Source organism: Natrix helvetica (assembly GCF_964273705.1).
Source record: "Natrix helvetica genome assembly, chromosome: 3".
Lineage (NCBI taxonomy): Eukaryota > Metazoa > Chordata > Lepidosauria > Squamata > Natricidae > Natrix > Natrix helvetica.
Genome location: NC_138549.1, coordinates 15,548,862 through 15,620,950, shown reverse-complemented (window position 1 = coordinate 15,620,950; position 72,089 = coordinate 15,548,862).

The following is a 72,089-nucleotide window of genomic DNA, read 5'->3' as shown; positions in this document are numbered from 1 at the left end:
TAAAGGGAGACTAGTATAGATCTATTTCAAGTTATTTAGATTTTATCAGCTAGCTATACCCTTCTGGGCTGCTTGCATATTAGGTGGATGTATTAACCTCTAAGCCACATGTTCTCCTCCTTTGTTAGCTGTACCAGGGGAGAGTTTTTTTCCCCTTTCAGGTCTACCCCAAATATGGGAAGGAGCATACTGTTTGCTTTTGACCTTTCAGCCCCAACCCAGGAGTATCTGCAGGCAGACATTTTCATGACAAACTATTTTGCGACAATATTTTGTTGTGAAAGCAACTGCCTGCCAAGACTCCTGGTTTGGGGCTGAAAGGTGAAAGGCAAAAAGTATGATCCTTCCCATATTTAGGTAACCAAGGTTGCCCTGATGGGAGAGGGGAAACCACTCATTCCATTCTGAGATTAAAAAGAGAAACCCAAGCTGTAGTTTTAATAGTGTGTTTGATAAGGTGCCATATGTCCCCAAGAATATATTCCCATCCATAGATGCAGTATCTCCCAATGCAAATAAAGTTAGGCTCCATGCTATTTTCTTTCCAATAAAGAAAACAAAGGTGTTCTGTTTGTCTACGACTAAAGTAACAGCTACAAGGCTAGGTTGCCCTGTAAATTACCTTTTTTTTAGTCAAGGTTGACTCGCAAAGCACTTCTTTCTGCTTGCTACTTGACCAAGAAACTAAGGCAGAAGGTGGAATGGGTATGATTGGAATGTGTGGGAAGCTGGAAGAGAGAAGAGTAATTTACCTGAGCTGTTTTTGCAGCCTGAGTAAATCTTACAAACCCAAGGTCAGACACCAGAGGTGGTATTCAGCAGGTTCTGCTACCAGTTCTGGAGAACCGGTAGCAGAAATTTTGAGTAGTTTGGAGAACTGGTAAATACCACCTCTGACTGGCCCCACCCCCATCTATTCTCTGCCTTCCAAGTCCCAGCTGATCAGGAGGAAATGGGGATTTTGCAGTAACCTTCCCCCGGAGTGGGGTGGGAATGGAGATTTTACAGTATCTTTCCCCTGCCACACCCACCAAACCAGGGCCACAGAACCGGTAGTAAAAAAAAAAGAATCCCACCACTGCCAGACACTAAAGACTTTTGAAAGGTGCAGATTGTTTTTCCCAAAATAAAATGCATAACCTGGATTGGTGGAAAATAGAGAGTAGACATTAGATGGCCCAGGCAAGGAAAAAAGGGTTTTTACTATGCTGTGGTTCTCCCCAAAAACTTTAGAACTGGCTTTGCTTCTTGTGTACCTACTGTATATAGATCTGTCAGGAAAGTTATACCCTTGGTAAAGAAAAATGTCCCAGGAGTTGCTTTTGCTCCATATGCCAATGCCCATTTTTAATAACTGCCAGACAGGATTCCTTTTGTTGTTTGTGTTCTGCCTTTGAGTCAGATTTGATTTAACTACATGGAGAAGTCAATGCAGTTCTCAGCACTACATTTTCCAAAAGTGGTTTGCCAATGCCTTCTTCCCAGGGCTGAGAAAGAGTAACTGGTCCAAAATGACTAACCTGGCTTCCATGCCTGGGGAAGCAGAGAATTCTGGTCTCACAGTTCAAATTCAGCACCTTAACTAGCTCATCAAAATTAATTTGTTTTAATTCCTGTATTTTTATTGTCATGATAGTCACATGTTGGTTGTTCTATTTAATTGTTTTTAATTGAAGATTGCTTGATTCTTTTTCTCTTTTTTTAATGTATCTCAACATCTGTTTAGCACATGGGTGGCAAACTCAAGGCCCGTGGGCCAGATTCAGCCCGCAATGTAGTTGGATCCGTCTCACAGGGCCGCCCTGGAAAATGTAAGGGGCTGGCCCATGTCACCAGTCTACACAATGTGAAGAGGAAACATCGGGCCAACATGACTTCAGCCTGGTTGTATGTGAAGAGAAAACATGCTACCAGTTTGGGAAGTGGTGTCAAGCTGGCCATGCCCACCCAGTCAGCCACATCCACCCAGTTGACCATGCCCGAGTAGCATCAAGCTGTCCATGCCCACCCAGTTGGCCACACCTGCCTGCCCCTCCCTCAAGGTCAACCACAGCCCTGATGTGGCCCTCAATGAAATTGAGATTGACACTCCTTGCTTAGGAGGAATGTTGTTATAATGCTTGATTTGTCGTATTTTGGGAACATTGCATTAGGTTAGATATTGTGCTTATTTTCTTTGAAAATAAATTTAAAGTTCTGGTGTCAAACTGGATATCTTGCAATCCAGTGAACTGAACAACGAATAGCAGCTACATAAAATGTACCACCTATCTGGGATCATAGTAAGTGTATGAATAAACAGAGAAACTGGTTCAATGCCATGCATGATAGCTAAGTTATGCTTGATTTTCCAGTTTACAGATTGTGGATTCTTGAATAGATAGTACATATTGGTTTAAGCAACTGTAGAAGTTTTTACTGCTACAATTTTATGGGAGGATGGGACTGAGAAGACATTTTTCCACTGTTTCTCCCTGTAAATAGGTAATGTAAACTGAAATGAACATATTCTAATATGAAAATATATTGAGTACATCAATCTTTCTCAGGGCACTCATTTTAGTATATGCAAGAGTATGCAAAACAAAACAGTAACCCAGCAAAATAATTTTAGACAGTTTAATGAAAAAGAATAAGCCTTGGTGAGTATCTGCAACACAGTCTACAGTCAATTAAGTGCCAATTTATTCTGCCCATTTACTTAAAGATTAGCATAATGGACTTGTAATGCTGGATGATATTAAATGATGCTGCTATCTAGTACAAAAGTACTATTTGTGTATTCTCATTCACAAAAAGAATGTGTAAAATCTGGAATAGTTTCTATGGGTTTTTTCCCCTTCCACAGGCCTTTAAATCAAGAAAAATTGTGCAGAGTGTGTCTTTATATCTTCTCTGCATGTGGACTTTTGGATTTTGCAAAGCAGCTTTTCAAAAGTATTATAAGCTCCAATACCGAGGTGAAAAACTGGCTACATATGCCCAAAACTTCCTTTTAATCTTCATATGTCTCAGGTTTTTACCTTTACTTCTTATTGGAAAGGTTTTTCTTCCTAAATGTCCAAAGATAGATGGATGGATAGTTAGATTGATGATAGATGATAGATAGATAGATAGATAGATAGATAGATAGATAGATAGATAGATAGATAGATGATAGATGATAGATGAAGATGATAGATGATAGATAGATAGATAGATAGATAGATAGATAGATAGATAGATAGATAGATAGATGATAGATGATAGATGGATAGATAGATAGATAGATAGATAGATAGATAGATAGATAGATAGATAGATAGACAGACAGAGACAGAGACATAACATCTGCACTGATATTAATTTCAGGTATCCCGTTGTCTTCCTCCCTGTTGCATATTATCATTCAATCATCCTCTGATTTTTGTAGAGTCTTGAATTAGAAGTGTTGGACTATGATGAGAAGGATAACCTGGATAAAATTACTGTGACCTGCTTTAGTTTCTAACGCAGAAAGCATTTCAGATTTTTGAAGTGCATTATGAATTGACATTTTGGACTAAAAGATTGCTCAAAATCTACCTCTTGTGGTTTCCCAGTGACTCAGTATCAGCTCCAGAAATTTTACAAATACTATAAAGAATTTGTCTCTCATGCTGCAGAATGCCAGCTTATGGTGCCACATATACAGTAAGCTGCAATTAATCATTTTAGAATGGAAGGAAAGTAATGGTAGCCCCTAAGGGCTGGTGCCCTGAAACCAGTGCCTCCTCAGCCTTAATTTAAACCCAACCCTGCTCTGTTTCCTGGTTACTTTAATGTGAGCTTCATCAACATTAAACATATCTCAGATACAACTAGACCCAAGTAAATTGGCATAATAATCAGGCTGAATGGCCAAGGCACATATGCCTCTGAAAACCAGATGTCTTCCCAATCCTCTAAATTTGTTTTGTTTAATTGTCATAGAGGGGGGGAAAATCAGTTCATATTTCAAGAGTATACAGTTTTAAGTAAATATAAATAAAATAAAGTAACTATTTGTTTCTGGTCTTGACACCATGCTTGACTTTCTAGGCAGCAGCTCCATGGCACGTACAGAGTAAGGGCAAAATGTCTACCATCACATAAACAATATCTGTCCTATTTTCAGGTTTCAAACACTTCAGCTGCTAGATAAAAATTACAATTTACACAAGGCTGAATAGGTAATGGCAGACAAAAGAACAGAATCTTTGGAAAAGAATGTAAATTAGAACAGAACAGAATCTTTGAAAAAGAAAACGTGTTGGAGTGGTTTTGCTTTCAATGGGCACATGAAGAAGACTAGTCAAAATCCAGTTCAAAATTCAGAGAGCCAAATCAGATTTCAGCAACATTCATAAAAATGATGATCCTTCATTTTCAAAAGAGTAATGGATCACATCTGCCTCTTAAATCAGTATATAACCAGCTATTGTATTTTTCGGAGTATAAGACACACCTTTCCCCCCCAAAAAGAGTGTGAAAATCTGGGTGTGTCTTATACACTGAATACAGCATTTTTGGCCTACCGAAACTCTGCTCCCTTTACAAAAATGGCCGTGCACAGGGTTTGGGAGGTTTGCAAAGTACTCTGCAAAAATGGGCCATTTTGGGGGGGGGAGCAGTCCCCAAGAGCACTCTACAAGCATGCCCTTTTTTTGCAAAAAAAAAAAAGAAGGTGTGCAGAGGGTTTGGGAGGCCTGCAGAGTGCAAAAACTTTTTTTAAATGTATCTCTTCAAAATCATGGTGCGTCTTATACTCCAGTGAGTCTTATAGTCCGAAAAATGTGGTATCTTTAATCAAGAGATATACTCCCTTGCTTGGCAAGGAGCCTCATAGAACATCTCTGCTCTTCTTTCTGCTTTACTTTTGGAGCCACAAGCCATCATCTGACTGCTCAAGTTGTTCTGGTGGATGTCTGTGTTGGATCAGCCATGGATGATCCTGTTTATCTCTAAAGAGATATTCCACTGATTCACCTGGAATTTTAAACCAGCCTTAATATTTGTCCTACGTAGAAGGAAAAAGCAACTTGGAAGTTCTTAACATACTTTTTTTTTCAGAATTAGAGTCTGAGTCCTGGCCCAAGACACCCTCTCAATGTAATAAAATACAAATGAAAAATAATCTGTAATATATATTCCAAAATTGTTCCAAAATTACACTTTTCAAAGACTAAAACAATCTTCCTTAAGAAAGCCCAGATGTTCCAGAAGCTATAATTTCTTTTTCCTACTCATTTTGGAGTCTTTGTTATTTAGCCATCTGTCACTGCTGTGACCAATAGTAGGGTAGTCAGTATCTAAAAAAACCTGGCACATCTTTGTATGGATGTTTTTTCTACTTCACCATCACTAGAATATGTGATAGCTTTTCCTCTTTCCTTTTTTGTTTATACAATCATACCATCTTTGCAGCACATTTTACATCCTTTATGTATCCATTGTGTTTCCTTTGTCTGTACATATATATCTTATATATCTATAATGTTTTACATATATTTTCTATTAATACCATACGTAACATCCTTTTTATACATTGATAAAGGTTCTTATATTTCTTATTTCATACTATTTTTTATCTATAGTCTATCTTGTAATTCCCCTTCTTGTTCATTCTTTGGTTGTGTGTTTGTTTTGTAGTTTCTTGATCTTTCTTCTTCTCTTTATTGTTTTCCCACTTTTTTCCTCTTTCTTCTAGCCAATTATACCATAACTCCCATACTGAGTAATAGACCGATTCCTTTTTGTCTTTTAGCCCTTTTGTGAGCCTGTCCAATATTTTTTTTTATTAAGTTATCTTCCATTAGTATGTGTTTATTTTTCCAATTCTGTGCACATGAGAGTCTTGCTGCCGTAATTACATGTAGAATTAAGTATTTGATTTTTTTTCCTCATACTTTTCCTTAATTATTCCTAGTAGAAATAGTTCCGGTTTTTCCTCTTTTCACTGATGGAAAACTACGATGAGTTTAACCATAAATGTAAGTTGTTTGGTTAGTGTGACATTTATATTCCCACTCCAGAAATAATCTTCTGTAAATCAGACCATGTGATGGTGCTCTCATACTCTCAATTTCCCACTACTGATTTAATTGCTTTAGTATTACCCACAGGACAGAAAATTATATTGGCATACATGTTGCATGACTACATTTAAAGAAGTAGAGGTCAGACATGTGAGGGTTGCTGATTTCTGTGGCCACCATAACATTGAGTTCAGACCTCAGTAAAGCAAGGACTGGCAGTCACATTTTTTTTTCAAACAAGGAAGCCAGGGCTCTGCCACATTATTTGAATAAAAACCCTTTATTTTTGTTTTCATTTTCACCTTCTAAATATCACATCATATGACTCTGAGATTGAAAGGCTGGTGATTTTTTGCTACATTGACTTATCTTTCACTCAAATATTAATGACAACACTGTACCTCACTTCCTTCTCTCTTTATTTCCTGAAAAGGCTGCAATATTACTACTACTCTAAATTTAATCTTAGCAAGCCTTTTAAACAGCTGCCTATCCAGCATTTGCTTGAACACCATGTACTAACAGTAATCCACTCTTTTTTTTTCAAAAAAAATTATTGGTTTTTACACATATATGGGGAAAGGTAAATGGGTATACAAAAAAATTTGGCAGCTCCCACACTGGTGTTAGTAACCCATCCAGCACTCACAGTTTTTAAAATCTTAAAAACAAAATACAAAAGATAAGCAGAAAACAAGATCTTATTGTGCATTGTTAACCATGTGTTCATTCATTTTCCTTTGTCACTTTCTAGAGTATCACTAATTGCTGTTTATTTCAAATATTTTTATTTCTGCTATCTGAGCCTTTTTGATATTACTTCTTCCTCCCTGTCCCCAGAGGACCTTCAGTCCCCCCTCCTTCTTATCCTGCACCATGCTGCCCTTCCCACTACCTTCACTATGTTCGTCCTCTAGGAGGAGAGATTTTTTTTTTATGAAGGCTTCCGCCTCCTGCACTGTATTGATTCTAATCCCATTTCCCTCCCAAAAGATCAACATTCCTTCTGGCAATAACCATTTAAACCAGACTCCTTTATTATATAATTTCTTTGCTAAGGAGGAATACTTCCTCCTTCTCTCTCTTATCTTTTTTGGAATCTGCTTAAGAATGGTGATTTCTTCATCTTTATATTTCAGTGGTCTCTCCCTTTGGGTCCCAAGTACCTCATCCCTTGTGGTCCTCCTGAGAAATTTAACATGTACCTCCCTTGGAACATTATGACTTCTAGCATATGCTGAATTTATCCTATAGACTAGATCCATATCCCACCGCAGCTGATTTTTGTCTCTCTTAATATAGTCTGCTAATATTGTACTCATAATATCCTTAAGGTCTTCATTTTCTGTCTCTGGTAGGTTCTGGAATCTAAGAAAAAAGGACATTCTTTCAAATTCTATTTTTGCCAAAAAGTTTTCCAAGTCTACATTTCCCTTCCGTATTGTTTTAATTTCTTCCCCCAGTCCAGCCGCTCCCTCCTCTAACACCAAAATCTTTTGTTATTTTCTGCAATATGATGTTTAAAGTCTCTGAGTTCTTCTTTGAGCTCTGTCATTTCTTTTTTCAAGTCATTCTGCCCCCTCATCAGTTCTTGAAACATTTGAGTAACAGATAGTTCTTTTGATCCCTCTCCAGCCCCCTCCTGCTGTAACAATGATGTGATCTTTGTCTGTTGCATACTGGAACTGGAGGAGGCAGATGCAGGGGCTTAGAGTGACTTGCCCGTCGGTGGCTTCTTTGGCCCCATTTGTTTAAAGTTCAGAGATGTCAGTCTTTTTCCAAGGAAATGGCGTCCGAGGATTGCGCAGCTGTACTGGTCTCCAAAGCTAAAAGCGGCCATCCACAGTTCACAGTTCCAAGGCACCGAGGCAAACCAAATCTAGAGTATCTAATAAACAAAGTTCAGTAGAACCACATTTCAGGATGGGGTCTTGGTTTCCTTCAGAGAGAGTAGTAAGGCTGAAGGTGGTTTTGAAGGGCAGGCTTCATTTACCATTAAACAAACAAAGAAGGGTGGGCACCATCTTAGCTCCTCTTTCCACTGGGAGAAAGAAAACAGAAATCTCCATCCAGGTTTTTAAAGGAAAAAGGCTTCACAGTCATTCCTGGCAATCCTGATAAAGATCTTTCACCGTTGGCTAGCTCAAGTGATGGCTCAGCCTTTATTGTCTCTCTTTTAAGGGAGATCGTTCAAGTGTCGCTTATTCTGAGGGGGGGTTAGAAGAAAGAAACACCCCCCTCTAATCTCCATTCAAATAGGATGAACACAAAACTTACAAAAGTCTGCTGCTTTTCCTCTGATCACTCAGAGGGTTCAGGATGGATTCCCCCAACACCAGGATCCTGCCGCACTTCTCCAAGTACATTCTCTCCTCTGGATCCAGTGCTGTCCCTCGCCCCCCCCTCCCCACTCCCCAGCCCCTAGGAGAAGCTGAAAAGCACCTCCACCAGCTGCCACCTTTCGGGGGCCTTCAGCAAGCTGGCCTTCAGCAGGGAAACTCCTTCAGGGCCCCCTGTGCTCCTTACGGAGCCAGCCGGGGAGACGAGCGGCAGACAACATGTTCGTCGCCTTCAGGAACCGGAACAGTAATCCACTCTTTCTATGGGATGTTGGTTCTGTTGTTGAATTGTTCATAATGTTAAAATGTCCTTTCTTCCATTCCGTTTGTTTTGTTCAGATGCAAAATCCCAAACAATTTTAAACTTAATATTTGTGTGAGAGTAAGCTGCTAATGTATTTTTTGATTATTACAACAGTCTTTGTGTAATCATAGCATTTATAATAGTGAAGAGATTCAAAAAAAATTACTACTGGTTCTGTAGGTGTGGCTTGGTGGGCGTGGCTTGGTGAACATGGCAGGGGAAGGATACTGCAAAATCTCCATTTCCTCCCCACTCCAGGGTAAGGTTACTGCAAAATCCCCATTTCCTCCCGATCAGCTGGGATTTGGGAGGCAGAGAATAGATGGGGGCAGGGGCAGTCAAAGGTGGTATTTACCGTTCTCCGAACTACTCAAAATGTCTGCTACCGGTTCTCCAGAACTGGTCAGAACCTGCTGAATACCACCTCTGATTTATAATGATTTGAACGGACAGATCTCACACTTCTAATACATTGAATATATTCAGGGCCTGTTCTGCTAAATAAGATTTGGTGAACTGATAACATTTGTCTTAAATAGTATTTCAGTAACTGGATTCTAATATTTTAATCATTTCAGAATTCTCTCTTTTTTTTAAAAAAGTTCTTTCTTCATTTGTCTTTCCAAATTTTCCATTCAAACAATTGCAGATTTTCCTGTGCAATGATTGGCTACATCAACTTTTGAACCAACCGTACTGTCTCATTGAACTAACTTTTCCAACAGCACAGCATCAATTTATAAGAGTCATCTCAGAAATAAATTTGATTTAGTTTTAATGAGACATATTCCCAGAGAAATGAATTGAGATACCAACCCAAGGGGGCATGCATAAGTGTACCAGTGTGCTTACCACACCTATCCTACTGTCCCCATTTATTTGCACTCATTTCCTTTGTTCATGTCCATGTTTATACTTATACCTGTTATCTTGTACATGTATAAATAAACAAACAAACAAACAAACAAATAAATCCTATGTTCAGTTATGTGGAAAAAAAGCTGTACTGGACTTCATAGATATGCCTAAATTTGGGCTCTTAATTTTAAGCAAACCTGCTGAATATAAAACAAATTTAAAAGCAGTTTGTTACAAAGCCATAAGGGGAAAAAATGCCATAAGGCTGATGCCAAACCACAATAGAATTTAAAGGTCATTTAGCACACTATGCCATGCAAATGGTTTTTTTTTTAAATAAATAAATAAAATAAATTCAAACCTGCTTAAAAAAAATTCACTAGATGGACAGATAGATCTAGATGTAGATGCTATAGATACAATAAATAGTATAAATATTCCTTTATCAAAAATTAATCCTTGGACAAACATCAACCATATGTGTCCATGATCAACTATCCATGTTTTTAAATACCACAATGTTGATTTGTGATGGGTTTGTTTCTTTGTAGTCATTCCTATCTGGTTCTTGTCTTCTTTGCTATCTTTTATTCCTTATTTTTTTTTTATACAGATATAATATTTTTCAGGAAATAGTTTTACTTGTGAGTTGCCCCGATTTCTTGAGAATCAGGCATTATACAACTTTAAAAAATAAATAAATCTGCAAAGGAGACCATGTGTGTGAATGGAGGGAATTTGTGGTTGCTCTCACACAGTTTACCCACTCTTCATTTCAATTTACATTTCCTGTTTACAGAGAGAAATAGTAAAAAAAAAAATCTCTCTTATTTTACCCCATGGCATCATACTAGTAAAAAAAAAAAAACTCTTTGTTTGTGGACTGTGATCATTTCATATGTATGTATGTATGTATGTATGTATGTATGTATGTATGTGTGCATGTATCTCTCTCTGTGTATATGTATGTATGTATGTATGTATGTATGTGTATGTATATATATATATATATATATATATGTATGTATGTATGTATGTATGTATGTATGTATGTATGTATGTATATATATATATATATATATATATATATATATATATATATATATATATATATATATATATATATATATATATATATATATATATATATATATATATATATATATATATAATGTTGTATTTGTACTGATAAATAAATAAAGGGAGACTAGTATAGATCTATTTCGAGCTAATTAGCTCTCATCAGCTAGCTTTGGGCATTTGGGCATACCAAAGTATGTATAATATGTGTGTGTGTGTGTGTGTGTGTGTGTGTGTGTGTGTGTGTGTTGTATTTGTGCTGATAAATAAATAAAGGGAGACTAGTATAGATCTATTTCAACCTATTTAGGTCTCATCAGCTAGCACAAATACAGCACAAATATAAAAAGGCAACATTAAAAATAAAAATATGGTTTTCTGTCTGGATGGTCCTCTGTAATGAGCCAAAGGACAGAAAGGGGGAGTAGTGAGCTCCCTCCTATATTTGGGCATACCAGGGGTTGTAACACAAATACATACACACACACACACACACACATATTTGTTCCATTATTCATTTTATAATCTGATATGTTTTGTGCACCACTGCTCCCTTCTCTTAGTATGTTCCACTACTTTTCAGAAACATTACCTACTGTTTTAATTAAAGGTTAATTGAATATCAGAGTAGCAGAGTTAGGAGAGACCTTGGAGGTCTTCTAATCCAACCTCCTGCTCAGGCAGGAAACCCTACACTATTTCAGATAAATGGTGCTCCAATCTCTTCTTAAAAACTTCCAGCGTTGGAGCACCCACAATTTCTGGAGGCAAGTCATTCCATTGGTATTGTCCTCCCTGCCAGGATATTTCTCTTTAGTTCTAGATTGGTTCTCTCCTTGTTTGGTTTCCATCCATTTTTTGTCCTGCCTTCAGGTACTTTGGAGAATAGGTTGACCCACTCTTCTTTGTCTCTTAGATATTAGAACACTATCATGTCACCCTCAGTCCTTCTTTTCATTAAACCAGACATACCCAATTCCTCGTTCTTTATAGGTTTTAGCCTCCAGTCCCCTGATCATCTTTGTTGCTCTTCTTTGAACTCTTTTCTAGAGTCTCAACATCTTTTTTTATATTGTGGTGACAAAAACTGGATGCAATATTCCAAGTGAGGTCTTACCAAGATATTATAAAGTGATATTAACACTTCGTGCCATCTTCATTCTACCCCTCTCTTAATGAAGCCTAAAGCTTACAGTATTTTAGCAAGCAAACTGTACTGAAGGAAAACAGATTGCAAGTAGTCTTCATAACTTCCTGAAATTCAAGAGAGTTTGGGAATTCTAATTATAGGTTTATCAGATTGCTGAGATAGCAGAGAGAGAAAAGGAATGCATATTAATTTGTCATTGGTTTCACTCTCGATAGCTAAGCAAATTATTTTTCTTGCACAATATTTCACATAAGAGGATGGAGCTTCATTTTTCTTTCCCACTAATTTACGTCTTCTTGGGATAAAGTATTTGGCCCACAACCTCACAGTGATCCACATGGGAACCAATTATTGACTTATAAAATGGAGCACATCGCCTAATATGGTTTAAGTAATTCAGCTTCTAAATTCATGCATATTCATCAAACTACAAACTAATGCATACATATTGATGAGAAATAAAAGACAGCTGCTCTCCATGCTACCTCACCTTATCAAAATATTCTCCACATTAGTCATCAGTCTGAACTGAGAACGTGAACCAATTTGAATTTTTAAAAACAAAATTCGGCACATGTATTCCGGTCTACATTTCCCCCTTAAATTGCCTTAAGTGCAATGAATTATATTTCTGGATACATGGATATGTAGGATTGAAATATTTATTCATAACAGATTCAAAGAGCTTGATACTTTGGCTTTATTAATGCTTACAATAATTCCTTCTCTATATTAGGAATGATTAAAGTGTGCTTGTTCTGCCTTTAAGGTAAATGTAAAGACACTCTAGAGTTTAGCTCACATCCTGATAATGGCATAGTTGTATCCCTGCAGTGTTCTTAGAAACAGTGCGGAAGTGATTGCCACATTTCATCTCTATTATTATAAACATCTATTTTTTTCTTCCTTTATAATCTCACTTTTCTCACCCCTTATGTTCCTTCTTTTTCTTTGCCCTGTTAACAGGGCAAACTTTTTTAAATACCTAAGTTGTCTTCAAACATGTTCTCATGCCTTCATAAATCTTCAGTTCCTTCCATAAATCACAACAATTCATTCCTGCCAACCCCTGTTTATTGACTATCTATGAATTCCAGCTTTTTCCCAGTCCTTCCCCACAAAATGTTAATCAGGCTTGGTTCATGATTCAATATGAACTTGCCAAACTTCACACTTTACACCCAAACAATACCTGAACCGAAATTCAAAACTGGTCGGAAATAGGAGATGACTTTTAGAAGACATCTGTCTATTGAATTGTTTTCAAATAATACAAAGGAGAAAGGTATTATTCAAAAATCTATGCAGAATGCCTTAGTAAGCTTACCTTCACCCAAATGTAAATAAAAATCAATTCTCAATTGTTATCTTCTCTGATAAACAGTTAGTACAGGTTAAATATACTAACAACAGAAAAAAGACTGTGCCTTTTCTTAAATTTCCATGATGTCCTCATAAATATTCTCAAACCTATTATACATTTTCAAAGTGTTCTATGACATGGGATCTAGCTTTAGATCCCAATATTCTATACCTATTACCTTGGTCTACTAACTATTTATAGTTTTCTTCCCTCCCCCTCCCTCTCCCCCTCTAGCAGTTAATAAGCTTTGGTTCATGTATGGTTGGAAATCGGAAGTTAAAGATTCAGTTCTTCCTCAAAATATTTTAAAATTTATTTTAGCATTGAAAAAGTGACAAAGATGCACAAAAACAACCCATATTCAGAAGGTTAGTGATAAGTGAGTTTAATATAAAGTATCATAAAAAATTCATAGAGATCAGGATATCTGGAAAAATTAAAAGTGGATATAAACTCAGGAGGAGGAGCCAACGTCACGACAATACGGATGTGCGGTGCCAATGCTCCGAGTCCACAGCTGATACTTTTGCCTCTGGGTGGTCCATCCCGCAGAGACGGTGACCAGGAAGAATACGTCTTGCTGATCTCAGGGACATCGCAAAATCCCTGATCAATCCAAGGAAAGTTCTTCAAACCGGCGACAAAAAATCCAGCCATTAGGCTGATGAAGTCGGGGCGGCTCCAAAATGGAAGGGTACGGAAAGAGAAAGTGCTTCCAGCTGGTGAGGAATTTTTACCATTTTAATAGAGACTGCCTATAAAAAACTTAAAGTTAATTTAAATTTGAGAACAGAAGAAATAAGCGGCGGAATTAAGCTTTGAATGATTTTGGACAATGGGTTATCTTACTTTTTAAATGCTATGTTCATGGATGGAATTTGTGCAAGCCTTTTAAAATGAATGGATTAAGTTTTCTTCTATTTTTTTTTCTTTTATTATTATTCTTTGTAACCTATGGACTAAAATTCTCCTTCATTACTGCAGGTGTTTTTCCCCTTCTCTTCTCTAACACATTCAAGAATTTGACTTTTTTTTAACTTGGAATATAAAAATATACAAAAGGAAACTAAAAAAAATGTAACAACAGGGGGAAAGAAAAACACTGCTACTCGGAGGCTGGAGGTTTGTGTATTGGAAACAAAACACTTTTACTTTTCTCACTGATTATTCTGGCTTGGCACTTCAAGGTCTCACTGTTTGTTTATAGAGAGTGATAAGAAGAAAAGCATGCAGATGTTCCTTTGAATGTATCTTTAACCAGAGAAAACTGAAAATAAGACCTTATTGTGAATTTATGCTTAATCTTGTGAAAACCTTCCAAGTCAGAACAACAGTGTTTGTCAGCTGGAGATAATGGCACAATTTCAACAGCAGAAAGAAACTTTAAGCCTGCAAAATATATTGTTAGAAATTCAGAAATTATCAAACACATTTGAGAGGATGGAGAAGAAGATGGAAAACCTAGAGCATCCAACAGTAAAATATGATGAAGAAGTTGGAGATGTTTATCAAGTGGAAAAAAGTACAGGTTAGAGTCCTAAAAACCGAAGAGGAAAATAACCATAAAGAAATTAAATCCGCTGATATCTATGGCGATTGGTTTGTGTCGGGAAATGGAAAGAGTGGAATACTGAAAGAGGAATTAAGTGGAGGGGAACTCTACCCCAGATGGCAAGATACAGAAGAAGAAAAAACAAAAGAATTTATGGATTTAAAGAGAGAAATTTTATTAGCAACATCATTGATAACAGTACTGACAATTAAAGATAAGCTGATTAAGGAAACAGAAGAAGGGCATTGAAATTACATGAGAGACTTAATAAGCAATGAGTTGCTAAGAGGAGTCCATACAAATTTGATTAAGGAGATGATTAGAGGACTGATACCACAAATGGCAGAAGATATGAGACTGTTTTGCTACTGGAAAGATACAGGTTGATAGATAGAAGTGTATAATTTAAAACTAGTTAAACTTAGTGAAATTTAGTGAGAATAGATATAGTCAAATAAATAATTGATAATGATAATAATGTATACATATATATTGTTATGATAAGTAATAATTGGATATGAATATAGAATGGTACCCATGAAAGGAAGATTAGAAATCTTTTTGGTTATATATAAAGGCTAATAAAAAAGAACTAAGTTAAATTTAGTTAAGTTTTTATTATTAGGGAGGGAAATGTTATGATACAGGATATAGTCAAATAAAGGAGGGATAATGATAACAATATATATATATATATATATATATATATATATATATATATATATATATATATATATATATATATATATATATATATATATATATATATATATATATATATATATATACACATACATACATACATACATACATACATACATACATACATACATATATATGTATGTACAACATAAGGAAACTGGATGTAAATTGTAAACTGTGATTTGGAAAGGAGGATTAGAAAATTTTGTTATTAAATATCATGGATGTTTAGCTAGAATAGGCCATAAAGATTCAGTGTTATTGGAGGATTTTAGAAATAGCAAATGAAATGCCAGTATATGGTTATGTTTTAAATCTTTGTATATTTTATGATGAAGGATGTTTAAACAATTATAGTCAAATGAAAATGGAGGTATGATGATGGTAACATGTACAAATATCTGAATTAAAATACTTGAGTTAATATGAATTATGGTTGATGAATGTGGAAGAGATGCACGAAAGTATTTTGTAAGCAACTGATACACTTTCTACAGTATGTAGAGAAGGAGGATTCTTTGTGTTGTGTTTGTTTTGAAAATTAAAAAAATGTTTAAAAAGTGGAGATAAACTCAGATAACATATTTATCCATTCTTATCTGCAGCTATACCAGTTGTGATCCCTCAAACCAATTCCAATAATGATAGCAATAGTAATAGCACTACCACTTCACAGTTCTCTCGAAGCGGTTTACAGAGTCAGCCTATTGCCACCAACAATCTGGGTCCTCATTTTGCCAATCTCAGAAGGATCGAAGGTTGAGTCAGTCTTGAGCCGCTCAGAATCGAACTCCTAGAGTGAGCAGGGAGTTAGCATGCAGTACTGCATTCTACTGTGCCATCATGACTCTTGATTGAGGTAGGTGGATGAGAACTGCCTGTTAAAGATATGTGAACGGTTACCCTCTTATAACTCTTGATTGAAGAATTCAACACATATGGCATTTATTCCGTGGAACAGACTTCTTGGGGTAAATTTAGAATCCCTGTTCATTAAAACAATGTTGAGAGAACAAGTAATGGTGGAAATTCACATTGTCACTGACTTATTAGGTACTTATACTTATACTTTCCTAAGTCCACTAGGAAATTGTTTAACATCTGTTTACTTTCTTCCATTGATTAATGGGTTTATGAAGTGAGCATTGTTTTGTGTATCATTCCAGCTGTTCATACTATGTCCAGGGACTTGCCACACATTTAATCACCTCAGTCATTGACTCTTTTTATCGCTCATCTTTTTTCATTATCGACTAGTTTTTTTTTAACAAATTACTACCTAGAGCACAAATCACATAATGATTATTATTTAGCCCTTCTTCCTTCTGTTCAGCAACTTTGCTATCTTTTTTTATTGATTATATGCTGCAAAATTGTTTATGACTCCTAGGGACTTTCTTCATAATGATCTAACCCTATCCTCTTCTTTTGAGTTTCCCAACAGTGCACACATCACCTCTGCAACTAAATTCATGTGCATCTATAACTAAGTCCAATCCACCTTGCTTCTAGCCATCTTATTCTTCTCTTTTCTTCCACCTTTCCAAGCATTACAGTCTTTTTCCAAAGTAGGATAATTTGAACCTGGTCATTTGTGCCTCAAGTGAGAATTCTGGGTTGATTTGTTTCATGATCCGTTGGTTTATTTTCTTGACCATTGATGATATTCTCAGGAGTCTTGACCAATGCCATTTTTAACTTAAATGAATAACAAATCAACACCTGAAAGTCCAAGTATCCAATCTGTTTCTTGGCCCATTTGGTACTTATTGTACCAAATGGGTACCCTCCAGTAGTGGGATTTTTTTTAAAAAATACTACCAGTTCTGTGGCCGTAGCTTGGTGGGTGTGGCATGACTTAATGGGCATGGCAGGGGAAGGTTACTGTAAAATCTCCATTCCCTCCCCACTCCAGGGGAAGGTTACTGCAAAATCCTAATTTTCTCCCCATCAGCTGGGACTCTGGAGGCAGAGAATAGATGAGGGCAGGGCCAGTCAGAGGTGCTATTTACTGGTTCTCCAAACTACTCAAAATTTCTGCTACCGATTCTCTAGAACTGGTCAGAACCTGCTGAATACCACCTCTCGCTACCCTCCTACCCTCAAAATGACACTATTGAGCACTGCACACCAGAACAACTAGACACAAGAACAGTTTTTTTTCCTGAATGCCACCCCTCTGCTAAACAAATAATTCCCTCAACACTGTCAAAATATTTACTAAGTCTGCATTACTATTACTATTAAACTTCTTACCGTTCCTATCACCCATCTCCTCCCATTTATGACTGTATGACTGTAACTTTGTTGCTTGCATCCTTACGATTTATATTGATTATTTCCTAGTATGTTATGATTGCTTATTTGTACCCTATGACTATCATTAAGTGTTGTACCTTATTATTCGTGATGAATGCATATTTTCTTTTATGTACACTGTGAGCATATGCACCAAAGAAAAATTCATTGTGTGTCTGATCACTTTTGGCCAATAAAGGACTCTCTTCTCTTCTCTTCCCTTCCATTCTTGTTGAATTTTAATTTCTATTATCCAATTAATCATTTACTACTTTCCCCACCAACTGCATTATTAATATTCAATACTTCAAACACATCATCTCAATAGGAAGTGATGTTCCATCTATTCTGCCTCTTAATTCAAAGTTGCTATATATTGCCGTTTATTCCAAATGAATTAAACAGTGGGATAAATAATTGGTTTACCAGTTATTTACTTGAAAGTTCATGGGGCTGGATTCTTACTAATGAAGGAAGATGATTTAAAAAAAGGGCAGCTATGGAAATATTTGAGAAATAATGATTGGGTTGCTGAAGTGAGGAGGGAGGGAGGAAGAGAGTGCAAAGGGGAATATAAGGGAAATTTTACATTTCAGTGTTTAGCTAATTGCAGTAAAGATCAAGGAATAGAACATCAAGATTTCTCAAAAAAGAAATGAAAAGCATAGGAAGTACAAGCCTGATGTGAAAAAGCTTGGCTTTCTAATTTTTTTTTTCTGAGTCCCAGAAGAAATTTGGAGAAAAAAAACTTTTCAAAAACTTTGACGGGCAGTTGATGACAAGAGGAGAGGAGAGAAATAGAGAGAAGAGAGGAGAGGAGGGATGAGGAGAGGAGGGAAAAAGAGAGGAATGGAGAGGAGATGAGTGGGGAGGAGAGGGGAGGAGAGGAATGGAGAGGGGAGGAGGGGGAGGAGAGAAGGGGGAGGAGAGGAGGGGAGAGGAGAGGGGGAGGGGGAGGAGAGGAGAGGAGGAGGGAGTGGAGAGGGCAGGGGGAGGAGATGGCAGGGGAGGGCAGGAATAGGCATTCCTGAGAGTCTAGGAAGTCAAAAATATGAAGCAAGCAAGGTTGCTTGCTTCTGTTTTAAACATTTCTTTTTAAATGGACAAGTGAAAGCTGAGATGCTGGTTTCTTAACTCGGTTGTAGGACTAGATATGAAGCTTACCCAGTTGGATGTACTTGAGAAGTATACACCACTGAGCTTGCCAGACAAAATAAAGAAGAAAACTGTATTAGTTCATCAGCTGGAGTCATTATATCCAGAATGCAATTTCTGATTCTCAAGTGTTTTTGACATTTCCTGGCATTTGCCACTTTAATCAGCAGGAAGGACAAGAATTTCAAGGATTTAAAGATTCACATTCTTTAGACTCTCAATAAAACATTTGCTTGTCTTAATCTGGATACTGCCATTTTTCCTCTGTCCTCAGTTGTACTCTGCAAGACTCGGATTCTAAATCTGTAGTGTAGAATCATGTTGACTCGTCTTCAAATTTGGCCTCATGTTATTCTCTATATCTTCATACTCAACTAATCCAGGACAGATCAAGAAGAGAAGGCTTTTGTCAACATATTTGTATTTATACAGTGTGTTATGGCTCATGATGCATTCCCATTTTTGAAGCCACTATCATTCTGAAATGAGTTCAGTTTTACATTAGGTATGTTTCTTCTCCAGAAAATTCATTTTTTAAAGCTTCTAGAACTGCGTGATTTAAAATTCATTGCCATTTCCTGATTAGGAAAATCCCAGTAAAGGAATTTTTTTCCCCTCAAGCATAAGATCCATAATCCCTTCCTGTTGGAAGAAATGTCCACCTGGGTTCAGTTCCAAGTGGGAAGAAAGACAATGGAAACATGGAGACTGCTTGGAAAGATGGTTTAATGGTGGACAGGATCATATGGTTTGAGGTCCTGGACAAAAAAGGCATATGGGTTTGTGTGTGAGAGAGATATATTTATACCCTCCGATGGGCTTTGAATTTGAGCTTGTATTCTGATTGGTTGTCAGACTCCCATGGGACCATGCAGGGGAAACTCTGTAGACTGTCCTAAGTCCCAAGCTTGGTTGAGCTGTTGGTGAGTGATGATGTAATGAAAGGGCTTTGGGATTCCTATTATGGCTCTGTCTGAAGGAGGTAGATTTTTGTTAAGTAGAATAGACTGGTCCAGACCTTAATGGCCCATTGACAAAGGTGGGGGGATGAGTTTCTGCCTCCCTTTTAAGGGAAATATTCTGCCCTTTTAATATTTCCTAAAATATCTCACTTTCCTAGGAGAGGGGTAAGTGCTAACTTCCTACACTCCTTTGCATCTGGTGCCTCCTGGATCAGACTTATAGAGCTCATATCCCACCAGAATAAGTGCTGTTCATCACAACTGACCCCTGTTAAGTAGGAAGTTGCCTGCAATAAGTATCTGCCAGGCTCTATTTGGCTGGGTACAACTTGTACAGCATTTTAGATACATTTTAGATATGGGTGATTAATTACCAATACCCACCCACCCTTATTTCAGGCCGACGCATTTCATACTAGAAAAAAAAATCTGATATAATGAATGTTGTGGTCCAAAAGTTATCTTACTGGTGCAGGCACCTACTGTTTCACTGAGATGTTTCTTTTTGCAAAAGCTCCACTGCTCATTTACAGTATATGTATTGAGCTTCAGTTTGGAACTTCTGGTGAGGATTCATGGCAAGCTAAAGAACTCCGAAGGAGTGGAGACAGCATTGCAGCTGGATCGGCAGCCAGATGGTGAATTTTGACCGATGACATTTCTCTTGGTGGTGGTGGGGATGTGAGATTACCTACTTGTACTCTGGAGGGCTGCTTTTCATGACTTGACTACAATGTCAGTTTAGGAGTTCAGCAGCTGCTAGTCACGGGATTCTACCTAAGCTCATAGCCATAACCTAAATGGACACAATGGTTAATTAAGTATCATTTCTTAATGAAGAAATTGCTCATTTTGGGAAATTGTTTTTAGATATTGGGAGCCATTGCAATGGCAAGAACACCAGGTGACTGTCCTTCAATCCCTAATGAAAGAAGTTTCAAGTATTAAGTTTAAGGCAAGACAAAAAAAATCAATATTCTGATCATCCTTTTGCGGTTTTCCCTCTTTTTTTCTTCTCTTCTTTTGTCTTCTTTTATTCATTTTCTTTTTTCCCTTTCTTTTCTTTTCCTTTCCTTCTCTTTTCTTTGGAGAGGACAGCAACATTGTTTCTGAAAAGTTACAAATAGTCCAAAGGTCCAGATGGATTTGGAATTTGATTTTAAAATTAGTTATAAGAATCCTTCCCATGGGAAAATGCTGTCATTTTTAGCCTCTCCCTCTCTCCCTCTGCCTCTCCCTCTCTCTCTTCCTCCCTCCCTTCCTCCCTCTGTAAAATGATAGGATAGAAAGTTGGATGCTAAGGAGAACTAAAAGGATTACAGTCACGAATTACAAAAACTATAGTTTACAATTAAAGAATAAGAACACTTAACTATACATCTTATAATAGACTGGAAATTATGCATACAATAGTACCATTGCTTTATTTAATAGTAAAGTTATATGTGATGTTGAAATATTTTTTTGTGAAAAATGAGATTATGTTAGTTTAAATTACTCTTGGCTCTCTTTCATTGTTATATGCCTACTCATTAGTACATCTGAATTTATTATGGGAGTGTCAGATGGAAAACACAGAAAATGGCTTAGAAAAGTAATGTTCTTTGTTCTCAAGGGTTGCTTTGTTTAATTCAAAATTACAAATACAAACAGGAAGTAGTTTTGCTTCCCTTATTTATTTATTTTCAAAAAGCACACTCAATCTCTTGTAAGAAGCCCAGATCTCCACTATATGCCCTAAGAATTACATAACAGGAATATTTAAGAAGTACTGTTTAGAAATTGATGACCAAAATATTTGAAACAAAAATCAACCTAGTTTTCAATTATCTGAGGGTAGTTCTTTGTCAGCATTTAATGCAGTAATAGTAAACAGATATTTTATCCTGATATGTCCTTCCTTCTTGTGGAACAGGTTCACTACTTTTTTGTATCATTTGTGGTAAAAAGCTTTTGCAATGGATGTGATTCCAGCCATAATTTATTTTAAATAAATTTAAACCAGATAATATGTTCATGCACACCCCAAAATTTATTTCCAAGTGCAGAATTAATTTTTCCTGTTGTACAACACTCCTCTGTGCCTCCAAATATTTACAGCAATATACCAAACTCTAAGAGAAAATATTGATTGACTCTATTGCAAATACAAATGAAGACAAAATAAACATTTATACATCTTTTCTCCCCCCTGGTAGAAATATGAGCTACTTAACCAAGAAAATCAATGGGCATTTTTGATGAAATAAAGAATGTTTGTGTGTGTGTGTGTTTGTGGATCATCCAGTTTTACCCTGCAGACATATTCCCAGTCTAGCCAAGGAGGTTAAGCCAAATTCATTACAAATTTTATCCACATCATGTAGGACTAATTCTCTTAGGAAATTCTAGCTCTTTTTCAGCTCTATTGTCAATGAAGTGAATGGTATCTTCATTGTTAGTTGCGAAGTCATGTCCAACCCATCACAACCCCATGGGCAACATTCTTCCAGGCCTTCCTGTTCTCTACCATCCCTGGAGTCCATTTAAGCTCACACTGACTGCTTGGTTGACTCCATCCAGTCACCTCATTCTCTGTTGTCCCATTCTTCTTTTGCCCTCAATCTTTCCCAGCATTAGGCTCTTCTCCAGTGAGTCCTTCCTTCTCATTAGGTGGCCAATGGTATCTTCAGGACTTGTTAAAAATATCAATATGCCCCCCCAGCAGATATTTGGTGCCCATTAAGAAAGATTGGGCCAGCCTATCCACAAAACAAAAGACCTTCAGCTCCAGAGTGATGAGATTATGGTGACATCAAAAATGTCATCAAAAAAGCACAACAAACAATGTTCTTTCTACGCTAACTCAGAAAGCTCAAACTGCCCAAGGAGCTGCTGATTCTGTTCTACAGAGGAATTATTGAGTCTGTCATCTGCACCTCTATAACTGTCTTGTTTGGTTCTGCAACCAAACAAGACAGACACAGATTTCAGCGGATAATTAGAACTGCAGAAAAAACAAGTGCTACCAACCTACCTTCCACTGAGGACCTGTATACTGCACGAGTCAAAAAGAGGGCTGTGAAAATAACTACAGACCCATCATATCCTAGATATAAATCGTTTTAACTTCTACCCTCAAAACAATTCCTTTTTTTATTGTTTTAATTAAGCAAAAAACACACACAAAAACATTCTTCATTACATCTTCCAGAAAGCATGTCGATTGGTTACAATTAAATTTCGTGCGTTACTACAATCATTCTTTATATTTCATTCATATTGAATTGTACATTTTAAATCAAAAATCTTTATACCATCTATATACCATCATTCTCATTTAACTATATTTGTTTAGACGTGCTTTTGTCTAGAATCATTTATATTGTAATAAATCTAGACAAAAATTTATTGCTAGAATTTATAAGTACCCCGGAGGGATTACATCTTTATAACAAAATCTAAACAACAACAAAAAAATATTAATAAAATTAGTAAATCTTTTCCCCAGGTCCCATATTATAGTTTATATCCAAATTGTTTTCATCAGTTAGAGTTATTATTTCATTATTATTGTCATGATGTGTTATCTGTTAACAAATAAACATTTTAAAAATGAAAACATTCTATAAGCAGCTACAACGTTCTACTTATTTATCACCTAGAATTAACTAATTTTTTATTTTTATTTTTATTATTTTTTTCCCCATTCAATTACTTTTTATTTGGGTTTCACCATTCTTAACTTTCTTATTTTACCCATAACTATTATTTTTAAGTTTTGTTACATTCCTTCATTGATTCTTGTTTCTTTCCTCCATCCACCTACACCATTTATCCCATATCTGGTAGAATTCTGATTCTTCTTTTCCCTGAATTTCTTTAGTTAGTTTATCCATTTCAGCACAGTCCATAACCTTTCTTATTATTTCATCTTCACTTGGAGTTAGTTTGTTTTTCCATTTCTGGGCAAAGGCAATCCTTGCCGCCGTTATTATATGTAGTATTAAATACTGGATTTCTTTTTTGTATTTCGCACACATTATTTCTAATAAGAAGATTTCCGGTTTCCATTCTATTTTAACTCCCGTTATTGTCTCCAGCCAATTTTTGATCTTTTTCCAAAACTTTTTAGCCTCCTCACAGGTCCACCATAAATGGTAATACGTTCCGTGTATCGATTTGCATTTCCAACATTTTGGGGAGGTATTTGATGATATTTTAGCTAACCTTGTTGGTGCCAGGTGCCATCTATAAAACATTTTATACTGGTTTTCCTTGTATGCAATTGAGAGTGTCATTTTTAAGTTTGTTCCCCAAAATTTTTCCCATTTGTCTAATTCAATATTATATCCAAAGTTCTGCGCCCATTTTATCATTTGTTCTTTCACAATTTCCTCTTCCATTTTATACTTCAGGAGAAATTTATATATTCTCCCTATCATTTTTCTATCTGGGCTTGGAATGATTTTATCCAATTCGTGTGGTTCTGTTTCAATGTCATATAATTTGGTATCTTTATTGTATTTAGTTTTGATTTGAAGGTAAATTAACCAGTCAACTTTCATATTCTGTTCCGCCAATTCTCCAATTGTTTTTAAGTTTCCCTGTCTATCAATTAAATCTCTATATCTTAGCATTTTGTTCCAATCTATAAAATTTGGATGAGTCGTCCTTTCTGTCGGTGATAGCCAATTCGGAATTTTCACATAGTGGTTTTTTTTTTATTTTGAGCCATTTTTGCAATAGCGCCCTTCTAATTAAATGTTTTTGAAAGTATTTGTGCGTTTTATTTTTATCATCCCATAGGAATGTGTGCCAGCCTGCTTGCAAATCATGGCCTTCCAGAGTCAAAATTCTTTTATTCTTTAGCTCTATCCAATCCTTTACCCATGTTATTGATACTGCCAGCGGTCAAAACAATTCTATAGGGCGCTGCACACCAGAACAACTAGACACAAGGACAGTTTTTTTCCCCAAATGCCATCACTCTGCTAAACAACTAATTCCCACAACACTGTCAAATTATTTACTAAGACTGTATTACTATTATTCTACTCATCCTTCCTAGTATCGATCTCTTTCTACTTATGTCTATAACCATGTTGCTTGCATTTTTACAATTTATATTGTTTTATTTGTTTCCTAGTATGATTTGATTGCTTATTAGTAACCTATAACTATCACTAAGTATTGTATCTTATGATTCTTGATTAATGTACTCTATTTTATTTTTCTTTATGTACACTGAGAGCATATGCACCAAAGACAAATTCCTTGTGTGTCCAAGCACACTTAGCCAATAAAAAATTCTATTCTATTCTATTCTATTCTATTCTATTCTATTCTATTCTATTCTATTCTATTCTATTCTATTCTATTCTATTCCATTCCATCCCATCCCATCCCATCCCATCCCATCCCATCCCATCCCATCCCATCCCATCCCATCCTATCCTATCCTATCCTATCCTATCCTATCCTATCCTATCTTTTCCTATTAAGAAGAGCAGGACATAACCCTTCAAGTCATAATAGGATTAACTCACTACCATTTAGCAGAAGAGACAGGGCTCACTACATTGCAAAATCTCTTAAGGGCACTTCAGACATTACACAACACCTCTAAAAGCATCTCTGAAACTTATAAAAATCCATGTACTCATCAAGATAATTGGTCAGTGGCCCCAGAACCACAGTCTGGTTCTGTTCATCAATAAATTGATTTTTCTTTCCAATCAGCCTCCATGTTATTTCCAGCGTCTTTCTCCCAGCTTGGATCTAGACCTGGATTTTTCTTCCAACACCAAGATAGCATATAAAACCTTGAAATATCGACTTCTTCATAGAATTTTCTGTCCAGGAATAGGGACTTTCTATAACAGAATAGATCCAATAATCTCCAAATCCCAGCTTTTAAGTTATCTCATCGCTTGTTGGAGAAAGATATCAATTAAAAACATGAGACTTAAAAATAAACTTTTGAAGGATATAGCTAAATGTTTTGTTACATCTGTAGGAATTTAGCACCCACCCCTCTCCTAGAAAAATGAAATATTTTAGAAAATATTTAAAAAGGCAGAATATGTCCCCTAACAGGGAGGCAGAAACCCCCACACACACCTTTGCCAATGGGCCATTAAGGTCTGGGCCAGTCTAGTCTACATAACAACAATCTGCCTCCTTCAGGCACAGCCATAATAGGAATCCCAAAGCCCTTTCATTACATTATCACCCAGCAAGAGTGAACCAAGCCTGGGATTCAGGACAGCCTACAGAGTTGCCCCTGCCTGGCCCCATGGGAGTCTGACAACCAATCAAAATACAAACTCAAATTCAAAAGCCCAGAGAGGGCATAAAACCAAGGCACTCTCAGCATCTCTGCCCTTTTTTGCCCAGCATTTCAAGCCATGTGATGCTGTTCATCAATAAACCTTCTTTCCAAGCAACTTCCATGAATCTAGTGTCTTTTTCCCCACTTGGAACTGAACCCAGGTGGACATTTCTTCCAACACATCTATACTGCCAAGAACTTTTGAAATGTGAACTTTTGAAAGCATCACTTTTGAAATGCGAAACCCATTAAATTCCAGTTTCCACCTGCATCATTGCAAACAAAAAAAATGTGCAGAAATCGAATTCTTTGCTGTCATGATTTTTTGTTCATCTTCCATGAAATACAATATGGTGTGTATTCTATGACCACACTTCTTACCGCAGACATTTATCAAAATCTTAATGCAGAAGATTTTATTGTGGAAAGTGTGTTCATGTTTGCAGTAAAAAATAAAATGAAAATCAGGGTACAGTTTCACAGCATGGATTTAACCAAATAGGAATGGCAATTTTGGGCAAGACTCAGGGGATATTTATAAATACATTAAAATTTCAAAAACTATAGACGAAGCCAGAAGCGCTGAATGCACTCCCATCTTAGATAAGCAATCAGCAAATTAAAGCTTTAAAAGGTTCTTACAGACAGAAACATGGCTTGAATTAGGGTATTTAGGCAGAAAGTATGTCAGCTTGTTTCTGAAAAAGATCCTATAAAAGAACATGTAATTTTCAAATGGAAAACTTTTAAGAGGCATATAAAAGGCTGGATTGAAAGATTGATAACGTGATGGAAAGAGACTACAGAGGTCTATATTTTTTAATAGGCTGTATATATTTGTACTTCAATTTTAATGGTTTTTCTTTCTTACCCAACTCTTTGCTCATAATTTAAATGCTGTACAGCAAAAGAACAGTTATTTAAAAAAAGAAGAGCTGGCTTTTGGTTGTTCTCAGTGATAAATGTTTAATATATGCAAAGCAAGAAGATATTGCATAAAACTACTATGCAAAGTAATTAGAAAATAATTTCATTCCAAATTATTATGCACATTATTCTCCTTAAAAAGTGGAAACCTTCTTCAAGGATGTCCCAAAGATGTCCCAGAATTGAAAATGTTTGCATGAGAAACAAAACATTTTCAAGGGAAAGAACGATGAAAGTCTAATTGCCTTTTGGAAAAGCACCTTCGGGATAACCGTGACTTGGATGGTTGAGAGTCTCCATAGATATTCTTTAAAGATCCTAAAGAATATTCAGGTACTGACTCATCGCATGTTGATGGACAGTAGATGACATGTTTTGGGAAGGAAAGCTGATGGAAAGGTTTCCATCAGATACAGTCTCAACAATGTAAGTTGAGTATTCTTAAGATGAGAGTTCTGTGCCCACTACTAAATCATTTGCAGTGTGGCAAATTTTAGGGTAAAATTCTTGCCGGATTATTTACCAAGCACAACTGATTAGTTCCTTTTGTTGGAGTGAATCACAAATAACATGAACCCATGAAGTTTTATCTTCCCATTGGCACCTTTGAGGGTCAGCGAAACAATCAGTTAACAATAACATTTGAGAAGTAGCGCTCTATAATGAAAAAAGTTATGAGCTGTGAAATCGCTTTTTCAAATTTTTGCTAATCCATAACTACCTAGATTTGAAGTTATGTTAAGCCAGGTCACTGGTATCTCAACCTCAAACTCCTTATGGCTAAAATAATGGCAATAAAATTGGTCAGCTTCAAACATTTGATTAGGAGGATTTATTGAAAGAAAAGGGCATGTAAGAATGTCTAGGATAGTAACCCTGCAACTAACCCAATAAAATCAGCCATTGCTTCCCCTCCTTTTGGAATTTTAAAATGCAGAATGAAAACAAGAACACACAGAATGAATAATGAACAGAACCTCAAGTGGGAAGCAAAACCAAATCTTAAAACAATTTGAAAAACACCAGCAGTAGTCCCAAAGGTACTTTTTCAAGAGGCAACTGGACACTCTGATTTTTCTTTGAAGAAGTTTCACTTCTCATCCAAGAAGCTCGGAACTGAAGAAGCTTCTTGGATAAGAAGGAAAATGAAGTTTCACTTCTCATCCAAGAAGCTCAGAACTGAAGAAGCTTCTTGGATAAGAAGGGAAATGTCTTCAAAGAAAAAAACCAGAAAGTCCAGCTGCCTCTTGAAAAAGCATCTTTGAAACAACCAGGACCTGCATGACTGAAAACCTCCATAGATACCAGCAGTAGCTCACCTTTTATACAGATGGGCATGTGGGCAGATAAAGTTACAAAAACTACCTAAGCGTAGTACATAAAATTACCTACCACAATGTTCTACTTTTCAATGACTACTACAGCTTCAACCACAACAATACATGAGCACACAATAGTTACAAAATTAAGGTAAACTGTTCCAGAGTCGATTGCAGAAAATACAACTTCAGCAACAGAGTGGTCAATGCCTGGAATGTGTTACTGTACCTGACTCAGTGGTTTCTGTTCCAAACCCCCAAAACTTTAATCTTAGACTGTCTACTGTTGACCTCACCCCATTCCTAAGAGGTCTGTAAGGGGCAAGCATAAGTGCATCAATGTGCCTACTGTCCCTCTCCTAACAACCCCATTTATTTGTATCCATTTCTTGTAATCATAATCTTGTATGTAACTATATGTATTATCTTATACACGCTTGACAAAAGAAACAAATAAATAAAATTGGTTGATTCTTTTCTATATCCCCTTTCCTTCTTTTGATCCCTATAGTTGTTGGCCAGAGCATCTATACTGAATGTGTGTATTAAGCATCAATACAACTTGTGTAAACTAACTGGTTGAGTGACTGGGTTGCAGGAACCAGAAGATGCACAAGGATCCCTGCAGATTTTATTCTAGTAGTCACTGCCAGCAATCTCCAAAGACATTTCCATGGTCATGTGGCCAGCATCACATCACAGAGCACTGTTACCTTCCCACTGAAGTCGTACCTATTTATTGTGTTAGTGTTTTATATGCTTTCAAACTGCCAGGTTGGCAGGAACTGAGGCGAGGATGGGAACTCACCCAATTATGCAGTGCTCGGGTCTAGAATTGAGACCTTTGAACTTTGGTGCTGGAGAATACCTCTGCAAATCCCTTGGACTGCAAGGCGATCAAACCGGTCAGTCCTAGAGGAGATCAACCCTGACTGCTCCTTAGAAGGCCAGATCCTGAAGATGAAACTCCAATACTTTGCCCACCAAATGAGAAGGAAGGACTCACTGGAGAAGAGCCTCATGCTGGGAAAGATTGAGGACAAAAAAAGAAGGGGATAGCAGAGAATGAGGGGGCTGGATGGAGTCACCAAAGCAGTAGGCGTGAGCTTAAATGGACTCTTGAGGATGGTAGAGGACAGGAAGGCCTGGAGGAATGTTGTCCATGGGGTTGTGATGGGTCAGACGCGACTTCGCAACTAACAACAGGTCTAGAACCTGGGCTGTTAGCTTTCCAGACAACAAGCTCAGCATCTTACCATTGATGTACAGTCACTCAAAATGATCTCTTGCTCCTGTCTCTCTGCTCCCAATATCATTTTAATCTGCAAATATATGGATCTCCTCCTGGCTCCTTCATTCTCAGTCAAGTATAGGGATAGCCAGTTAGCTGCACTTGTAACATGTCGCTTTGAAGAAGCTTCTCTGGTAATACATTTGATAAGTTTGTTTGTTTTTGTTTGTTTGTTTGTTTAAACATGCAGTTTAGATTTCAGGAAAGGCCTGATGAGAGAGCACTCCTTGTATGATTGTTTGTTTGTTTTAAATCATAAGATATCAATGACACCCCTGTGAGTTTAATAATTAAATGAAAGCAATCCTTCTGGGAGGTATCATTATCACATTTATTTCTTCAGCTCCATAAGATTCTTCAACAGCTGCTGATAGGAGAGTTAATGGCTGGTTGACATAAATAAAGTGTAGTCGACTTTAGTCAGTGCTGGAAGTGGTGATGTACATGGGAAAGTTCCTGAGAGTGGCAACCATTCTGAGCAGCGTAAGAATTGATAGTAAACCTAGCACCTAACTTATTATATCCTACCAGGAGAGTCCAGGAGCATGTGCTCTATGCCTGGGTGTCTGTGAAGAAAAGCAGAAAGATATAACTTATTTAAAAAATGTTAAACTGAGATATTTGACTTATGTAGATGCATCCCAGTTTTATCTCAGTTTCCTTGAGTATCTATGGATACTCAGCAGTTCCAAGTAAGTAAGTTCCACACCTATTTATAACAGTGACGTGTGGTGAGGTTTATGGCTGGTGAGGCTGGTGACATCATCAGGAAGGTGGGGAATTCTTAGCAAGGCGCCGGCCACGACTCGCTTTCCAGGGTCCTTTCGTGAGCAAACTGGCAGGGAAATGGTCCGAAAAGTCCGCCCTTTCATGAGCAACTTCCCGCAAATCTGCCATTGCTCAGTGCGAGGAAAGGAGCCGCTCATGCATGCGTGTACGCATTCACCCTGGAACCATGAGCTCCGGCGTCAGAACCCGACAGAAGGCGGGGAATGGGACCACGTATGCAGGAGGGAGGCTGAGGCTAAAGGAGCCTCCTGCACCTCCCTCTATCCTGCACACCACCTTCCTGAGTCAACATGAAGGGGACCGTGGCTCGCGCAGTCACATTCCCCAAGGCTCCTCAGCGTCTTTTCCCTTTTTTTTCCATGATGAGAGCGGTGAGGCTCTGCCTCTCCTGCCTCCCCTGACCGCACGTCCCTGATTTATAATATTCAGGTGTCCTAATGGCACAGATAAACCTCCAAGTCGGCTCAAAGACTTTCAGAAACCATTCAGAATTGAAGTAACTGCTTGGATGAGAAGCAAAAGGTCTTTAAGGAAAAAATAAAGGAAGTCCAGTTGCCTTTTGAAAAAAGCATCCTTGGGTTTCCTGGTTGAGCTTTTTTCCCATTCTTTTGGCCAACTTCAGCACCAGATAGCTGCTACATGTAGATGTCTTCCTTGATTTCTTTGCTTAGCAAAACAGTATTTTCAAGTGTGCTACTTGCATATCTCCATGTTGAGCAAAATTGTGCTTGACTACTGGGACTAATATTTAAAAATAGTGCTCAGAACATTTTTGAACACTTTACTTCTTGGCCACCAATCTTATTTTAGCCTCTGGGCATCCTATTCTGCAGAACACTTTATCTTGAAAATCCATTTGCATCCCAAAGGTGTTTCCCCCCACCCTCTCCCATGTGGGTAGTTTGATAAGTTTCCAAGTGTCATTCTATTGAGCACTTCAATTTCCTCTCTTGCAGCCTTTTTTTTTCTTTTTGTCTCTTCAATGGCATTGTTTTGACAAAGATATTTCCATTTTTTACCCTTCATCACAAAGGACAGACTTTGTCATGAAATCCCTTTGTCTCGGTCCCCTTGAACAATCTAACCGATGGTATCTTAATTTTCTTTTCTGTTTTTTTTTTTTACCATACAGAGATCTTCTGGACATACCCCTCTGTAGCCTCTGCTTGCTGCTTGCCTGATGTGATAGAACTTTGACCAGGTTCCAGGGTGGAGGAAGGGCATTCCAAAGAAGCAAAAGGCAACACATTTAGGTACCTTGTGTGGGAGAATTAATTAATCAATCAATCACATGGAGTTTGCACATTGAGAGCCAGGGAGTCTACAATTTTATTAGTGTAGTTTTGGCTGCAAAAGATTGCTAGTTCGTTTTGTTCAATCTGCACACTATCCAGGGGGAACGCTAGCTCCACATACAGAGTGGCTTACAACATTCTGAGCCACGGTGGTGCAGTGGTTAGACTCCAGTGCTGCAGGCTACATCTGCTAACTGCCAGTTGCCTGCAATTTGGCAAGTTTGAATCTCACCAGGCTCAAGGTTGACTCAGCCTTCTGTCCTTTCCGAGGTGGGTAAAATGAGGACCCAGATTGTTGGGGGCAATATGCTGACTCTGTAAACCGCTTAGAGAGGGCTGTGAAGCACTGTGAAGCGGTATATAAGTCTAAGTGCTATTGCTATTCTGTGGGAATACCAGTATCATTTGGGGGTTTTCTCCACTGATTTCACTCCACATTCGGGCAGGTCTGGCCCCAGTTGGTTTCTTGTTACTGCACTTCTTTGGGAGAAGGAGAGTTAAGAGGGCTCCTCCTTAGTACTTTCCATGTGTTTTATGGTGCAAATAGTCTGCTTTACTTTGTCTTTAGGTGAGGAACAATAAAGGCAACTGCTTAGAACAATCTCAATGTGTCTTTGGTTTGTTTTTTTTGGAGACTGGACATGGAAAACAAACCCTGAAATCCTTTTCCTTGAAAAAAAACATGTGTGTACTTTAATGCCTTACTTACAAGATGTGTGACTTTTGTAATATTGTTGTTATCTCATCTTTCTTATTATCTATAGTTCAGTTTTCTTTTATCATCTTAATCATTTCGGGAGGGAGGGGATGAGTTGGACTTCCTTCATCTGTGACTTTATTTGGATCTTGCCCAAGGGATGTTAACTGCTTCTCCCATTATTTGCCTCCCAGCCATCCGTCTTGAAAAGGTGCACTTCAGGCAGGGAATAATTTGTTCTCTTAGTCACACCATTTTGATCAGGGTGATAGGCCACTGTATTTCATGTCCAGTCTCCTATTATTTAAGGTACCTTTGCCCTTTGCCTGCTATATATATCTTCCCATTGTCTGTGTGCAGAATCCAAAGTGTTCTTCCAAATTTACTAAGGCCAGATATTCATTAAATGTCTTCAATGCCTCTTTTCACTGAGCAAGTAGCAACATGTGAATCTTATAAATCATCTACAAATGTAAGTATACATTTATATTCAGGTGATATGGTGATATCTATTGTTTCTCAAGTACTACTGTCTTCCAGTTCTTCCTCTCTCATTCTCTGTCTCTCTGTCTCCCCTCCCATGTGTGTGTGTGTGTGTGTCTATCTGTCTATCTCTCTCTCTGTCTTCTCTCCCCCCCCCATTTATTGACTTAGTACTTTGCCCTTATAGAGCAGAGGTGGGGAACAATGGTCCTTTTATAACTTGTGGACTTCAATTCCCACAATTTCTGAGCTAGCTATTAGTCCTCACTTCTCTTATAGAGCATGCACAGCTAGGCTGATTTCCTTCCTCTGTGGCTATAATTATAGCCCTTTGCTAAATCTTCTAGTTTAGGGGGGAAAAAAACATTTATGTCTCTCCCATTCATTCTCCGCTGGCATAAATTTATGGAATTTTTATAATTACACTTCTTTGCTGCCCTTCATATTAACTTATGCACACTCTTTGACTCATTCATTTTTCCAAAGGTGCATTTCATTAGCAATTTTGTGTTTCTAGTTACATAACAGAGATTGTCTTTCACACTCATCACATTGCAGGCTATCTCTGCCCATTGCCAGGAGTTCAATCCTGACTGGCTCAAGCCTTCCCTCTTTCTAAGGTTGGTAAAATGAGGACCCAGATAGTCGGGGGCAAAATGCTGACTTTGTAAACCACCTGGAGAGTGCTATAAAGTGCTATGAAGTGGCATATAAGTCTAAATGATATATATTTTATTGAGAGAAGACTTGAGTCCAATCTCTGAATGGGGGATGTATAGGATTATGAGATGATGTGCTACCAAATCAGTATTAGTTCTTAGTAATCAGATATATAGATTTCTACCAAGATAAACAGATTTTTAATCTATCCCTCCTATAATGGAATCCATCTAGCCTGCTATGGTAATAATCTTCTTCTTCTTCTTCTTCTTCTTCTTCTTCTTCTTCTTCTTCTTCTTCTTCTTCTTCTTCTTCTTCTTCTTCTTCTTCTTCTTCTTCTTCTTCTTCTTCTTTACATATTTCCCTACATTACAATTAACAATGTAATTGTAAAAGTTGAACACCTTTTGTGGTGTTCAATGGAATATTACAGATCTTTTCCTGGCTGAAAATATATATTTTCTTCTTTCCTCTATTTTCCAGATAAAGAGTAAACTTATATTCACTGAGTTCTATTATTTTTTTTAAAAAATAATCTTTTTAATAACAGCTGTATGTAGCTGCAGAAACAAAACAATAATGGTTTAGTGGCTAAATTAATCTGGCAGTCATTGTTCTATCAACACAATGGGCTTTTTCAAGGGCAAACATTAATGTGACACTCTTCTGTGACACAAGAGAGGGTCTATCCATGTAGAAAATAGAATCAATGTCTCCTATCATTTTAAGCTGTCCCTTTTATCAGCAAGTAAGATGCCAAAGGGTAACTCTACTTATTGGAAGGTTTGCAGGTCAGCCCGCTGAATTTTACCTCTATTGACTACTAAAGGACACAGCCCTTAATATCTCTCTCAAAAAAAAAAAGTGAGATTCTGCTCCAAAGTGAAACAAAAATGCTAGTGTCTTAGGGACCAAAAACACTAGCAGGCATTGAAAGATAACATTATTTATTACCTTACTGAAATAGTCATTGTCTTCCATTGTTCTCTTTTCTGGCCTTTTTATTATTTCAGACTGAGGTGAATTATTACCAGCAAATTCTTGACGATGAACTACATCTTCTTCAGAGTTGCACAAATCTGAATCTTTACAACCATTTAACATAAAGTAAATATGTGCCTCCTACTTTGTTTCTATTGCACGTGTACAGCTAGGCAACTTCTAGGCAACCAATTTAGAATGAAGACAATTAGCAGTTCTTCCTGCGTAGGCATATTTTGGGCTCAAGCTGATTTTCAATATCATTTGTTTACATACAGATTTATATTTATTTATTCATTCATTTTGATAGACCATAATTTCAGTCAAGGACTCTGGGCGGCTTACAATTAAAAAAACAACAACATTATAATTAAAAATACTAAAAACATTTTAAAATAGTAAAAACATTAAAGACAGCCAGATTAAATGTATGGCTAGAAGCAAGGTATTCGGCCAGCTAGCAATACAGCAATTTAGTTTTCCCCTTCCACCAGATGCTTGGTGCATAGATTTATGAATACATGTGGATCTTTTCTTATATACAGTATATAGGAGAGTTTTGTAGATAGCTTTAGCTTGATCTTAATCACTTAACGACACAATAACTGAATTACTCACTAATAGACAAACCATCCCAGTTATATGATTGTTTACAGCATCCCCACCTTATGTCTTATGTTTCTACCATGTGTGTGTGTGTGTGTGTGTGTGTGTGTGTGTGTGTGTGCGCGCGCATGTGTGTGTAGTCTTTTCTAGTTTGTAAGTGATATTTATAAATAGTATCTGACGGAAGCAGAATGTGGAAGGATTTGAAAGGAGTCACTTCATTGGATTACTATATGAATGTTAGAACAGAAGTCCATTCCCAAAATAATATATTTCCACAAAATCTTAGGGAGGCTCCTAGTCATGTTTCAATTAGAAGAAATAAAGACAAAGCTTCCCTCCCATTATGTTCAATTTCTGGTAAGGAGGTGTGCCTATTTAGGTAGGTTTTTTGGCAGCAACCTAATCATGCTTTGCAATTATCTTCTTCAAGGATTTAAAAAAAAAATCAGTTCAGTCTAGATCTCTAGAAGTCGGGATCTTCCATTCAGGTATTAATAGGACCTGGCTGCTTAGCTGTATAGAGTAGAGTAGAGTAGAGTAGAGTAGAGTAGAGTAGAGTAGAGTAGAGTAGAATAGAATAGAATAGAATAGAATAGAATAGAATAGAATAGAATAGAATAGAATAGAATAGAATAGAATAGAATAGAATGGTATAGTTGGAAGGGACCTTCTAGTCCAACCCCCCACTCAGGCAGGAAGCCCTATACCATTTCAGACACATGGTTGTCCAACCTCTTATTAAAAACTTTCAGTGTTGGAGCATTCACAACTTCTGGAGGCAAGTTGTTCCACCAATTAATTGTTCTAACTGTCTGAACATTTCTTCTTACTTCTAGTCTGCTAAATCATCCAAGGTTAGTGAGATGCTAGGAACTACTGCAGTTCCTCCAGTTCAGAATCAGATATGTTAAAGTTGTTTTAAAGTGACCTCTAATGCTAGAAAAAAAAACTACTTGTTTTGCTGTCTGCCCATGTCAATGTCTTCTTTTTCAGGCATCTCATTATAGCTATACACAGAGGTCACTATGTGTCTTATTTGATGTCTAAAGACAAGTCAACAACTCAACTTCTCCTGCCAACTGAAGTCGGTATCGCCTTTGGGAAATGATGGCACATGATGATGATCTACTGGAGAAACCAGAATCTTTAACTCTTTACAGCTGTCAGTAATGGGTTAGGCAAGAGTGATATGCTGCTGTCTTTCCCAAAATGTAACTTGTCACAGAGTCTCTTTGAATATCAATAAGTTTTAATTAGTATGTGAAAAATAAGTAGCTGTAAATTGTTTATTGTAATATGAATTCTGTCAACACTAAGCAATAGTTCAACATCACCCTCTACCGTCCATATGAATATTTCCTAATTATACCTGAACCACAATTTGTTTTGTTGCTATGTTACAAATAGGAGCAGATGACTAGTACTCTAATCAATTAATGAAGAAAACTGGTTTAATCTTGCATTCTTTCTGAACTTCTAAATATATATGTCACTTATTTGCAACTAAGTTTGCGCCTCCAGAAGCAAAGACACTTTGTGGTTGTTTGTTATTAAAATTGTAGTAATGCTGTGCAATCGAGTCTTAGATTTTCTGATTGCAAATTCTTTTTTCAAAACAATATTGCTTCTCCATTTCTGTACGTGTGTGTGTGTGTGTGAGAGAGAGAGAAAGAGATTTATATGTTTGTAGCCAAAAGTTAAAGGATAAATAATCTCTGTCCTTCACTCAGACTCTGATAAGGACAAGCTAGCATTCTCTCTGTTTGAAACAAAAGTGTTTGAATATATGTTAAATCTTCAAATGCTAGTTTTATGGAAAACAATTGAATTGGTGTATTCTTATTTTAATGTTGAATTTAAATGAAGTTTCTTACAAGTCCACGATGTTGCTTTGAGGATAAATTTAGTGGTGTGATATTTTTTATTAGACATCATACATAAACTCTTTCTCCCCCCCCCAAAAAAAAATAAAAACAGCATCTGACTGTTTCAGCTACCTACAGCTTATGCCTTATTTGATTTTTAGACTATTGACATTCCTATATCTTTTCTATTATTAGGATAAAGCTTTGCAGATAATGGAACATAGCAATAGAGGAAGCGCACCGTAAATTGAGAACTCTTCCAGACAAACACAAAATGACAATGAAGATGGTGGTTGTGGGGACTGAGTGAGATGAGCTCCTGAAATGATTTAGATAACGTAGCTGGAAGATTGCAGTGGCAATAAATTCTGAGCTTTCTTGTTTCTTTCTGATATGTCAGAGAATACTCAAGAAAATGGTTAAAACTCCTATATGAGGAATGTACTGCAGCCTTGTTTTAAAGTGAGGGTTTGTTCTCTCCTGCAAAACTTACAAGCATCCCGATAATTCACCAAAAATATTAATGGAACACTTAAACTTATTTCCTTCCTTCCTTCCCCCTCCCTCCCTCCTTTCCTCCCTCCTTTCCTCCCTCCCTCGCCTTCATCCCTTCCCTTTCCCTTCCTCCCTTCCCCTCCCCTTGCCTCCGGCCCTCTCTGCCTTCCTTCCTTCCTGATATAAATGTTGCCCTTGTACAAGGCAGAGATAAAACATAGAGGTCAGCTACTGACAAGCATTCTTCACATACATGTGAAAGGGTACTTGTACTTGAGCTCCTGTTTCTGCTTCAGGGGGAACCTTTAAGAAAGAAAGAAAGAAAGAAAGAAAGAAAGAAAGAAAGAAAGAAAGAAAGAAAGAAAGAAAGAAGGAAGGAAGGAAGGAAGGAAGGAAGGAAGGAAGGAAGGAAGGAAGGAGAAGGGAAGGGAAGGGAAGGGAAGGGAAGGGAGGAAGGAAGGAAGGAAGGAAGGAAGGCACAAATTATCTTTTGTGCTCAATATTGTCCAAAAATAACAAAAAGTCAAATGATTGAAGATTTCCTGCATTTACAAATATGTCATTATGTTCATCCTCATAGTGTCCTGGTATTAGCAAAATCAGGAAGGTTGAACAATCCTTCAGATGAGTTTTAAAATAAATTCCAAAGACTGGGGAGATAAAAAGAGGGCGACCAATGATTAAACATCAATTAAACAAATTATTGTCAACTATCCCTAGAGGCACAGATTTTCAAACAGGAGTTTTTTTTCCAGTCCTACCTGGAGGTGCCAAATGTTAAATATGGGAGCGTTGTTTGCAAAGATGGGCTCTGTTATTATAAAACTGTTCAACTGATGCAGCTTTAAGATAAAAGTAAAGATTCCCCTCGCACATACAGTATGTGTTAGTCATTCCCGACTCTAGTGGGCAGTGCTCCTCTCCGTTTCAAAGCCAAAGAGCCAGTGCTGTCCAAAGACTTCTCCGTGATCATGTGGCCGGCATGACTAAACATTGAAGGCACACACCAAAGGTGGTTCCTATTTTTCTACTTGTATTTTTCACATGCTTTTGAACTGCTATGTTGGCAGAAGCTGGGACAAGTAATGGGAGCTCACTCCATTATGCGGTGCTAGGGATTCGAACTGCCAACCTTTCTAATCGACAAGCTCAGCATCTTAGCCACTGAGCCACCTGCAGCTTTATAATCAGCCAAATTAGGAAAGATGGATATAGAATCAAGGTAGAGAATGGTGTATAAATTGAAATTTCTCGGGTATAGACACTGCAGAATAGTTTGGGATGTGGAAGTTTCTTAGTAGCCTGGATTAGAAGAATCTAAGTGTTCCACTATGAATCAGTGCAATGTTCCATGCATGAAAGGTAAACTAAATTATCCTGCTGTATATGTGAAACTAATAATCTCTTCTAAGCCACCTTGGGAAACCTTTGCCCTTAAAGGTAACCCATAATTGCTAAACAAATACAATAAAATCAAGAGCAAACCTTCTGGCTAATGAAGTGTCACCTCCTCAGTGGATTCATGTATTGAATTATATAATGGGATATGCAAGCAATTAAGACAATAATCCAAAGCACGGTTTACTGCGTTGGAAACCTCATTCAACAAACTTGCTTTTAAACCAGTGTTACATAGACTTCTGCTTTTGTTCTTCTGAGAAATGGAAAAAAAATGATTACTGCTTTTGATTTGAAAATAAGAAAGCCATGTCCAAGAATGAACTAAATATGATCCGTTAAAAAAACACCAAACAACCCCAAATGGGCTTTTTCTTAGAATATGCCAAAGCAAACATATGTATGTACAAACACACCTATTCGAGATAATGATCAGCAACTTTTGAAAATAATTCCTATGAATCGAACCCAATTATAACTTATGTTTTTACTGATAATGTACTAAGCATGTACAAATTCAATTTCATTTCAATATCAAAAAATATCCATTTCAATATCAAAAATTCAAACTTCAAAATTAATACTTTGAGCGTTTCAAGCAAGTTTCTCTGGTAACATTGTATTGTTAACTAAGGCATACAAAAACTTTGCCAGACCAATTCTCGAATACAGCTCGTCTGCTTTGTATCTACACTGTATATCGGACATTAATATGATTGAGTGGGTCCAGAGGTACTTCACGAGAAGCGTCCTCCACTCCTCTACTCACAATAGATTTATTTATTTATTTATTTTATTTATTTCTTAGATTTTTAGACCGCCCCCTCTCCCAACAAGGGACTCGGGGCGGTGTACAGTCAATGCAAATAAAATACAATCATAACAATGAAATACATTTCAAATACATTTGGAGGGGGAGATAGACTGTACAAGAAATAAATTATTCTAAAACCCTAAAAACATCCCAATTAAAACCCGAAACCCAATTAAAATAAATCCCCGGGAGGTAAAACTAAGAAAGTGCCAGGCCAGCTGATTGAAATAGGTGAGTCTTTAACTTTTGACGGAAGGAGCGGAGGTCGGTGGTAGTTCGAATGTCAGGGGGGAGGTCATTCCAGAGGGTTGGGCCCATCACAGAGAAGGACCTACTCCTAGGTGTCGCCCGTTGGCATTGCCTAGCGGACGGCACCAGGAGGAGCCCCTCCCTGTGTGAGCGGATAGGTCGCAGGGACGTGTGTGGTAGGATGCGATCCTGCAGATAACAATAGAATTCTCTATGCCACCAGGCTCGAATTTTTTTACGCTTGGAGAACCTAGAACTATGCTGCCTGTGGTAAGAGCTAAGCACAGTACACAAAATTGCCTGTTACAATGTCTTACCTGTCAATGACTTCTTCAGCTTCAACCTCCCTCAATAATACATGGGCAAACAAACAATACAAACTCAAAGTAAACCGTTCCAAACTTGATTGCTGAAAATACGACTTCGGAAACAGAGTGATCAATGCCTGGAATGCTCTACCTGATTCCATTGTTACATCCTCAGACCTTCACAGCTTAAACCTTAAACTGTCTATCGAGGACCTCACCCCATTCCTAAAAGGTCCATAAAGGTGGTGTGCATAACGGATGTCTACCATCCCTGTCCTACTGTCCCCATTTATTTGTATTCATTTCTTTCATTCATTTCCATGTTTATATTTACACCTGCTATCTTGTACATGTTTGACAAACTAATAAATACAAATACAAGTTTGGTCTAGTAGTTAAGACACCAGTCTAAAAACCAGGACAGTTTTGGTGAGTTCTGGTTCCATTTTAAGCATGAACACCAGGTGGGTGACTTTGGGCCAGTACCTCTCTCACAGCCCAACTCACGATATAATGTTGTAGTGGTGGTGGGAAAAAATAGGAGGAGGAAGGAGTATTACATATTTTTCCTCCTCCTCCTCCTCCACCTCCTCCTTCTCCTCCTCCTCCTCCTCCTCCTCCTCCTCCTCCTCCTCCTCCTCCTCCTCCTCCTCATCCCCCTTTATGCTTCCCTTTTAGCTCACAAAATAAACTTAGGAATAATCATTATTCTTACATAAATTGAAATGTTCAATTAAGGACTGGATAGGTTTTACACATTTCATAGCAAATCATAATTTGATTCATTTTGCAAGAACCTTGTTCATATTAACAAATTAGTGCCCCTTTAAATAATATGGCTTTCATTCCGGGGGGGGGGGGGATTTTTAATTCACTGAATAATCATTTAGACTGCAGAGGTTGCCAGGAATATCTGGAGGCTGCGTTGTTCACTTTTACCCTCTCGGCTTTTTTCCCCCTACACAAATATAAACGTTGGGGCTAACACATTGGATTCGCACAGCAAGATACGTAAAAGATAGAAGAACTGTGCTTGAATGCTCACAGGTTTGCCAGAGGTTTAGTGAATTGGAATTAAGCTCCCCTTCAGAATTATCAAGTTCAGGGTGCTCAGAAACAACTCTGAAACATTCAGGCACTTGATCTTATTACCAAAGCATATAATACATGAAACTATGTGTATGGCTAGGAGCAGCTGCTTTATTGCTTAAACCGGCAATGAATGTTGCTTCAAATGAAATCTGAATTGAAATAAAATTGTCCTGCTGAGACCAAGGGAGGCATTTTGAGACATTAAAAAAAAAAAAACAACGTGGAGGAAACTAGGCAACTACCTTTCAAGTAGGACTTTTTTTTGCATCTGCCCATACATAGTATGTGGTATCCTATTTTATTCTGTAGTTTGCTTTCTATGCAGGTATAATGCGAAGGTCCTTGTATAAGGTATAATGTAAAGAGCTGAGGCGGTGCAGTGGTTAGAAAGCAGTACTGCAGGCTGTTTCTGATGCCTGCAGTTTGGTGGTTCAAATCTCACCAGGCTCAAGGTTGACTCAGCCTTCCATCCTTCCGAAGTGGGTAAAATGAGGACATAGATTGTTGGAAGCAATGTGCTAATTCTATGAACTGCTTAGAGAGGACTGTAAAGCACTGTAAAATGATATATCAGTCTCATTGCTATTGCTATGCTCTGATGCTTTTTTCTCTGATGAGGTTTTCTACCTTTCCCCATCCTTTGAAGCCTCCTGTCTGTATATGAAGTGAGAATATATATATATATACAGTATATGTGTATATATACTAGCTGAATACCTGTGCTCCACTACGAAACTATGTGATCGGGCTTGATAAATCAACACTTAGAGCTTGAAAATTAATAAGTAGTTAGATCAGCCTCACTTCTCCCCTTCTCTCCCTCAGGTTGCTCCACAGAATCCTCCCCTATCCTATCCCCTTCTCTCCCTCAGGCTTTCCCCACAGAAACCTCTCCTATCTTATCTCCTTCTCTCTCTCAGGCTCCTCTCCAAACTCCCAGCCAACAGGCTGGATGAGTCACATGCTGGCCATGCCCAAGTGGCAGTTTAAAAAGAGATCTTCTTTTCAGGTGGTGAGGGGGAAGTAGAACTCTTTAACATCAGGGTGTGTTCATAATAATATAACAAATACTAATGATCTAAATATGTGCATTGAAAAGGAATTATAAATACCATCAACATAAAGTGGAGCTCGCGCAGAGGCTGAAATACACCAAGTAAATGAGATGAAGAGAGTGAAGTAGAGGAGAGAGGTAGGGGAAGAAGAGAGGGATAGGAGAGAGGGGGGAAGAGGAGGAGAGAAGTGAGGAGTGGAAAAGGGAGAGAAAAGAAGGAGAGAGGAAGGGGAAGTAGAGAAGAGAAGGATGCCAGAGGTAAGAAAGGAGGTAGGGAGAAGGAGGAGAGAGGGAGAAGAAAGTGATGGATAATGTACAAATATGGTGTATAGGGAGCGGAAGAGCCAATAATTGTTTTTGGGAGTTGATGGGAAGACGAGCTGATGTAAACATTTAATAATATAATACAATGTGAGTTATGTAATAGTATACATGTAGTTATATGTTATGAAAATGAAAAAATAAAAAAACTTTATATATATTAAAAAAACTAAAAAGAACCTAATACTAATGATCTGATGGTCATTTTGAAAAAACTCCTTTCTAAGCTAACACCTAGAAGCCAAGAGGAACTTACGTGCCACATTTCAAGTTTGTAGCTTTACGGTTCTGGAGATTTCGTAATGTGGTGTGAGTGATTTTTGCTTTTATATATATGTCACCGTGAAAGACCGAAATTGGTGAATGTCGACATTCACCGGTGAATGTTGGTGAATGTCGACATTCACCGGTGAATGTCGACACATACCAATTTCGGTCTTTCACGGTGACATATTGTTACTGTGAAAGTCCGAAATTTCAGCGTAACACTTTCCTTTTGCTTTTCAATTCGCGGTCCTGGAAACTACTCGTTCTAACCGCGCAGGATCGCAGTTTTTTTTTTTTTAAAAAGTCCGCGAATAGAAGTCGCTTAAAAGGAAGCGAGGAGCCGAGGTATTAGGGTAAGGGTATTAGGGTAAGGGTGTCGAGAGGATAAGGGTATTTAGCAAATATTTCGGACATACACCAAGCGACTATGTGAATGTCGACATTCACTGGTGAATGTCGACATTCACCAGATTTCGGACTTTCACAGTAACATATATATATATATATATATATATATATATATATATATATATATATATATATATATATATATATATATATATATATATATATATATTAACTTACACATTTTGCATACATTTTATGATGTTATTTTTTTTAATTAAAAAACAGTCCCTGGTGCATTTCATCAATAAATGTATCTTAAACCAAGTCCTTCAAGCAATACCTAATATATTTATTTTTAGCACATTTAGTAGGTATAATTGGCATAACAAGGAACCTTGTGTTAGGTGATTTTTTTAAAAAAACATCTCTCTGGAAGCTTCAAAAACACAGGGCAAAGCAAAGCATTAACCTAATCTCAACCTACTTCTTCTATCTAGCATGACAGGGGAGAGGAAACAATGTTCTATATTATTTTCTCTTTTTCTCTCATGCAGTCTGGGTCACCACATCTACATACCAAAGAGGAGAGATTTCCCCATTTACAGAGGAGGCTGGGGCACCTGCCATATTAAGTGTTATGTATTGAATGCATATAGTTCTGTTAACCCTGCTAAAGTGATAACCCTCACTGTTAGCCCTAACTGTTTTAGAGGGAAACTTAGAACATTCATATTTGGGCGGGCTTTTTCAAGCATTGTGATTGGTGGACCCAGAGTATAAACTATAGGTATTTGCCTGCTGTTCCTGAATTCCAGTTTTGAGCAATAAATGCTGTTGTAGTTATGCTGGTCTGGTTCTTGCCTACTAAAGCTCACTACACAATATTAAATCCTAATTCTAATGCATTGACTAGATTGCACCTGGTAGATTGAAACTTTTGGTTCAGCTGTAAAGCAGGGAATGTTGTATTTTTAAAATCCATGTGATCTTTCTGTTCCAAAATACCCTAGTTTTATTCCATTTCAACAACTCCGAAATCTAAAACATGAGCTACAAGTATTTTCTACTACCGTATTTCCCCAAAAATAAGACAGGGTCTTATTTTCTTTTTACCCCCAAAATAAGCACTTGGCCCTATTTTTGGGGAGGACTTATTATTTTTGGGCTGCAGTTGGCAGTGAGTATGGTCACCTCATGGCTGCTGCTGTGTTGCAATATTTTTGGGGAGAGCTTGTTTTTGGGGGAGGGCTAATTTTAGTGAATGCTCTCAAAAGCTCAATTGGGTAGGTCTCAAAATTCATGTATTCTGTGTGTGGTTGCTTATATGCCATTTATGGATCTCAGTACATCCTTATGGAATTCTATCAAGCTACTATGCGGTCTCTCTAGCAATGAATACATTAAATAAAACCACTAGCTATATTTTGAGCAGAAAAACAGGATATGCCACAAGAAAGCAAGGTACTAAAGGCTTGTGTCCTTCACAAGAATGATAACAGCCCTTAGGAAATTTAATTCTGTTGAATCGGGATTCAAAAAGAGATGGACAAGTTTATCGCCCACAATCCATGCAGCATTTGAAGAGTTTATGAAAAGTACATTGTTTCATCAATCATCCCCTAGCTTTTGAATTATTAAGAATGTATGTAGCTTAGTTTACAAAAATGACTTCCTTGAAAGATATTCAAAGTCCAGTGAAAAAATAGTAATGCTAGGCTGAAAGTGCATTTATCAAGCTGTCATCGTCTTAGGGACAATGTTGGATTATAGAGTGGTAGCTGGATAATGGCAAATGATACCCTATTTGAAATGAGGAAAATAGAGCCATAGAGAATTATCTGTCTAAAAAGATCTGGGTAAGCAGTGATTCAAATCTATGTATACAATAACACGTTATTCATCCAATTTTCTGCAGAAATTCCAGTCGCTATGATGACAGCTTCACTGCCTTAAAGATGTTGATTGTCAGTGCATCACCACTAGAGCTCTGTGGTGGCAGTGGTTAGAATGCAGTATTGCAGGCTGACTCTACCCACTGCCTGGAGTTCGATCCTGACCAGTTCAAGGTTGACTCAGCCTTCTATCCTTACACGGTTGCTGAAATGAGGAGCCAGATTGTTGGGGGAAATATGTTGGCTCTGTAAGAGTGTTGTAAAGCACTATGGGGTGGTACATAAATCTAAGTGCTATTGTTATCTATATGGAATCAATGAGAAGAGAAGTTAGTGAAAAATAGCAACAGACCTACTACTACAAATCTGAATTATATGCTCTCTGAGAACATTCAAGCATTATTTGGTGCCCCAGATAGCTAATCAAATGTGCAGATGATTTTCAGTATGGGAATACTAAACAGTGATCCCATGTTCTTCCACTTTCCCCTCTGTTTAATAATATATGTTCTACAGCTTGTTTTGTTAGCATCATTTGCATTTCTCTAGAATAAAAAGGCAGGGTATAAATCAAACAAACAAATGTTGCAGGGAATTAGTGGTTGTGTATCTACATTTCCCTAAAGTTCTTCAGAATTTTTGAAACATCGGCATTCGCCCAAGTCAGATATTTTCCTTAAGTAGGAGGATAATGAATGATGTTTATATGTGGTGTGTGTGTGTGTGTGTGCGTGTGCACGTGCACGTGTGTGCAAATGAGTGTGAATGTCTGCATAGAAATGTATCTATGTATGAGCAAAAGTATTCACAAATGTACTTCCTCTGATATCCTGATTGTATGGAGCATTAGTGCATCAGATAGATAGATAGATAGATAGATAGATAGATAGATAGATAGATAGATAGATAGATAGATAGATAGATAGATAGATAGATAGATGATAGATGGATGGATGGATGGATGGATGGATGGATGGATGGATGGATGGATGGACGGGTGACAGATGGACAGACGGACAGACGGACAGACGGACAGACGGACAGACGGACAGACGGACAGACGGACAGACGGACAGACGGACAAACAGGCAGGCAGGCAGACAGACAGACAGATAGACAGATAGAGTCATGTCACACCATATAACTTTATAAACTGTTGTTGCCCGCTGTACCCATCTAGTGGCCAAGTATATTATTTGAAGCTGAACCCATCCCATTACCCATCAGCCCTCACTCTCAAACCAAGTGCATGCTGGGAAGCCAGACTCCATTTCTTTTAGCATTTGGAGAAGGTAGAAACACAAAGAAGCATCCAACTCAATCTGTGGCACATGGTCATCCACATCCCACACATGGAGCATAGCTGGTGAGATTTAAATTGCTTGTATTTATTAATTGTTATGTTCAACAGTAACTCAATGCTGTCTATCTTGTATTTTGTTCTCGTTGTATGTATCCCCATTTCCCCCAGTTTCACCCTATCCAGTTCTTTCAATAAAGCATTCAGATTTACGCACATAGTCTGTTTTATTGGAGGGTAGGTGGGTTTAGCTGCATATCGAGCTGCACACAGAATAACATGTAGTGAGGACAGAAAAGGCAGAGACAGAAAAAATGATAGATAGATAGATAGATAGATAGATAGATAGATAGATAGATAGATAGACAGACAGACAGACAGACAGACAGACAGACAGACAGACAGACAGACAGACAGACAGACATATTTGAACCTACATTCTTTGCTATCTTTAAGAGGCTTAGAAAGAAAACATCAGGATTCAATAGATAAATTGTCTGTCTTTAAATATATTACTTTGCCTCCTCGACTTTCAGAATTAATAGCTAGAGCTGAGTTTATTGGATTGAAAGATAGCATTTCAGATCATTTCAAACTGCATTCTGATTGAAATTTCATCATACACTACTTCTGCCCCTAAGTAGGCTCAAAAACATTATATTTACAAATTACTACTCAAGAATCGTAAATTGCGGTCTTTCAAATGGCATTGTTTAACTTGTATAATGCAACAGGCTAAACAAGATAGCAATAGTATAGGGAAATGAATATTTTTTTTTCCTAATGAGAAATATTACCTTAAAGCATATCCAGATCCATTCCTGCTTGACCAAAGGTAAAAAGTATGGATGATTATACTTTTTTGCAAAGTAAAGTTAGAAAAAAAATTATGATGTGTCATTGAAAGCATCCAAAGTGTTAACATGTGATGGAGATGATGAATGAATGATAGATAGATAGATAGATGATAGATAGATAGATAGATAGATAGATAGATAGATAGATAGATAGATAGATAGATGTGTGTGTGAGAGAGAGAGGGAGAGAGAGAGATAGAGATGCAGAGGTGCTTTCTGTCCATAATGTATTACTTACAGTAATACATTATATATCTTTTGTGTGCCAATTATCTGAGCCACCTTACTAAATGGCATCAATCAACCAATTCCATTGCTTGGGGAAGAATGATGTTGGTTTAAGTCAACCGAGAATCTGGTTGCCTCAATCAGACAAAAATGTGTGTGTGTGTGTGTGTGTGTGTGTGTGTTATTTTGTAATATTGTTCTCAGAGATACAAATATATGGCTTCAACTGAGACAGAATGTTTGTATGCATTTAAATTACTTATAATATATTTTTAATTTTATTGTGGAATTATGAGTTATGAGATGTAAGCCTTCTAACTGGAAGACACGGCAGATGGAAACTTCTGATGGCTGAGAAGCGATAACTCCATTAGTATAATCTCACTAATGCACTTAAAGCTACTGTTTGCCCTTTATTCTGCTAGTTATTACCATCTATAGATTTTTCAGAGGAAATATTTGTGTCATACTTGAATAACATTTTTTTTCTTTTGCTATTAATTCTGCATCAGACAGGTTTGACTAAGTGAGGCACAGTCTAAACACTAGAAATTATAGCAGATATATATACTACATGGGATAAACATATTCACATTGCAATCTATTCATATTACAATCATTGTGTCTTCTTTACATGTCTAGATCAGTTGAAAATAAATGGATCCGGGGACCCGTTATAGAATGTCACTTAAAATATGCTTGACATTTTACTGGTAGAACAAAGATTGAGAATTCTCTCCCCCTCCTTAATTTTTTCTTTAGATTTAAACATTCCCCTAATCCTAATCTTGAGATCTTGAAGGAATGGTGAAATAAATTGAATAAACATTCTTCATATATCTATAGTTTGCTTTGCCTATGATTTGTGTGTGTGTGCGCGTGCATTGGTCATATTCAAACATTCTACTGAGCTCAGCATGAATTCAAATTAATTAGCTGGACATAACCAGCTAGTCATATCTACAGCCCTGGTATTTTATGATGGGCAATCTTGCTTAATGTCTGAGCCGAAATACAGAGTCCACATTTCCCGCTGAAGAAAATTAGCAGCCACCACTCTCCTAGAAGAATGAAATATTTTAGGAAATGTTGGAAAGGCAGAATATGATATTTCCCTGGATGAGAAAAGAGAAACATGTTTTAAAGCAACTCCCTAACCCCCCTCCCCCACTTGAGCTCCAGAGTGATGGCATTATGGCATGATAGGATTAGCCCTCTACCCTTCTCACCACAGAGCACCTGAGAAGATTACATCACCCAGCAAACCTACAAAGTCACCCCTGTATGGCCCCATAGAGTCTGAAAAACAATCAGGATACATTTCTTACACAGAAACAAGAAGCTCCAAGGTGAGGCCCAAGAGAGGGTATGCATCTATCTACCTCTCTCACCCATGTGCTTTTTCTTTTGCTCAGGATTTCAAACCTGGGCGTGTGTTCCTGCCCATCATTAAACCATCTTTTTCAAGCTTTTTCCATGTTTCTAGTGACTTTCTCCCCACTTGGAACTGAACCCAGGTGGACATTTCTTCCAACACCATCTATTGGTCAATCTACATTGAGATGCCCATTCCAAATTAGTGCAAAACTCAATTCTTCAGAATGAAGCTCTCTTTCTTGTTTAATTCCCACTTGCTGAGCTGTACCAAACATTCCGAATCTCCTGTAATGCCCAGAAAGCTTGGTTAATTTTTAAAATTATTTTAGAAAAGCTAATTTTGCTAAAGAGTGCCCTGAAATATTCCCCTGAATTCCCCTTAGGGATCTAATGACATTATCACCCCAATTCCAGGGGTATATCACATACATGGCTTTGAAAACTCAGAACATTAGTAATGTGGTGGCAGTTTTGCTGAAAATATCTTACAGAAGCATATTCTAGAATGTCTTTGTACTCAGAAAGAAGAGGAAGGTTTGATATACCAAGTAAATACACATTCCGGCCCAACACCATTGCAAAGCCCCCTTAACAGCATTTTTATCATGCAGCATCTATCAGTGATTCCAGCCAGCTAATGACATTCCCCATTGAGAAGCAATAAAAAGGTTTTACAAATATTCCTTTTCAAATATATATTAGAACTGCTGAGTCTGCTCCTGGCAGTTTCTCCTTGCCGCCTTTTCCTTTCCTTACAAGGTAAAGATTCCCTCGAGTTGAGCTTGGCTCCCGGTGAAACATTAATTTCCTCATCACCCAGTAATATGAATTGACACGGCCCTGAATTCAATAAAACTTTCAGAGCAAGACTTGGGAGTATCAGAAAATATGTTGATTTGCTTTTTTACTTAAAATGCACGGCTTGTTCTATTCTCATTCCTACTCCAAATTCACCAGATGGAAGGCATAACCAACTTACTTCTTGTGACGGAAGATCTGGAGGGCAGGAGATAATTCTTTTTCTGGCTAAATATAGCCAATTTCTGGATCACTTGCTGCTATCAGAATATTAGAAATAAAATATTCCATGTAAATACCTGAGGATAGTTGAAAAATGATTTGATAAAACCAGCAAATTTATGGGGCCTGGCAAAATGTTTGCATATTCTATTTATTTATAATGTATTCATTATTTACATTTATGAAATTTATATATTGTCCATCTTCCTGTTTAGGCACTGTACAATGGTGGGGATTCAATTTTTTTTTTTTTACTACCGGTTCTATGGACGTGGCTTGGTGGACATGGCAGGGGGAAGGATACTACAAAATCCCCATTCCCTCCCCACTCCAGGGGAAGATTACTGCAAAATCCCCATTTCTTCCCGATCAGCTGGGAGGCAAGAATAGATGGGCCGGGAGCCAATCAGAAGTGGTATTTACCAGTTCTCTGAACTAGTCAAAATTTATGCTACCGGTTTTCCAAAACTGGTCAAAACCTGCTGAATACCACCTCTGGCACTCTAGATGGTACTGTGAGGGTGGTGGTGGTGAATGGTCAAACTCTTTTCCAAAGCAAAGCACCAAAAGGCATGAAAAGAAACAATGGATGGAAACTAACTAAGGACAGATGCAACCTAGAACTAAGGATATCATAACAGTGATAATAATTAAGCAGTGGAACAGCTTGCTTTCAGAAACTCTGGGTGCTTCATGACTGAAGGCTTTCAAAAAGAAACTGGACAGCCATTTGTCTGAAATGGTACATGGTCTTCCGTTCAAGCAAGGGGTTGGACTATCCCCATATGGGAATATGGAGATATAGACTAGAAGACCTCCAAGCTCTATTCTGATTCTGAATTTCAATTCACAGCCTTTAAACATTGCATAAACATTCTGTCTCTCTTAAGCAACTTTCAATATATAATTAAAAATAAGTAAAATAAAGAGCAGGAATTAAGCATATTTATAATAAAAGACAGCATGTCAGGGTTCCCACCGATGCCCTCATTAAATCATGAGCCTCGAGCCAAGCTTCAAAATAAATCCAGTTATTTATTAGTTCATGTCAGCATGTTCCAAGTGAAGCGAACTCTAACCCCACTCAATTTACATCCTGGTTTTGACCCTGTTTTTCCCCTCCCCCCAATGTGTGCCATCAGTCACATTCTCCAACAAAGCAATTTCACGGGTTGTAGATTCCTCTCTGGCCACTCCTCTCTGGCCACTGTGGGTAACCACGGAGATGGCCTTGACAGAGAAATGGCTGGAATGTGCTTTTGTTTTGACTGAAGTGTTTCCTGAAGCGGCAGCTGCAAAGTTCATTTTCCCCTTGCCTATGGCAACTGGAGAGCAGCCAGGGATGCTTTGCAAGTTGACACAGCAAATATAAACTGCAATGATCATCCATCACCATCACCTTCAATGTAAACTATCAAAGAAGATACAGCATCAAAGCCAATGATCAAACTTGATACCTGACCAATTGTGCTAGGCAACGTTCTCTATGAATATCATTTCCTGTTGCAAATAAGAGAACTGGTTCAAAACCAACTAAGAGAATTGCTTCATCATTTCAATTTTCACCCTTAGTTGTTAGTGTGCTCCTCATTCACCCTCTCAAAAAATGTGGAGACCAAAGTGTTTACAGTAGTATAAAGGTAAATGTTTCCCTCACAGATATGTGCTACTTGTTCCTGACTCTAGGGAACGATGCTCCTCTCCGTTTCAAAGCCGGAGAACCGGCGCTGTCCAAAGATGTCTCCATGGTCATGTAGCTGGCATGACTCAACACCGAAGGTGCACGGAACACTGTTACCTTCCCACCAAAGGTGGTCTCTATTTTTCTACTTGCATTTTTTACATGCTTTTGAACTGCTAGGTTGGCAGAAGCTGGGACAAGTAATGGAAGCTCATTCTGTTATGCTGCACTAGGGATTCAAACCGTTGAATTGCCAACCTTTCGATCAAAAAGCTTAGTGCCAGCCGCTGAGCCACCGGGTTCCTTATTTACAGTAGTATACTCTCTCTTTAGTTGCAGGAGTATGCAAGCAGAATATTGCAGAAGCTAAATATTTACTGCAGACAGCACTGTGTTTGAAATTAAGCATTTAAATAAAGTATGCATTGAGAAAGAAAGGCTGAGCGCCAAAGAATCGAGACCTTTGAACTATGGTGCTGGAGAAGACTCCTGCGAATCCCTTCGACTACAAGATGATCAAACCAGGTCAGTCCTAGAGAACATCAACCCTGACTGCCCTTTTGAAGACCAGATCCTGAAGATGAAACTCAAATACTTTGGCCACCGAATGAGAAGGAAGGACTCACTGGAGAAGAGCCTAATGCTGGGAAAGATTAGGCAAAAGAAGAAGGGGACGACAGAGAATGAGAGGGATGGATGGAGTCATTGAAGCAGTAGGCGTGAGCTTAAATGGACTCCAGAGGATGGTAGAGGACAGGAAGGCCCGGAGGAACATTGTCCATGGGATCGTGATGGGTCCGATATGAGTTCACAACTAACAACAATAACAGTGTATTGAGAAAATCTTGATGCCCTTTAGGAGAATACATTTTACATCGCTTAGTTATATATTTTCTGATGACTTAAATGAAACCAATTGCAATTTGAATGCTGAGTTATTGAATATAACATTTCTTTATCCCGAATACCAATTTGCTTTTATAGGTTCCTCAAATAGATTGTAAACGAGGTTTTATTTACATGGGTGCCAACAAAATGAAGTGCTATATACCACAGTTAGTTCTTTTAAGACAATATTAACTTCTTTTTTTGCTTTATTAAAACAGCTATACTCTGAGCTTTTTCTCTGTGAAAGTTAAGCAAATGGGGGACATTGAAAAGGGAGGGAGGGAGGGAGGGAGGGAGGGAGGGAGGGAGGGAGAGAGAGAGAGAGAGAGAGAGAGAGAGAGAGAGAGAGAGAGAGAGAGAGAGAGAGAGAGAGAGAGAGAGAGAGAGAGAGAAATATTAATGCATTCCCAATTTACCTTCCTCAATTGCTCAGTTTCTTATCTTTCCTTTTTCTTTCAAAAGTCCTACTCTAATTGTGCAGGCTGCCTCTTTATGTGTTCTTTATCTAAAAGCAATTCCTAAAATAAGTGCATGGTTTAAATATCTTTAAACAACACCTATTATATTTGCACAATACATATATGCATATACATGTGGAAATGTTAAACTTGCCAGCCATTAAACATTTTCCTAATGGATTCCATTGTGCTTAGGGCATTAGGGAAGCTGTTGTCAAACAGGTTACATGTTTGGCTGAATAGAAGAGAAATACAGAAACTGAATAAAAATAAATAAATTTAAGAAACATATTATAATATATGAAGAGTGGTTGCAGGAATTGAGAATGTCTAGTCTGGTAAAAAGAAGAACATGATAGTAATGTACCAATATTTGATGGGCTGCCACAAGAAAGAAGGAGTCAACCTATTTTCCAAAGCAGCAGAAGACAAGACGAGAAATAATGAATGGAAACTAATCAAGGAGAGATGCAACCTAGAACTAAGGAAAAAATTTCTAATGTGAGAACAATTAACCAGAAGAACAGCTTGTAAATTGTGGGTGCTGCATCAATGGAGGCTTTTAAAACAGACTGGACAGACACTTGTCTGGAATGGTATAAGGTTTCTTGCTTGAGCAGGGGGTTGGTCTAGAAGATCTCCAAGATCCCTTCCAACTCTGTTATTCTGTTATTCTGCTAAATACTGTTGGAAGAAATATCCATCAGTTCCAATTCGGGAGAAAGGCACTGGAGACAAAATGGAGGCTATAGGCTAATTGGAAAGAGGGCCCATTTATTGATGAAGCAGAACCACCAAGCAGGTGAGATTCTGGGCAGCTGATCACATGGAGTTGAGTGTGTGTGTGTGGTGGTGGGGGGATTTATACCTTCTCTGGGCTTTGCACTTGAACTTCCTGTTCCTGTGCAAGAATATCTATTCTATTGGCTGTTGTCAGACTCCCATGGTGCCATGTAGGGGTTATGTAAGGGTCATAGCTGGCTCTGAAGGTTGTCTAAGCTCCCAGGTTTGGTTGAAGTTTGGATTGCTGCAAGGGGCATTGGACAATTCATATTGTGACTGAGGGATAATCCTACCTTTGTTCAGACCTTGGTGCAGGGGATTTTTTGCCTATGAATAGAGCTACCTAGATACTTGGCTTCTTTCAAGTAAGCTCTTTATCTCTTAAGTGCTGACATCTGCTGAGGGCTATTAAGAAAAGTGGGGGCTGCTTTAAAAGGACATGTTTCTCAATTTCCCATCCCGGGAAATATAATATTCTGCCTTTTTAATATTTCTGAAAATATTTCATTCTTCTAGGAGACGGGTGGATGCTAACTTTCTACAATTCCACATCTGGATGTTGAAGACTAAGCCATAGGTTCAGCCGCATTAATGCAACACATCATTGATCAAGTTAAAATGTGCTATGATTAATGAATACATTTTGGTTTGCTCCGTTTTGGAAGACTTCTTATGGACTCAGATGTTTTCTAAAACTAAAGATGGCATCCTGCAGAAGTTATTTCTCTCCCCCCCCCCCGCCCCTTTCTCTTTCCTTAAAAAAAAAATCATCTGCAGTTGACTGCACTTCGCCGAAATCACTTTTTTTCCATCTTCATTTATTCATATGTAAATTCATGCAAATGTAATCAATCAATTAAAAATCCTAGGATGCGCAAAGTATGATTTCTTTAATCAGTGACGGCCTTAAGAGTAAGTACTACCTTGAGGAGATGAAGATGGCTTTTCATCAAATTATCCATTCATTCCGTAGAAAGTTGACAATAACATTTGATGATACAGAACTGCTACTGCCAGTGAGCCTTTAAGTTTTGTTTTCATCAGGCATTTCATGCTAGTTATTTGCCCCTCTTGGTGATTCTTTCTTAACGAAGAGCTCACTCTATTTCTAGATGGCGTTAAATCATTGCATAACATAATTTTCATCAACACTTCCCCAATCTAGATGAACAGTACCTTTTATTGTTCCCTACCAGGCAATAAATTAAATTAACGATCTCCTTGTGAAGCATATTGTAGTGCTTAATTCAGAATACAGCTGTCTATTTGGAGAATAAATCTGGATTTTCAATAGTTCAAGGGGTGTCAATCATTTAATTGTTGGTACTGCTTCACTCCTGCATAGCTGAAGGCCAATCTCATTTGCACCTAATCGGGACACAAAGATACCTTAATAAAAATATTCTTACCAGTACCACGTTTCTCCTCTTATTCTGACAGTAGGCAAAATCTGTCAGGCTTTTAACACTGCTTAGTCCTGATATTATGGTATCTGGCAACAGAGACAATAGAAGCAAATTTTAGTAGAGAGGCTGGATTGGTTTTTTTTGTTCTCATACAAATAATGTAGATATAAAGACCAAAAGCAATGGTGCTGAAATTCCATTCTTTCAGATCAAAAGATTAAGGCCATGATAACAACATGTGATAATGACCACAACTTAAAACAAACATTTTTTTGTTTGTTTGTTTTAAGCCACAAAGCTCATCTCCCCCCGCCTTCTTTTAAATTCAGCAAAACTCTTCTCTTTTCACACAACACACACCCGGCCTTCTTTTAAGCTCAATGAATCTCTGCTGTAATATGGCGAATAATAGCATGATGCATAGTAGTTCAAACATTACATCTCTCTCCTTATTGACTAAATTTCAGTTATGAATTATATAAACAATGTCCTTTTGTTTCATCTACTGTATTATTCATTTGTATATTAACATGAACATATATATATATATATATATATATATATATATATATATATATATATATATATATATATATATATATATATATATATATATATATATATATATATATTGTATCACAACACATACTGAATATTTGTTTTTTGTTTTTTGTTTATTCCAGATACTGCAATCTGCTTACACACTTCCCCAGTGCTGATCTGGGAAAGCATGCGTGTAACAGGGGTGGGTTCCGGAAGGTACTAATGCTGCTTCGTCTGTGTGCATGTCACACACACACTTGATGCATGCTGTGTTCGCATGTGCATTGCAATTAAAATTGTTCTGCGTACATGCAGAACTGAAAAACAAAACTGAAAAACAAAATGCACTGTAGGTGCTGCCTGAGTGAAGCTAGCGCATGTGCACACAATTAATGCTGGTAGCAACCCACCCCTGGGGTCGTGGTTGGCTCTATAGCCAGAAAGGGAACTACAAATTCTAGGTGTTTTTCTGAGCTAATCTTGCCAATGTCTTGCTTACCTAATTGTACTGCTTATCTGGAGTATCTGTCTGACCCAGTATTTCTGAATGGATTATCAAATCTGCATTTCTAAAAGCTGCCCCCCCCCCCAGTTTCTGTTTGAAGCATGGAGGTTGAGGCTGATTTCTGTCTCCCTTAGGATTTTTTTACCCATTTCTCTTTTTTGGGGGGGAATATTTTATCTTGCCTTTTTAATATTCCCCAAAATATTTCATTCTCTAGGAGGGTGGGTGGATGCTAACGTTCTACAATAGATATTACTTTATCACTCACATCATTCATTACAACATGAAATAACATTGACTACCAGTCTGGAGATATTCAGAAAATCGGCAACAAGTCAAAGGTGATATTGTCTAAAAGCAATCCGGGATAACAAGAAAGCTACAAATAAACATTTCTCCTCTGTTTCCATGTAAGGTTACCAAGGAAGGGGAAGAAACAATAGCTTCTCTTTCAATGTCATGTTATCACGACTGTCCACAAAAAAATAAGAAACAATATAAGCAGAATTTCCATAGCTTGCCAATTCAACAATACATGCAGGATTTATTAGAAAAAATAATAATCTCAGAAAATGAGTGCTAATAATTACTTTCTCAACTCTAGATGGGAAATCATCTAATAGTACTTTTCCCGTGCATGCAGAGGTGGGCAACTGCTGGTTCGGACTAGTTTGGACAAACCGGTAGTTCTGTCCACTTCAATGCTATCCTATCCTATTGTGAACTGATTGTTAAATTATGTGAAGGCCACCTCTGCATGCATGGCAAGTGAATAGGCTTCAATCAGTGAAGAGCAGTGCAAGTGAAGACATCCAATAGATTCAATTAAAGCAAGTGCTTAAATGAAAAGCTTTAAATAAGTCCTGTACTTAAACATCAGTCTACAGCTCTATCCTTCAAATTAAGTGGGATTTTACCCCCCCAAAAAAATGAAATTTAAGGTTTCAGTGAAACTGTCAAATTCCCTTCGCTACCATACTCATGAGATTATCAGGAGGAGACTTGTTAAGTGTAATGAGAGCCACAAAATGTCATTTGAGATACCATCTCAGCAGTGGCACAGTGGTTAGAGTGCAGTATTGCAGGCTACTCCTGCTGCCTGCCGGCTGCCTGCAATTTGGCAGTTCAAATCCCACCAGGCTCAAGTTTGACTCAGCCTTACATCCTTCCCAGGTCGGTAAAATGAGGAGCCATAATTGTTGGGGGAAATATGCTGAGTCTATAAACTGCTTAGAGAGGGCTGTAAAGTACTGTAAAGTGGTATATAAATCTAAGTGCTATTGATATTGCTATCATGCTTAGGTAAATCTTCATGATTTCCTGGTATGAATATTGAAGCAATGCCTTCTTCCCCAGCCTCCCCACCTCTCTCCCTCTCTTTCCTTCCTTCCTTCCTTCCTTCCTTCCTTCCTTCCTTCCTTCCTTCCTTCCTTCCTTCCTTCCTTCCTATCAACTTATTCCTACAAACCTATTTTGGATTTTGAACCAACTTTATGAGCCATTTTCTGAGTGAAAAATTCATTTCAATAGAAAGTATATCAAAGCAAAGCAGCAGTTAATATATACAAAGCTTGTTCAGTCTACTCCAAGAAAATGCATAGTTGGTCAAGATGTAATAAAAATATTGTAGGTTGCAATAGAAAATGAACTTTTAAAACTTTGTTTCATTTTATTAATTACTTTTCCAAACTTTTAAGCTTGACAACACTTCCATATATTATATTGCATTTCCAGCATTGTTTATTTTGGTTATCAGGACTGGAGCAATATCAGGAGAATATCTTATACCCTTTTTCACCCCAGGAGCAATATTCAGAGTAAATGTAATGTTCTTTTTCCATTGAATTTCCAACTCTTCCCATCTCTATTATTGTATTCAAATCTGCATCTATTTAAAATGTGTCCTATGGAAGGTTGTTTCATACTGGTTAAATGGATTGTCTGATTATGTATTTCATTTCTGTTTTCACAATGCCTTGTATTGAGTTATTCTGGCACATGAAAAGGAATACAAGCTATTATTGTTGTGGTTATTTGAAGAGTGTTCCCTAGCAACTATAAATTAGCAGCTCTGCATGTATGCATTTTCTGTTATTGAACACTAAAAATTCTATTGTTGCTTAGCAGAGTCTCTTCTGTATATATCCCCATTATATTTTTATAAATCTGAGAGCATCATTTGCTTAATGCCAGTTTGTTTCTCTAAAGGCATTTAGATGTTATCTCGCGGAATTGCAAAATATTTCCTCCACTCTGCTATTTGTTTTATTCACTGAGTTATATGCCACCCTAAGTCATGCTTCAGTCATCCCGGAGACTGCATTCCAGAAATTTGGTAACAAACAGCAAAGAATGGGATAATTATACGTAGTTTCCAGCCAGTTTTCATTGAGTAACTCTACAGAACGGGTACATTAAAGCTTAGATTGGAAGGCCTTTGCCATTGGAAAAATAGTTTAGTTGAGAAAAAGAAGGACTAGGGGAGACATGTTAGCAGTGTTCCAATATTTCAGGGGTTGCCACAAAGAAGAGGGAGTCAAACTATTCTCCAAGGCACCTGAGTGTAGAACAAGAAGCAATGGGTGGAAACTAATCAAGGAGAGAAGTAACTTAGAACTAAGGAGAAATCTCCTGACAGTGAGAACAATTAATCAGTGGAACAGCTTGCCCCCAGAAGTTGTGAATGCCCCAACACTGGAAGTCTTTAAGAAGATGTTGGATAGCCATTTGTCTGAAATGGTATAAGGTTTCCTGCCTAAGCAGGGGGTTGGACTAGAAGACCTCCAAGGTCCCTTCCAACTCTGCTATTGTATTGTATAGTTGCCTCTCCCAAAAGCTAAAAAAAATGTAGCCAGCTCAGCTTCTCCTATTACATCACAGCCTCCTCATTTTACTAAATGGGTCTTGGTGATACTTCAGAATGCACAGCTCAGGTTCACTGCCATCACTACCCTTAAAGATATTGGTACAACAGGGTTCACTGCCATCACTACCCTTAAAGATATGGGTACAACAGGGTTTCAATGATAATTGACATGAAGGAAGTATTGGCATAGCAGGTGGGAGGCTCTATCGATCTGTTTTTATTTGCCTTGCCATTCTGTACTTATGCCTGGCATTTAAATAATTAAGTACAAACTACTGTATAATCGTATAATGCCTGTTGCAGAAGCAGGTTCTTGCTTATCCTTTCCGCCATTGGGAGTAAGAGATGTCATTTTAATTATACTCTGTGTATTCTGACTGACAGATGAAAGCTAAACGAAGTGTCTGTAAAACTGACCTTAATGCAATTCCCAAACTTGGGACTTGGGCTTTGCACACAGAGAGTAATTTAATCTTGCTTTTTAAGACATTCCAATTTATATGGCTTGTTGGCCTTTCTGTTTTATTTTAATTTTTCATGACAAATGTTGACATTCTATTTTTACCTCTAATAGCAGGCAAATGTTTTCCATAGATTTGGAGATAATTCTCCCTAGCTCCCATCCATTCTTCTCTTTTGCTTCTATCACATTAGACTGCAGTATTTATCGGGGTGAAAGAAAAGCAAATCCAGTTTCCTAGGTCAAAGTTCTGAAAGAAAAAAGCAGAATGACAGTCAACAGATGTTCCCTTCACCCGATTGGCCTAGAATGGTTATACAAAGTCATCATTTCCAAAAGTAGACAGATACGGCAAAATTCGTACTCTGTTGTGGTTCTACTAATTGCTCTGAAGTGAGTCTAGATTTTTATAGACATTCAGAATGAGTATTTTCTATGCAATATTTTCTGCCTATACAACATCTTTCAATCGTGGATAACCACATAATTTTATCAAAAAGGCCCTGACCACTCAACCCATTACAGCACAGCCAACGCAGGCTATGAAAAAGATAACACTTCTATATATCAAAAACATTTCAGACTATTACAACCACATGGCCTCACTCTAGCACACGAACCAACTAAAGCCCACCAAAACATTTTAAGTAAGACATTTTTTCTTCTTCTAGTAGCCCCAGAAGAAGGAAAAAATAGGAGTAATTCACAGATAGCTTAAGGAATGTAGCAATAGAACCTATATACCGCTTCACAGTTTTTACAGCCCTCTCTAAGCGGTTTATAGAGTCAGCCTATTGCCCCCAACAATCTGGGCCCTAATTTTACCCACCTTGGAAGGATGGAAGGCTGAGTCAACCTTGAGCCTGGTGTGATTTGAACTGCCAAATTGCAGGCAGCTGGCAGTCAGTAGAAGTAACCTGCAGTACTGCATTCTAACCACTGTGCCACGACACTTCTTATAACAGTATCAGAAGTGGTATTCAGCCAGTTCAGACCGGAAATCGCAGGTGGGCCTGCCCACCTGGCTCGGCTTTATGCTGCCATATTTATGTATGTTTTTGAGTCCAGGTACATGCACGGAAGGCACGTGCAGGAGCAAGCCCATGCGTGGAAGGCCAGGTGCATGCACAGAAGGGGCGGGTGCTCCTGCAAAGTGGGCACATGGGGGGGGGCAAACCAGTGATAATAAAATATGAAATCCACATGGAATAAGAGTAGGACAGTGTTGTGGCCCAGCAGCAGCCAGCTGAGCTGTTGGTGGACTGACAGCTCAGACTATTATGGGACTGCTCTAGAGGATGAGGAAGACTCTGGAGGGTGTTTGGAGTCAGAGCAGGAACTAGAGAGGCCTGTTGGTCACCAGATGGCATCTGAGTCAGGGAGCAGTGAGGAGGAACAAAGGGAGGTTGTCCCTGATGTGCGTATGCGTAGAATTGATAAGAGAAAGGAACAGCTGTGGAGAAGACATCATAGAAGAAAGTAAGGACAGCTGGTTAAGGGTGTGGCCCCTCCCAAAGAGTTTATAGGTGGAGCAACGGGAGGGGAATCTCTGCAGGAAACAACAGTCCATTAGACGAGCCATTGCGGAAGCATTCTGCAAGTTTTATCTTGGGTTCTTGAAGATAACTTTCTAGGCTCCTAGCCAACAGGTGGCTTTATCTATGTAATTAGTCATGGCAGACAGCCAAACCTGCGTCTGCATATTCATTGGAATCACGGGACAGAACAGACAGGCAGATAGGAGACCAACAGAGTGCAATAATGAACACCAACTACAGTCAGAAGATATGGTGGAAACTCCTTAATTGTACATATGGACCAACAACATATGGACCAACTTAACCATAGTTTCATCGGGGGGGGGGGGGAGAAAAAGCTAAAAAAATAAACAAGAAGACCAAAACATCTTCTTGCCAGAAATCAACAACCGGATAAGCAAGGATTAACACTAGGATTAATACCAGACCAACAATCAAACACTAAACAATATCCTAATCAAGGAATTACCAAGATGAAAACAATGCTTCCACCAATGCTGACAGGCCCCAGCTATTGTATCAGCGGTGGGATTCACTTACCTCCCCTACCAGTTCACAAATGTAAGCATGCGTGTGCACTCGCTCATTTTGCTCACACAAAGTGCACATGTACACCACCTTCTGTGCATGTGCAGTGCTCGCGCATTACATCCGGGTGGGTGGGCAGAGCTTCCCACAGCTGTCTCTACCGGTTTGCCCAAATACCACCTGAATACTACCTGTGCATTGTATATAAACAAAGAGCAAACCTCACTCCTGCCGAGCACTGATGATGTTACCTGGTTGGGTAATGAAACATCTGCAAGAAAACAATGAAGCTCAGAGAGCACCAAGGTCTCCACACAAGTATTTTCAAATATTTGTTCATTATTTGAAAATTCAAGGTCATAATATATTAAATTTTTCCTTCTGATTTCCCTAAAGGTTTATAAAAGTCTTTCTCAGAATTTACCATGCCTCTCCTGGCTAGTTAAGAGTTCCAAGAAATGATGTGAAATTTAGCAGTGATGAATGCATCCTTGGGAGATGACATGGTGGTTCCAATGCTTAACAAGGCAATGATCCATCATCTTCTCAGGAAACCACCCATGAGATGCAAACAATTTGGATAATTTCTAATCCATCTCCAATCTTTTCAATTTTGTTGGCCTTTGAAGAGCCTTTAAGAACTGGCTGTTTTCCCAAGATTACTCCTCTGTGTAATATATATATATATGCTTTTATTTATTGTACGCCGCCCCGAGTCCCTTGTGGAGAGGGAGCGGCTAACAAATCAAATAAATAAATAAATAAATAAAAATAAGGGAGGAAGAGAGAAAAGGAGGGGAGGGAGGGATGAAGAGAGGGAGGGGTGGAGGGGGAGGGCGAACAAGGGAGGGAGGGAGAGGAGGATGGGAGGAAAAGTGAGGGAGGGAGAAAAAGGCAGAGGGAGGGGGAGAAAAAGAGAAACAGATGAGGAGGGAGGAAGAGTGAAAGGGAGGGGAAGGGAGGGATGACAATAAAGGGGAGAGGGAGGGGAGAGGGAGAGATAGGGGGAGAGGGAGAGAGAACAAAGGAGGGAGGGGTAGGGAGAGGGAGGGAGGGATGAAGAGAGTAGGAGGGAGGAAGGGAGGGACAGGGAGAACAAGGGAGGGAGAGGGAGGAGGATGGGAGGAAAAGTGAGTAGGAGGATGGGAGAAAAAGACAGAGGGGGGGAGGAAAGAGAGAGGGGGGAGGGAGGGAGGAAGAGAGAAAGGGAGAGGGAGTGGTGGACAAAAAGAGGGGGGAGAGAGAGGACAACCTTTGGTGCACCCCAGCAATATTTTAGTAATCCCTGTATGATGTTATCCTTGACACAGTAGTAAGTCTGCATTCATAGGCCTTTCCCAAGATGGATGAAGTGAAATGAAGCAAGGAGAGAACAGTATGTCAGGCACATTTTTTCTAATGAGAAGCAAATTTCCCGAAATATAGGGTAGTCTTGCTGGAATTATAGACAGATGATAGATAATACTGTAGCTAGATAGATACCTGAAGGAAAGCAAGAGAGAGACTGAATGTACGTTTTCAAAGAGTAGTTCACGGCTAATTTTCTTGCATAGCAGCTGGGTGTATGGCAACATCAGGGTTTAAATGGAGGTGTATTTAGCAGCAGAAGTATCGTAGCATCCTTGTTTAGTGGGCCATCTATGGCTTCAAATTCCAAAGTCCCAGCCAGGAAACTGATGTGTGCCTTTTATATTAGGAAGAAAACTCCCGAAAAGCTTCTCCTTCTCCAACCGAAGCAGCCTGAGCAGCATCAAATTTGTAAAGAGGTATTTGGGGATGCAATAAAAAGGAGAGTCAGCTACTCCTACCAACCAGGATTTAATTGCTCTCAGGTGAAATATCTAATTAGTGTTTGTTTCTTTCAGAGACTACAAACCAGTAATCAACATGTAAGACAGTATTCCAAGCATTATGTTCTATACCTTTGTCAATATCGTGGGTTATTTAAAAAATAAATAAAAAGGACAGTCTTTTCCAACCGAGCAGCAGTTGCTGAAGATCTCATGCTGATAGAAACCCTTTGAAGCCATTTAAGCTTCCTTGAATCTCAATATCTTTTCAATTCAGAACTAGTCTAAAGAGAGGGCAATGAACTTCGGGGGCCAGTGGATAAATCGTTGCAGTTAAAGGAGAAGAAATTTGGTAAGGAGGTTGGGATACTTAGCAGAATTGGGAGTATTTCACTGCAACCTTCATAGGAAGGCAGAATATAAAAGAGGATATTCTGGCAGGGGTATCTGAGTTGCAGAGCAGCCCTTAGGAGGCCGAGGTGATGCTGACATATGCTTTGTTTTTATTCCAAGTTTATTATGATGTTACTGTTAGATCTGGGCAACGAGAGACAGACTGCGGACACGACGTGACTTAACAGCTCTTTATTAGTAATAGTAGTGATCCAGCTTACTCTGTGGTCGGAGGGTTCCCCTTTTATAGGGATGAGGCACGCCCATTGACCAATCAGAGGAATACCTGTTTCCCGCTGTAGGAGCGGACCTGAGGGAAAGACTTATCCCGATATATGCTAATATCTAACACCCCTCCCCTCCTAGATGGGACGTTGCGGTAGGTGACATAGTCCTTTAGGTAGGTGGGTGTTTGTCTTGCTCGGGAGGAACGTCGGAGTTCAGGTTGTGTTGAAGTACTTGCAGGATTGGTTTCCTGTTGGGTTGAAGTAGTTGCAGGATCGGGTGCTTTTTCTGTTTCTGGAGGTCTTGCGTTTTCGATGCTCTTTTCCCTGGTATCTTGTTCGGCTGCGATGACGGGGGTTTGCTCAGCGGCTGTGATGACGGGGGGTTGCTCAGCTGCGTGCGTGATGTCCTGTCCCCCGCTTAGCTCGCCGGTGTCGTCGTTTCCTGGGATGAAGTTTCCCTGCGGTTGTCTTTCTGTGGACAGGAAACTTTCGCCCTCATCCCTTAAGTTGGAGTGTGCTAGGCGACCTCGAAGCTGATCGATGTGCCTTCTCCAATTCCGCCCATCTTCAAGCTCTAACAAATACGATCGAGGGCCCATGATGCCAATGACCCTTGCCGGTATCCACAATGTCCCCCCTGTGTAATTTTGAGCATAAACAGTGTCTCCTTCTCTAAAAGATCTGACCTTACTTGTAGAGTCTGGGGGAGCCGAGGTAGAATAATTCGGGTGGAGCCTGTCCAGGTGAGATCGTAGGCGGCGACCCATTAGTAGTTCAGCGGGGCTTCTACCCGTCGTTGCGCTCGGGGTAATGTGTTGAATGAGGAGGTAATGGTCAATGCGTGTTTGCCAATCCCCCGGGCCCATCCTGGCGAGGGCCTCTTTCGCGAACCGCACCATTCTTTCTGCCTGACCATTGGACGCTGGATGGAATGGCGCGATGAGGGCGTGTCTGATTCCCAACCCTGCTAAAAATGTTTCGAACTGCATGGCCGTGAATTGGGGCCCGTTGTCCGATACTAACAGATCTGGTAGACCATGGGTGGCGAAAAGCCGCCTAAGAACCTTTATAACTGCCTCTGCCGTGGTTGATGTCATTAGGACTACATCCAACCATTTAGAATAAGCATCTACAACTATGAGGAAGGTTTGACCCTGGAATGGCCCTGCAAAATCAATATGAATGCGTGACCAGGGTGCCTTGGGTTTCTCCCATTCTGTGGCGGGCGCTTCCGGGGGTGCTGGTCTCGACTCCTGGCATGGATCGCAAGTGGCCACCCACTCCTCTATTTCTTTGTCCATATTGGGCCACCACACATAACTTCTCGCTAACGCTTTCATTCTCACGATCCCCGGATGCCCCATATGTAAAGCATTCAATACCTTTTTTCGTAGCGCAAAAGGAATAACAACTCGATCCCCCCACAACAAACATCCCTGTAACACGGAGAGTTCGTCCCGTTTAGACCAAAACATTTTGAATTCCGGGCCCACATTTCCCTTTGGCCACCCCCTCCATACCCAAGTTTGCACTTGTTTTATTAAATTGTCCTTCGAGGAGAACCTTGCAACGTCGTAAGAAGAAACCGGTCCCGAATCCAAACAGTCAATGAGCAATACCGGTACTTCTGGAGTGGGGTCTGGCAAAATGTCTGGTAATGGGCAACGGCTGAGCGCATCTGCGTGCCCTAGAGTGGAGCCCGGTCGATGAATTAACTTGTAAGAGTACGCAGCCAGGAAAACAGTCCACCTGGTCATACGTGGAGAAAGGGAGACCGGAGTGGGGCGATTTCCCGCCAAAAGTCCCAACAGCGGTTTGTGATCAGTAATGAGTTCAAAATCGCGGCCGTAGAGGTATTCATGGAAACGTTTCACACCTGCAACGGCAGCCAATGCTTCTCTGTCCATTTGGCTGTAGTTCCTTTCGGCCGATGAAAGAGTTCTGGAGTAGAAAGCAATGGGTGCTTCTTTCCCGTCGGGCATCCTGTGGCTGAGGACTGCTCCAACCCCGAACGGCGATGCGTCGCAGGTCAATACCAGCGGGAGGGTCTGACTGTATTGTACAAGTAGTGAGTCAGTGGTGAGCAGGCGCTTTACCCCGGCGAATGCTGCAGCTTCTGCTCGTCCCCATCTCCATGGTGCGTTCCTCTGGAGTAGACGGTGTAGTGGCTCAGCAACGGTCGCCTTCTGTCTCAGAAAAACGCTGTAGAAATTAAGTAGTCCGAGGAAGGCCTGCAACTCGGTTTGATTTCGTGGTGTGGGGGCGTCCTGGATCGCCTTAATTTTCTTTTCAGTGGGGTGAATTCCCTGACCATCAATTCTATAACCCAGGAATTCTACGCTAGGCACGTTAATTTGGCATTTTTCTTTTTTCAGGCGGAGACCCTTCTCTCTGATTCTGGCCAAAACCGATCTGACTCTTTTGTTTAGTTGCTCCTCGTTTGCAGCGGACACCAAGATATCGTCAAAATATGGGACGACTCCCGGTATCCCTTGCAACAGTCGTTCCATGACGCTCTGGAACAATCCTGGAGCAATACTTACGCCGAATTGTAGCCGGTTGCATTTAAACGCTCCTCTGTGCGTCACTATAGTCTGGGCCTCCGCTGTGGCGCTATCTACTGGCAGTTGCTGGTAAGCTTGTGCCATATCTAATTTAGCGAAAACTTTTCCTGGCCCCAATGAGTGCAATAGGTGCTGTACTACGGGCACCGGATATGCGCTCTGTTGTAGCGCGACATTAATTGTGCATTTATAGTCTGCGCACAAGCGGACTGATCCGTCTGACTTAACTGGGGTCACGATAGGTGTCTCCCAACGCGCGTGATCTACCGGCTCCAGGATTCCTTGTTCCACTAACTTATCTATCTCTTTATCTATTTTTGGGCGGAGTGCAAAAGGCACTCGTCTCGGTTTAAGCCGGATTGGCGCCACATTTGGATCTAAATTGAACGATATTGGTTTGCCCACATACTTACCAAGACCGGAGCTGAACACATCCTCGAACTCCTTAAAGATCTTTTCAGCGCTGCTGTTTCTCACGGCGTTGATTCCGGTGACTTCTAATCCCAGGGCTTCAAACCAATCAAGCCCCAGGAGGTTCTGCAATGGCGCGCTGGAGATGGTCACGGGCAGCTGGGCTTCGATGTCCTTAAACTGGATGTGGAATGTGCCTTGGCCCACGATGGGGACTTGGTTCCCCTGGTAGTCTCGTAGCAGGACGTCAGGAGCGCGCAGTTGGCTCTTTCTGAGGCTGGGAATGGCCTGTTTCATGGATGCCCATGAAATGATCGTCAGGGTTGATCCTGTGTCAACCTCCAGCTCGCAGGGTGAGCCCTCCAAGAGGACTGTGACTTTCAGCCTTTTGGGCCGCTTAGGGCGGACCTGATGTATCGTGGTGAGATACGTTCGCAACTCCTCTCTCTGGGTCAACTCTATCTCATCGTCTATATCCTGAAAATACTCTCGTTGAGCGTCTTGGTAGAACGCTCTTTCGGCTCTCTGTGTGAATTCTCTCTGGGGATACGCTCGCTCACTTTCTTGTGAGTAATCTCTCTGGGAATACGCTCGTTCAGCTCTTTGGGGAGTTTCTCTCTGGGTAAACACTTGTGGATTTTTCTCTGGGCGCCCTTTTTGATTTCGCCAAGCCCCTGGGTTGGGCTTCTGTTGGCGGTACATGGGTGGCTGCCGTGAGGCAGGGACTCCGCTCCGGCACACTCGTGCGATGTGCCCAAGTTTGTTGCAGTGCGAACAAACAACGTTCCTGAACCTGCAAGTAGACCTGGGGTGATTCCCTCCGCAGCTTGCGCAGGGCGGCAAACGGGATCCGGGTTTCCCCCCAGGCCTCCAGTGACTGCTCTGCATTAGGTGACTGTCCTCGAACTCGGGATCCACGTAGTCGGGGCTTGCGTCTTCGTAGTGGACTCTGGTTTGTCTCGGTGCTGGCTGGGTTTCGTTGACCCTTCGTTGTATGGTCACTGCTGATTTCTCCGCTGATTCCGACGCTCTTGCTTTGTTCAATGCTGACTGTAGGGTTAGATTCGGGTTGGCTAACAGTTTCTTTTGCAACGAAATGTCTCTTACCCCACAGATGAATTGCTCTAAGATATGCTCTTCCAAATCCCTGTATTCACAGTGGGCTGCTATTCTTCGTAGAGCTGCAACAAATTGGTTAATGGATTCTCCCGCCTTTTGAGTCCTCATGTTGAACTCTTTGCGGCTGACATGGCGGGACGGTTTTGGCGCGTAATGTGTTTCCAAGGCTTGTTTCAGCGTCGCCCATGGTACTGCTTGTATTGGAGTAGGCGCGGTGAGGTCTCTGGCCGTATTGAAGACTTCCTTTCCGCAGTAGCCGAGGAAGATATTTTTCTTTCTTGCATCGGTGATCCCCGTGTACTCATTTGCTTCGAGGAAACACTCGAAGCGAATCATGAAGGCTTCCCATTCGTCGGTTGCTGGGTCGAAAGGAGCGGGGGGAGCATGCATCGCCATCTTCTCAGTTTGAATTTGCCGCGCTGCGGTGATCTGAGATGGCTGCCGGAATTTCTGCCGAATTCCTGGGCTGGATCAAATCCGGAGATTCTTGAAGTAGCGTTCTTCGTCCTATCTGTCTCTCAATCCCACCCTCGTCGCCAATGTTAGATCTGGGCAACGAGAGACAGACTGCGGACACGACGTGACTTAACAGCTCTTTATTAGTAATAGTAGTGATCCAGCTTACTCTGTGGTCGGAGGGTTCCCCTTTTATAGGGATGAGGCACGCCCATTGACCAATCAGAGGAATACCTGTTTCCCGCTGTAGGAGCGGACCTGAGGGAAAGACTTATCCCGATATATGCTAATATCTAACAGTTACACTCAGTTACACTCAGGACATTACATCACAGAAATCAGGAGGTTACAACGGAAAGGCTCAGGATGTTACAACGCAGCCAACCCCACAGGAGGTTGCAGCACAGGACTCAGGATATCACTACAATAGAGCTCAGGATGTTATCACACAGCCCATTACCTAGGTTGTTACAACACAACAGAATAGGCACACAGACAGTGCCTCAGCCACACAGGATGTTACGAAACAGCCGACTAATCTGCAAACATTGAGTCCATTAACTAATCAAGATGTTACAACACAGCCAACCAATCCATTTACAGCAACAAAGCCAGCACTCCACACACCCCACCAATATTTATAGAAAGACGACAGCTCCAATCAAGCTTTGCTTGCACAAGCACAAAGCCGAAGGCACCAGCCTGAAGATGGCGAGTGGGACCTCGTTGAAATGTCACCAAGATATTCTCAATCTTACACTGGGAAAAGATCTGAATACACCAAGACCTGCATACCTGTATCCGTGAAAATCTACAAAAACATTTATATACACACACACAGACACATTATACACACACATACATACATACATACATACATACACACACACACACACACACACACACACACATTGTATGTGTGTGTGTGTGTGTGTGTGTGTGTGTAGGGAAGGAAGGAAGGAAAGAAGGAAAGAAGAGAAAGAGGGAAAGGAGGGAAGAAAAAGGAAAGAAAGAAAAAGGAAAGAAAGAAAAAGAAGGAAGGAAGGGAAGAGGGGAAGAGAGAAAGGAGGAAAGGGAAAGGGAAAAAAGGAAAGAGGGAAAGAAGGAAGAAAATGGAAAGAAGGAAAATGAAAAGAAAGAAAAAGAAGGAAGGGAGGAAGGAAGGAAGGAAGGATAGAAGGAAGGAAGGAAGGAAGGAAGGAAGGAAGGGAGGAAGGAAGGAAAGAAAGAAAGAAAGAAAGAAAGAAAGAAAGTAAGAAAGTAAGAAAGTAAGTAAGTAAGTAAGTAAGTAAGTAAGTAAGTAAGTAAGTAAGTAAGTAAGTTCTAGTTTTCATTCCAGTTTGGTATGTTGGTATGTGTATGTAGGGGTGTGGCTGGGTGTGGGTGATGGATGTGGGTTTGGGGGTTGGTGCACATGGGAATGTTGTTCTGTGCTATGTCCCCATGCTGATTTTCCCCCCTTAGTTCATATGCCACCTTCTGATCTATGGAAGATCAATTGCATGCATTCAATTAAATACTCCTCTGTATATTAACTACATATAGAATTGTGACTATAGTTAAATCATATGTTCTACTTTTCTGTTTTTATTTTTATTGTATTTTCATTTTTCTTTAAGGAAAAAAACCCACTCTGCCTAGGTTTCTTTTGACTCTGCATGTTTTCTCTGTCAATATTGTAAAAGAAGTTTTGTTTTTTGACAAAAGCACTGTACATAATTAAACCCAACATTTGCTTTGAGATTTAGTTCAAACTGATACTGCTTATTTGAAACACTAAAATAAATTGGGGCTCAATACCCAGATGATTGTTTCTTTCCATATCCATCTGTTCACGTCGACTGAAGTCCTCTGAGACTTCATTAACAAAAATATGGATATTTCCAATGGCTACAGAATATTACAAGTGTTTTCTTGTCAGTAATCCATTATGTTTTGGATATCAAATTGTTGTTATTGTTGCCCAAGTATATTAAAATGGCTTTTATTCATCATTCTATTATTGTAAAACTGATGAAACATTACCCAGAAATGTTCAAAAGTCTTTATGTAATATTAGCATATTAATATATATATTTAAAATACATGAATTATTTTATTTCATATCCCTGAGGCAATACCATAACATTTCAGAACAGTTCATTATAGGATAGCTGTTCCTTGCTAATCATATTACCCATTAATTAATGTGTTTCCCCCCCTAAATGGCATGAGACAATAGATTTGATAAATCTTACTTCTTAGGCATTCAAAATTTGCCAAAGAATTACCACACAGCATGTAACTTAAGCCTTAGGTAAAATTAAACATTTAATTTCTTCTCTTGACATTGTAAGTTATCTTAACTATAGTCAAATGCAGAAGACTTTCTGATGAGAACTTTAAAACTTGAACTGATTCAAAGAACAGTAAATATGGGACCCATAATAAGAAAGAATCAAAAGACAGAAGTGGTAAACTCACAGAATATAGTATCAGGCAAAAATATATCTGGTTGTGCAAGCCAGTGAAAGATATAGTAATTTAGCATATAGTGTATAGTAATTGATAGCGATGCGATGGCCTAGAGGTGGAGCTCTTACCTCACAATCAGGAGACTGTGAGTTTGATCCTAGGTAGAGGCAGATATTTCTCTCTCTGGTCACAATGAGAATATATCTCCTGAACAAAACTCTGCATTGGCAACAGGAAGGGCATCCGGCCAGTAAACACTCAGCTCCATTCAGTTGCCCTGACTCCACCCCAAAAGGGATTATGGGGCATCATGAAAAGAAGATGATGCATAATAATTGATTGTAAAATAGTGTTTTGAATGGATTGTATTGCACTCCATGAATTGTGCAGTACCAGCAATGCATTCAAGCTTTGAAAGGTTAATCTCATTTAGTACATATCATGTAAGTAAAATGTTAAACAGACATTAGAATGGTTAATAGAGAATATGGACAAATGCAGGGCAGGAAAAAAACAAGGATCAAAGTGACTAATATGTTTCCAAACGTATCTTCATGTGTCCAGCATATCTCATCCTTTTTCCAGAAAATAAAAAAAGTAGACATTCTGAGAAACAAGAAAAGAATGACAGGTCCATCCTCCCCACATTTCCCCACATCGTCTCCTTCTCTTATCATCTACTCTGCTTGGCAAGAGTTGGCTGAAGACAGCTGGTTAGTTGTGGTGTAGACAGAAGGAAGGCTTCCTCCAGCCAACTACAAAAGGCAACTGTTGAGCAGTTGAGATTTCCCCCAAGACTACCAATGAGAAGAAAGAAGGAATATCCTTTTGCCATAACAAACTATGTGCTTCTGTTGAGATCCTAGTCTGCCTACTCATACAGCTTCCATGTTGTCAATTATTTGGTGATTGGAGTACTAACTGTATTAGAAATCACTAAAGCTTTTGTTGAACTATCCAGCAAGCGTGAAG